This window comes from Chiloscyllium punctatum, chromosome 15 (assembly GCF_047496795.1).
Source record: "Chiloscyllium punctatum isolate Juve2018m chromosome 15, sChiPun1.3, whole genome shotgun sequence".
In the NCBI taxonomy this organism is placed as follows: domain Eukaryota; kingdom Metazoa; phylum Chordata; class Chondrichthyes; order Orectolobiformes; family Hemiscylliidae; genus Chiloscyllium; species Chiloscyllium punctatum.
The window spans coordinates 72,081,581-72,153,669 of record NC_092753.1 but is presented as its reverse complement, the minus strand read 5'-3'; the positions used below and the strand labels follow the sequence as shown (position 1 = coordinate 72,153,669).

Sequence of the window (72,089 nt, the reverse complement as noted above, 5' to 3'; positions counted from 1 at the left end):
ACAAAACCATGCTGCTTATCATTGATATTTTTCTAAGTGTGAGTAAATCCTATCCCTAAAAATCTTTAAGACAGAGATAGATAGGTCTGGATTAGTAAGATAGTCAAATGTTACAGGGAGAAGGCAGGAGAGTGAGGTTAAGAAACATATCAGCCATGATCAAATAGCAGAGCAGACTCAGTGGGCCGAATGGCCTAATTCTGCTTCTACATAATGATCTTATGGTCTATACCACTCACCAGCATGACGTGGGAATGTCGCATCATTGAGTCAAAATTCTGAAATTCCCTCCTTAACGGCATTGTGGGTGTATCTACAATGGACTGCAATGGTTCAAGAAGACAGTTCACCATAGAGATGGGCAATAAATCCTGGCCCAGCCAGCAATGCCCATGTCCCATGAATGATAGTTTAAAAAATCCTTTTGGAATGAAGGTGAGTGTCTGACTTAACTGCATAAACTGCATGAATATTTATGAACCATGGTATTTATGGAATAATCATTAGTGGAATGTGATGTGTAAGGTTGCAAGAGACTGAAAGGGTTGAAGCTGAGGGGTGTCTTTGGCTCCTCCCAGAATGGTGATTTCATGTGGAGCTGCAGAAAAATAGCTCAGGCTATTGAAGGAATAAGCTCTACCATCTGGGTCTCTCTCTTGGTCTCTGTAATGATGTCTGTGTAACTTGTACATAGTTTCTATCTTGCAATGAATTATGTCTCATTTAAGATAAGAGCCCTTTCTCATTAGACAACTAAATGCTTTTCCTCTACCATACTGGATCAAGCAGGCTGCGTGGATCCCCACCAAGAAAGAAAATCGTGGCAGATCTACCGGATAGCTCATTCAATGTGATGGTCAATGGTGAGGATTCATCTTACAATAGAAGATTGCCGACTCAATGATATTACCATCTAATGAACAATTTGAAGAAAGTCATGTGTGCATAGTTAGTTGAAACTCTGTGTTTAAATCCCTCCAACTTTACCCTGTGCCAAAAGCCATAACTAAATCCATGGAGGGAGCAGTAGTCAAATAGGTCGGCCCAGAGAGCTAGTGGGATAAGGGTATCAGTGCCAAGAAATTGTTTAATAGAACCAGGATCAGCACTCATTTCTCTTCTGACACAAGAAGGAACACGTGTTTGGGACATAAGGGCTGCCTAAAACAAGCACCTGACCAATTTGGCTGTGCAGATCAGGGCCAGTTTTATCAGTTATTATTGCACTCACTTCAGACCCATAAACATGTGCAACAATGTTTTAGCTCTTGCTGTTGAGCAAGTCAGAAAGACCTTTGAATACATAGCAACTCATATTTTCCAGACAGCAATTGAAGCATATACTTCTACATATATCTTCTTGGTAGATCAGTAACTAGGGGTCACAATTTCAAGATTATCAGCAAGAGAGCTAGCAGTGAGATGAGGAGAAACTTCTTTCCTCCGAGAGTTGTTAGGATCTGTAATGCACTGCCTAGGAGGCAGGTGGAGGTGAATTCCAAAGCTGAATATATTTTTGAAAGTGATTAATTTAGAGGGCTGTGCTGATGGGGCAAGAGAAAGGGGCAAGGTGGGTAGCTCTTTCAGGAACCAGTACAGACACGATGAGATAAATAGTCTCTTTCTGTACTGTAAAATTCTTTGATTCGGGGCACAGTTCTAACTCTGCTGAGCCCTTGAACTGATTGGACTCCAATCAGCACAAAACATTGACAACAACCTTGTGATTTATAACAAAGAACAAATATCAGGTTCCAACAGCCTAAAATCCCAAACCACTACATTTCTGTCCACAAAGCAGGCACTCTTCAATTCCCCAAAAATATTTGTTCAGTGTCATTGCAAAGGCAACAATATATTATAATGCTGAGGCTGTAATCCTTTCATCTGTGTAAGTTTGTATTTTGGGGACAAACAAATTACACTCAAAAATTCATTGATGCTTATGGAGTCATAGACATGTACAGCATGGAAACAGACCCTTCGGTCCAACCCATCCATGCTGATCAGATATCCCAACCCAATCTAGTCCCACCTACCAGCACCCGGCCTATCTCCCTTCAAATCCTTCCTATTCATGCACCCATCCAAATGCCTTTTAAATGTTGCAATTGTACCAGCCTCCACCACTTCCTCTGGTACCTCATTCCATTCACGTACCACCCTCTGTGTGAAAAAGTTGCCCCTTAGGTGTCTTTTATATCTTTCCCCTCTCACCCTAAACCTATGCCCTCTAGTTCTGGACTCCCTCACCCCAGGCAAAGGACTTTGTCTATTTATCCTATCCATGCCCCTCATGATTTCAAAAACCTCTATAAAGTCACCCCTCAGCCTCCGACACTCCAGGGAAAACAGCCCCAGCATGTTCAGCCTCTCTCTATAGCTCAAACCCTCCAACCCTGGCAACATCCTTGTAAATCTTTTCTGAACCCTTTCAAGTTTCACAACATCCTTCTGATAGAAAGGAGACCAGAATTGCATGCAATATTCCAAAAGTGACCTAACCAATGTCCTGTACAGCCGCAACATGACCTCCCAATTCCTGTACTCAATATTCTGACCAATAAAGGAAAGCATACCAAACGCCTTCTTCACTATCCTATCTACCTGTGACTCCGCTTTCAAAGAGCTATGAACCTGCACTCCAAGGTCTCTTTGTTCAGCAACACTCCCTAGGACCTTACCATTAAGTGTATAAGTCCTGCTAAGATTTGCTTTCCCAAAATGCAGCACCTCGCATTTATCTGAATTAAACTCCAACTGCCACTTCTCAGCCCATTGGCCCATCTGATCAAGATCTTATTGTAATCTGAGGTAACTTTCTTCGCTGTCCACTACACCGCCTAATTTTGGTGTCATCTGCAAACTTACTAACTGTACCACTTATGCTCGCATCCAAATTATTTATATAAATGATAAAAAGTAGAGGACCCAGCACCGATCCTTGTGGCACTCCACCAGTCACAGGCCTCCAGTCTGAAAAACAACCCTCCACCACCACCCTCTGTCTTCTACCTTTGAGCCAGTTCTGTATCCAAATGGCTAGTTGTCCCTGTATTCCATGAGATCTAACTTTGCTAACCAGTCTCCCATGGGGAACCTTGTTGAACGCCTTACTGAAGTCCATATAGATCACATTTAGTGTTCTGCCCTCATCAATCCTTTTTGTTACTTCTTCAAAAAACTCAATCAAGTTTGTGAGACATGATTTCCCACACACAAAGCCATGTTGACTATCCCTAATCAGTCCTTGCCTTTCCAAATACATGTAAACCCTGTCCCTCAGGATTCCCTCCAACAACTTGCCCACCACAAACATCAGGCTCATTGGTCTATAGTTCCCTGGCTTGTCCTTACTACCTTTCTTAAATAGTGGCACCACGTTAGCCAACCTCCAGTCTTCTGGCACCTCACCTGTGACTATCGATGATACAAATATCTGAGTAAGAGGCCCAGCAATCACTTTTCTAGCTTCCCACAGAGTTCTAGGGAACACCTGATCAGGTCCTGGGGATTTATCCACCTTTATGCATTTCAAGACATCTAGCACTTCCGCCTTTGTAATATGGACATTTTTCAAGATGTCACCATCTATTTCCCTAAATTCTATATGTTCCATGTCCTTTTCCACTGTAAACTTCGATATTCCATATATCTCAACAGCTTCACTTCATAATATTCAAAAACCAGAGAGAGTTTGTATCTCTACCACATTAATAGGTTTAACTTAATCGTTTCTTTCAATTCTTGGTCTTGAAATTTAGAAAGCATTTTTGATAATTAATCACAATTGAGCTTAGAATTTCTCAACTTCAAATAATTCTTTCAGGGTTCTAACCAAACACTTCTGGTCTGTAACTTTCAAACTAAAATCCTTACACTAAGGTAACCTATTTCCTAACCGTTCTAAATGATCGCTTTTCTTCAAGAGAAAACTACTTCAGACATATGACTTTCGCTGGGCCCTCAGTGCATTGAAAAACAAAAGCTTTCAAAATCATGAGTTTTTCCCAAAGCCAAAAAGACAATAACCATTCACTGTGAATTCAAGATGCGCAAACTTTGTCATTGCTGCAGAATATGGCACAACAATTAAGGATTCAGCATCAGGTTTAGAAACCTCAAAGAATTGATTAGATTACTTACAGTGTGGAAACAGGCCCTTCAGCCCAACAAGTGCACACCAACCCACCACCCACCCAGACCCATTTACCCCTTCACCTAACACTACAGGCAATTTAGCATGGCCAATTCACCTAACCTACACATTTTTGGACTGTGGGAGGAAACCGGAGCACCCGGAGGAAATCCACGCAGACATGGGGAGAATGTGCCACACAGTCAGTCGCATGAGGCAGGAAATGAACCTGGGCCCCTGGCACTGCGCGGCAGCAATGCTAACCACTGTGCCACCGTGCTGCCCAGAATCTAAGGACTTTTTTTTTAATGGCATAGCTTATACTTCCTGTCTATTCCTAACACTTACTTCTTTTTTAAACTATGTTCATATTTGTGTTTGAAGGGGAATTTCACCCAAAAACCAGGACAACAGAAATTGGAAATCCTTGCCGGAGGGCTGTGTATTGTGGTGTTATACCCAAACCTTCCTCTAGTGATGCTCTGTGCCTGAAGAGAAACCTGGAAAAAAATGCCATCAGGTATCTTTTGTAAAAATTTCAATATATTCACCCAGGAAATTTGCTTAGCGTAGTTACTGTTCAACATAGCCTTGACAGTGAATGAAACCAACCTATTTGCACAGATAGAAAAGATAAGACGCAAAACGTTGCTGCAGTAAGTTGTTCGCAATTATTCCTTCACCTTTAGACTTTTGAGTTTAGTCAAATCCATCTGTGATTATTTTAAATAAAATTAAGTCTTTCAGCTTCAACCAATCTGACACTTGTAACAAAGTTTCAGAGCAAAACTAGTCAAAAATACCACTATAGAACAGGAAAATAGATAATTAGTTTAAGAACGATAGAAAGCCATTTGATTTGATTCAAAAAAGAATATTTGTCAACTGTCCATTCTGAGAGATATGATCACAGTAAAATTCCATCAAAACTACCTTGTACTATTCATCTATTTTTGATTGGTTTATCAGGATGGAAAGTTCACATGTCATACAGTGAGGAGTTAATGCAAGTCTACGTAACAAAACAGCACTCTGCAAACCAATTTCCTTTCAAATGCTTCCCAACTAAAGCTTAACTAATTCTAACTGTAGTACTGAAATATACATATAAAAGACGGCTCTTGGTTCGTTCAGGTTTCAAGTATGAATAAAAATGATTTATAAAGTTGGATACAGATCTATTCTCCAAAATATAATTTTGTATTCAAGCAACAAGTCCGCCTGGTTACAGCAACCATTCTTGAGCAATTTTCCAAAGATTCTTCCATAATGTTTCTTTGAAGGAAAAAGATACCAGCGCCAAATATTTCATCAGGCAGTGGAATAGATGGATTTAAAAATGCAAAGTTTCACAGCAGCTGAAAAATTATAAACACGTTTTCAATCTTTGTAGCCATTTTGAAAAAAAATTCACCGGTTTTATGTACTCCAGAAATAGCTTTGACAGCCTGTATATTAATGCATTTAAATTCATGCTCTAATTCCCCATAAAAATCACACATTCAGACAAAATATAAACAAATGTTTCCATATAATGGATAGATTTTTATTTCCTTTACAGCAAACTGGAATTTCTTGCTAATTGCCTTGAAGAGTGCAAGATGAAAACCTCAACAAAATCTGTTTTCCACAAGACTCAAATTTAATCATCGAGTTAACACTTGGCAGTTGATAGGTCGGCTTAAAATTTACCTGTTTAATTGATATATTGCAGCTATTCACGTTTGAACTTTACTCGCACTTGGAAGATAAGAGACAAGGCAAACTTGAAAGAGGTTTTTGAAGATATTTGCTACTGCCTCATTTCTGATTATACAGCATTGCTTTATTTACATCAGTCCGAAGTATGTGGATAGTCACGATGTGGAGGAGCCAGTATTGGAACTAACTCATACGCTGCAGGCAAGGATGTCCCAAGACTTGTTACATTGGCAATACCAAGTAGGCGCTATGGCAATGGATGAATGGATACCGCAACAATCGCCAGACAGAGATGTTCCCTCCCAGTCGGGTAACACTTCAATGGTTCGGGATATTCAGCCTCGGACCTTTGTGTGACCATCCTCCAAGGCAGACTTTGGGATACGCAACATCATAGAGTGGCTGAGCAGAGGCTAATAGCCAAGTTCTGAACCCATGAGGATGGCTTCACCTGGGACCTTGGGTTCCTACAGGTGACTCCATTATACTATATACTCCCTCTCACACACTCAACCACATAACACACACACACATACACACAAAACCACACATACACACACACTTACACACTCACACAGACCCTTTCTCATCCACACACTGTCTCTCATACACACACACACAAATAACCCCACACTCACACCAATGCACACACCCTCTCACAGGCTTATATGCCATCACACTCACATACACACTTTACCAAGTATGCACACACACTTCTCACATGCACTCGCACTCACATGCACACACTCAAACTCTCTCTCTCGCATTCACATATAAGTCTATAGGGTGAATTTGCATTTGCAGAATTATATTTACAGATATATTCTATTTTGCTCAAAAAGTGCACAATCTGCAGGCAGTCAATCCATGCAATATTTTATAAATTCCTACCTTGGAAATAGAACCAGTCTGACTCAAGATCAGGATACAGACAGACTCTAACCTCACATCTTTAATGCATTGTCTAAACTGAGATGTCACCTTTTTTCTATAAAATCTTAAGTTATCTCGAGAATGTGACTTGAAAGAAGTTCAAGTGATTGGCATATTAATGAACAGAAACCTGCAACCCATTCCAAAAGGTGAAAGACTTAACAGCAATCTAGGTTTGCTATAATTATGTGTCTTATGATCCTGTTCCACAGCTACTTGATGAAGGAGCAGCACTCCGAAAGCTAGTGCTTCCAAATACACCCTTTTCAATTATAACCTGGTGTTGTGTGATTTTATACTATGTGGATAGTGTAAGAGGAAACCACAGCTGTTATTATCCCTCAGAATTTGTGATACCAGAAATTCTAATGGGAAGAGAAAGGCAGAACTTCTTGGATGATCATAATTCTTGGTAGGTTCTCCAACATGATAATTACATTATTGGCATTATAAACCTCTGTCCAATTGATTTTAAACAATGCAACAGATTTAAACAATGCAAGTAGTTGTCCACCACATAGGTCTCAGGGCATCTAAAGTTAATTACAGCTCAATTATAACCTCCTGTATGCAACAGACTGTCACACCTGGTTCTGGACACACCCACCATCAGGAGCATTCTCCCTGTATCTACCCTGTTTAGTCCTGTTAGAATTTTATAAGTCTGTATGAGATCCCCTCTCATTCATCTGAACTCCAGCAAAAGCAATCCTAACCCAGTCAATCTCTCCTCATACGTCAGTCCTGCCATTCCCAGAATCAGCCTGGTAAAACTTCACTGCACTCCCTCTAGAACAAGAGCATCTAAAACTGCACACAATATTCTGGGTGTGGCCTCACTAAAGCCCTATATAACTGCAACAATCCATCCCTGCTCCTGTACTCAAAACCTTTCGCAATGAAGGCCAATGTACGATTTGTCTTCTTTACCACCTGACACCTTTAGCGACAAGGACAACGAGGTCCCTCTGCACAAAACCATTCAGGTAGTAATCTGCCTTCCTGTTTTTGCTTCCAAAGTGAATAACCTCATATTTATCCAAATTACATTGGATCAGCCATTGATTTGCCTACTCACCCCAAAAGCATTTACTCAGCTACTATTAAAAATCACTTCTGGCCTTCTGATGTCTTAATCACATCAATGGAAACAAAGTTGAATAAGAGTGTAAAACATTTACCATATACAGTAAATTCAGCACTTGAAGCATCAGTCATAGACTGGGGGATTAACCCTGCAATGCTGTTGCTATATTATATACCTACACTCTCTTTTAGTCTGAATTTGTAAAAAAGTCATGCACATCATAAGGAATAGGAATGGTGTAAGCCATTCAGTTCATCAACTGTTCCTTTAGTTAATAAAATTGTAGCTGATTTTCTACCTCACCTTCACTTTCTAGAACTATCCTTATATCCCTTTATTCATGTAGTATTTAAGTATCTACCGATCCCTATCTTTAATACATGATGTGGAAATGTGCTATTATATATTGTACAACAGTTCTTCCCTCTGGTGGTCCTAAATGGAGTGTGTCTTTCATTGATCTCGCTGTTCAAGGGATACTGATTGCTGAATACCATTGGTTACCTCTTAAAATTCCATGGAGTACAAATTATGACAGATACCCAATTTGTGCATCAGTAATGACCTAGGTATTGTCCAAAAGATTTGCAAGGTGAATCTCTTTCCGCTGTGACTGCCCATAGTACAAGAAATGAGAAAACAGGTAGGGGAGTTTCATAAAAACAACCATAAATATAGAAACAACCATAAACATGTGATTATTGCAAGCTCATAAGTAAATGTAAAATAATTTGGGGGTACAAAAATCAATTTCATGCCCTCAACATGTTCGTAACTAAAAGCAGTGCAATTTGAATATTTTAGCCCTGATTCCTGTCAGGGTTAAGATCTGTTCATCATTTCCTATCCCACTGTACCAGGATGTCAGGTCACAGGCTAGTTACTGAGCAATGAGGTGCACTCTCTTGCTGCTACTATCCAGAATAGCATCCCGGTTGCAGAGCTAGAAAACAATGACAACCATGCAATCTCCAGAAACATCACCAACTGGATCATCCACATAATCAAGCACCACTTCCACTGCCTGGGATGTGGACTCCTCTGAATTGGTTAGATCAAATTCAGATTGGCTGGCTGCTTTGTTTAAGACCTCTGCTCTATCTGTGGGAATGAGCATGATTTTATAGTTGCTTGCCACTTAAATACACCACTTTGCTCTCATCTAATATTTCTGTAGGATTGCTGCAGATTCCAGTGAAGTCCAACACCATACTTTTCAGGGGTGAACACTGTCCTCTACTTTGATGACACCCTCATTCCTCAGTGTGCAGTTTGCATGTAGTACTACAGATTATCATCTATGGAAAGTCAAGTGACTTTGGAAAAAGGTAAGCAAATATCTTAGGGAGGTAAGAATGGAGTTATCATCCTTAATTAGTTGAAAACCAGACTTTGAAAAGATTATGGAAGCCTCTATTAGTTGTTTTTTAAGCAACCTGTTTTAGACTTCTATTTCATAGACCTACAGTGGAGAATAAAATCTCAGGAGTTGCATGTCCCTTTCTCCTTCTCACAATAGAGGCTTCAGAAACCAAATAAAATTTCTAAACATCTATATTTTTAACGAACCATATACATCTTGCAAAGCTGATCTGTAACCACTTTCCAATTGTTGGATCTAGTTTGATGTCAGTCTTGAATGAAAGATCTTCTATGCCTGTCAGCAATTCAATTTTGTCAACAAGAAATACAGTGACCATGAGAAGTAATCAAATTTTTATCCTTAGTTTGCAGACCTTTGGTTCCCAGTGTTGTTTGACCTTTTACCCTTCCTTTAAAAAAAAGTCTCCATGGATATTGTTTTACTTTCAAGCTATCTGTGTCAAGGATGAGGAAATATAGTTTCTTACAATGATAGGGTGGATCCTCAAAATCTGGGAGATTTTAGTTCTTAATTCGAAAAAGAGGACTGCTACAGAGGCAATGTAAATGCATATGTAAATTTGGTGGCTGATTGGCAAAATCTTCGGTGTCGAAGAAACTTCAAACAGACTGAACTGTGATTTCTTGTGACCATAGGATAATGAGAGACAATGACACTTCATCAGAACAGTTAATAACTGGGAAAAACTGGTATCTATGCTGAAACCAAAGTTGGGGGTGAGGGTGGTCATGAACAGATGGGTACAGATGTAGCCTTGAAGGAGAGATATGAAAAGGGTAGGCAAACAAGGAGGTTAAGGACAGAAGAAAATCTGAATAAGAAATAATAAGAGCTAACAGTGAAAACAAATGGGCTAGCAGTGCTGAATGCGGCACAGTGGCTTGGTGGTTAGCACTGCTACCTCACAGCACCAGGGACCCAGGTTTGATTCCAGCCTTGGCTGACTGACTGTTTGAAGTTTGCACATTCTCTGTCTGCTTTGGTTTCTTCTGGGTGCTCTGGTTTCCTCCCACAGTCTAAGGATATGCAGGTTAGGTGGATTGGCCATGATAAATTGCCCAGTAGTGTCCAGGGATGTGTAGGCTGGGTGGTTTAGCCATAGTAAATACAGGGATAGGGTCAGGGGCAGGACCTGGAAAGTGATGCTCTTTGGAGGGTCAGTGCACACCTGATGGACTGAACAGCTTCTTTCCACATTGTGGGGATTCTATGAATATTGTGATAATGGGCCTAAGAGTACATGGGAATGAATGAATGTGCTAAAAGCAACTCACATCATAACAGTATGGGGTGGTTTAAATACATGGAAGGATGGAATCAGATTCTAAAGTCACTGAACATGATGTTGAGTCCTAGAGGCCACAGGTTGCCAACTGGAAAATGAGATGTTACTCTTTGAGCTTGCGCTAGGACTTCTGGAATACTGCTGCAGGCCGGTTACAGAAATGTTGGCGTGGGAACACAATGGTTTTTGAAGTGGCAAACAACTGGCAGCTCAGGTCATTTTACTGTAGACAGGCAGGAGGCTGGAAGAACACAGCAAGCCAGGCAGCATCAGGAGGTGGAGAAGTCAATGTGACCATGAGAAGTAACATTTCTTCAGGACTGGGGGTGGGTGTGGGGGGAGCTGCAGATAAAGGTGGTGGCGGGGCAGGGTGTTGAACTGGGGATAGGTGAAGACAGGTAGAGGGTATGACATGGATGGTCAATGGGAGGAATGAGTCTGGTTGGTGGCAGGGAGGAGTGGAAAGGAGTGGGATAGGCTGGAAAGGGAGTCAGGGGATGGGAAGGGAGTTTATTTGAAAGTGGATAACTCATTGTTGAATCCTCTGAGCTGTAGGCTGCCCACACGGAAAATGAGGTGTTGTTCCTCCATTTTGTGGTGTGGTTCATTGTGGCAATGGAGGAGGCCAAGGATGGTCATATCAGAAAGGGAGTGGGAAGGGGAATTAAAATGGGTGGTGACTAGGAGGTCCGGTTAGCCCCTGTGGTCCTGGCTGCGATGCTGGGTGAACCGTTCCCTAAGATCAAGTTTGGTCTCCCCGATGTAGAGAAGACCACATCGGGAGCACCTGACACAGTAAACTAGGTTGGAAGAGAGGCAAGTGGATCTCTATTTCACCTGGAAGGACTGTTTTGGGTCCTGGATGGAGGTGAGTGGGGATGGTGTACCAGTAGGTTTTGCATCTTTTCCGATTGCAGGGGAAGGCACCTAGGGGTTTGGGGCCATTGGTGGGGAGAGTGACGCAAACCAAGGACTGTCAAAGGGAACAATCTTTGCGGAAGGCAGAGAAGGGTGGTGGGGTGTAGATGGAGTTGGTGGAAGTGTTTAAGGATGATGCGTTGGATGCGGAAACTGGTGGGGTGGTAGGTGAGGACAAGGGGAACTCTTGTCTTCATTGCATTGTTGAGAGCAGTGGAGTGGGGAAATGAGCTGGTGCGGCAGAGGACTGTCTGGAAGACAGTGGCAGGAAGGAGAATCCTGCAAGCAAACCCACAGACTCCTACAACTACCTGGACTACACGTCCTCTCACCCCGTATCCTGCAAGAACTCCATCCCATTCTCCCAATTGGGAAGTTTGAAGAGAATTGACGAAGATGTTGGAAGGCTAAGGGTAGGTGCAAATTACTGCAAATGCTGGAATCTCTGCCAAAAACAACAAAATGCTGGAGATCACAGCAGGGAGGGCAGCATCCGTGGAGAGTCATCTCGACGCGAAACGTTAGCTTCCTCTCTATCTCTCTCTCCACAGATGCTGCCTGACCTCCTATTATCTCCAACATTTGTTGTTGAAAGGCGAAAGGCTGCGTTTCCCTGTGGTCCTCCGAGCCGGGAGGTGGCGCTGCAGCAGCTGTTTGAGGAGTGGTACGGTTGGGGATCTCGCTGTGATTGTGCCCCGGAAGTGTTAGTTGACTGGAGAGGCGGGGGGGGGGGGGGAGGGGAATCTTTCCGGGTCGAGTTCTGCTGCTCTGTCCCTCTGTCCTGGCGGCACCGTGATGGCGGCCTTGAAACCCGTCGAGTCGCAGAGCGGTTCCAGCTCCGGCCTGACCCGCTGGCAGCTGGCCCTCGCCATCGGCGGCCCCATCCTCCTGGGAGCCGGCGCCGTCTACCTGTGGAGGAAGAGGACGGTGTCGAAGCGGAGCGAGAGGAAAGCGCCGGAAGGCAGCTCCAGCCCAGTGCCCAAGGAGGACAGCGGCCGCGGGGAGAATGAGGCGGATGGTCTGGTATGGAACTGGGGCGGAGGGGCCGGGTAAACCCGGGAGAGCTGTGGTCGGAGGTAGCAGCACAAAGACTGAATCGAGGGAGATGTGGTTAACTAGAAGCTTGTAAAGGCACCTTGGAGGAGAGAGGGAGAGAAAGGAGGCAGATAATGAGGAAGAGCAGAAAATTATATCATAGAGCTGTCTCTGTTCTTTCAGTTGAAGATATCTACTTTGAATCATGTTTCCCATTTTGCGATATTTCAGAATGCTTGTGGAACTCTTTCCCCCTTGAAATACATATAAGTCTCATTCAATCGTAGAGTTGGCATTCAATAGACATAAGTGCGTTCAGAAAGACAAAGAGGGAGTATAAAAAAAAGAGCCTCGCAGCAATCAGGAAAGGAACTTGTGTATGCATGTAAATAGATGGACCAGGAGAGAGCAGATTAGGGACCAAAAAGGGGAGTGTGCTCACAATGGGTGTCCGTATAGTTGAGGTTTTAAATGAAAGGCTGAGTGAATGAACAATCTCAGACTTCTGCAGAGGACCCCAGCATCACCAATGCAATCTTCAGCCAATTCAGTTCACTCTATGGGATAAAAAGAAATAGTTGGAGGCACTAGACTTTGCAAAAGCTATGGACCCTGACAACCTTTCAGCAATAATACTAAAGGCTTGTCCTCTAGAACTTGCTGCACCCCTAGCAACATTGGCACCTACCTGATAATATGCAAAATTGCCAAGTATATCCTGCAGACCAAAAGCAGAATAAATCCAAACTGGCCAATTACTGCCAATCTATTCTTGATCACGAGTAAAGCGATGGAAGGTGACATCAACCGTGCAATCAAGCAGCATCTATTTACCAAGAGCTTTCTCATGGATTCTCAATTTGGGTTGGCCAGGGCCACTCAGCTCCTGACCTCATTATTACCTGGGTTCAAAAATGGACAAGTGAGCTAAGAGTAATGATCCTTGATATCAAGCCGAGTTTGGCATCAATGAGCTATAGTAAAACTGGAGTCAATGGAAATTAGGTGCAGGGGGAGAAACTGTCTGCTGGTTGGAGTCATACCTGGCACACAGGAACATCATTATGGGAGGTTGTCTTCTCAGGTCCAGGTGCATGAGTTCCTCATGGTAGTATCCTAGGCCCGTCATGAGTTTGGTAGAGGGGATATTGGCCAATGAATGTACAATGTTCAGTACTATTCACGACTTCACCGATACTGAAGCAGTCCCTATCCAAATGCAGCAACAGCTCAACAATATCTGGCTTGGGCAGAAAAGTAGCAAGTAACATTTGCACCATAGAAATGCCATCTCTATAACAGGCAATTTTACCCTTACCCTCTGACTTTGTGGTATTCACATCACTGAATCTTTCAGTATCAACGTCCTGGGGATTACCATTGATCAGAAACTGAACTGGACTAGCCATATAAATATAGTGGTTGTAAGAGCAGGTCAGAAGCTAGGAGTAACAACTAACTTACCTCATGTCTCCCTAAAGCCTGTCAACATTCAATAAGGCTCAAGTGAAGAGTGTGATGGGGTACTCTCCACTTGTCTGGATGAGTGCGGTTCCATTAACACTCAAGATATTTGACATCATCCATGACAAGGAGCCCACTTAATTAGCACCACATCGACAAACATCTACGTCCTCCACCACTGATGATACACAGCAGTGTGTACCATCTATAAAATGCACTGCAGAAATTCACAGCTCCCTCAGCAGCACTGTCCAAATCCATGTCCAGTTCCACCAAGAAGGACAATGGCAACAGATATATGGGAACTCCACAGCCTGCAAGTTCCCTTCCAAGCCATTCCTTCACTGTCATTAGGTCAAAATCTTGGAATTCCCTCCCTAATGGCATTGTGGATCTACCTACAGCACATGGACTGCAGTGGTTCAAGGAGGCAGCTCGCCATCACCTTGTCAAGGACAACCAGGACAGCCCAGCCTGTGACACCCAAGTAAATAGGAGTGAGTTTTAAAATAAGGGAATTGTTTGCTTTTGCCTTTACAAAGCCAGGCTATGGGAAAAGAGGAGGTAGTTGGGAAGGATGTAAAATTGATATGGGAAGGATCTATTGGTTAGGCTGTCTGTACTTAATGTGGATAAGGCACTGGGTTCAAGAGGTGTTTTCAAGAAAATTGAAGGAATTGAGATTGAGGCATTGGCCATAATTTTGCTATTCAGTTGTTGACACTTTACTCCCCCATTTGACACTTTTGATCACCTGCAGAGACTTGTTATCCAGTCTGTCAACAGGCCACTCACACCACTTGTACTATCTTTTGATCTGTCTGCCTATAAACTCTGTGCCTATGTGCTTTCCTTCAGTTCACCTGAAGAAGGAGCAGCACTCCGAAAGCTTGTGATTTCAAATAACCTTGTCGGACTATAACCTGGTGTCTTGTGACTTCTGATCTTGTCCACCCCAGTCCAACGTCAGCACCTTCACATCTTGGATGTAATTTTCAGTCATCCTGAGGATTGTGATGGTCACATAGGATAATGTTAGGAAATCAGCATTGGAATGGAAGGATAATTAAAGTGAGGAACTTTAGGGAGCTTGGAGGTCATGATAGCATGTGGATAAAACTGAGGTTCCTAGGAAAGTAGTGTCTCTTTGGACCTATTTCGCTGAATTTATACAATGCAGCTCTAAGGGTGGAGCATTCAGCACATTTGTTTATACAAATTACTGTGTGCAATTTATTTCACATTGAAATAATTTGAGACAATGAGCAGTCATGTGTGAAGGGTTGGTAGACCAGTGCTACAGCTCCTTTGGCTTTGAATGAAGATGCTGAGAAAAGGTAATTGAGAGAGATCTGAAAGGGAGAGAAAAGGAAAAGATATGTTGAGCAATGAGATAGTGTTGTATTTAATGAAAATTGATCTGCTTCATGGTGTGAAAGGTGAGGATAATTATTAGATTTCTCTTCTAATGCAAGTGTTCTTTGAGATTTCCATAACTATAAGCTCCCTCTTTGAAATAAATTCTATTTTATTGCTCTTTAAAACATGGAGGTTTTTAAAACGTCTTAAGTTCCATTAGTTTCTTGCCTTTTTTCATTCTCCTTGTACTTCCAGCCTTTGCTTTGATAATATTTTTTCCTCTTGATTTCATTTTATAATTTACATTTCAACTCCCCTTGTCTCATGTTCATTTCTGTACTCTTTCAACAAACTCCAGCTTTTGCTGCATCCCCGTTTATTGTGTAAAGAAATTTTATCAACTTCCGTTTAAATCCTGTTCTGATTTTCCCTGTAGTAAGCCTTCACAATTTATTCATCTCAAATTATTTCATTTGTTTGAAGACCTTTCTTTAATCCTGTCAATGTTTTCTTGCTAAAAAAAATGCCTCCACCCTTTTTGATAATGGTAACCTTGCATATTTTCATTGTTGCCTTTCCATTATTCTTGAATTTTATGTTATTATATTATATCCTTAAAATAGGGTGCCCTGGAACTGCAACATTTTAATCAATGTCTTCTGCAAATGTAGTAATTTCCTTGTTTTCATATTCATTACGTTTATGCAGATTCTTGTGCACGTTCACATTTGAGCACCAATTTTTAAAGACCTACAGAGAAACATCCTCAAGTTGCTTCTCTCTCTGCACCAAAATGTTTCCTTAATTGCAAATAAGTTTTGCACACTTTACACTTTTAGTGTTTCATGTTTTTCTGCTTTTAACTCCATCTTGTGTGTTAGCTAAATTGACTTTGCTGACCTTTCAGCACCTGTCTGTGGTCTCCAAGTCTTGCTCACAGTTTGGCATTGTGAGCGATTTGACATTCCTCATCTTCAGATTTAATTCCTCTGTTTTAACTAGAAAACAGCAGTATCTTGGATGAAGTCCTAAGGATCAGTGGTAATTTGAAAAGCATCGGCTTTTCCCTGGCTCTAATCAAAGAGATAAAAGAAAAGAGGAAAAGTGAGCAGATGAGCAATTAGTAGACAATGGTAGAATAGAAAGCATAAATTGGAACTTCAGGATACATTACCCTCCACTAATGTGTTTCTTTCCAACTATAATCCAGTCTATACTGAAAAAAAAAAGGACCTGTATAAGTGCTGTAGTTTTGGGAATGTCAAAGTGGGTGGTTTAATTTGAGGAACATCTTTTCATTTACGATGTTGAGGTGCTGACCAATGAGATATTAGCCTGACATTACTCATGTTCTTTAATATCTTGCTAACTTTGTCTGGAGTAGAGTTTATCAGTAATCAGAGTGCTTTGCATTTCTGATAGCACTTCAGAAACAAAATCTCTGCAACTTTTGTTTTTTTCCAAATATTTTGAAAAACAATTTAAAATGTTTGGCTATTATATTACTTTTATCTTGCTAATAATGTTATGTGCAAGTCTTCTGATTCTGTATTTCCCTTTGGTGTCACACTGTGTTGAGTGCCATTGTACCATGTTAGAGCACTTTGTGTGTTTTATCATATTACTAAGTTCTTTTAGTTTCTGTTTCAGACATGTTGAATATAAGACACTGACAGTTGTGTATCTAGCAAAATCCATTTCCTTTTAGCAGGAGGATAACGGTGGCAAGAAGACAAATAACAACTGGCAGCGATTATTCATCAGTAATAAAGATAAAGGCAAAAATTACTGCTAGTGGTTTTTTGAATAAAGGGGCAAGATAGTTGCTAAGTGGTTTCGAAATTGGGCTGGGATTATGATGTGGTGGCTTGAGAATGTTATCCATTTTAAATTTCATTTTCTTCCCTTAGAGCTTGTTAGACCGAGCCCAAGCTGCAAAGAATAAAGGAAACAAGTATTTTAAAGCTGGCAAATTTGAACAAGCTATTCAATGTTATACTGAGGCAATTGGCCTGTGTCCAGTGAATCAGAAACAAGACCTTTCAACGTTTTATCAGAATCGGGCTGCAGCATTTGAGCAATTGGTATGTAAGACTCTTGGACTTTGAGTAACCATAGACTGACTAGCTTCCACATACAAGTGACACTGCATCTAGCTACGTTTTTGTGGCCCTACTCATTAAGTATGCAGGCCTTCAAATTCTTCTGCATGAATGCCTGGTAACTTAAAAGGGCAGGTTATGGCTGGCCTGCATGGGAAAATCCAGTGCTCAGGCTACTAACCTTGGAGAAATAATGTCTATAAGGATGGCATAACTAATATGCCAGTTGAATATTAACCTTGAGTTTGGTATTACCATTTGAACCAAGGTAGCTGCATCCAAGCAACGTGTAGTTAGTTGTATACTATAGAGTTCCAAAAAAAACCAGAAAATACGTTTTGATTGAGACTCAGTGGTAACAAAGAAGAATTCTATAAATTGGCTTACCATACCTTTATTGATAAAACATTTAATAGAAGAAAATGTCCCACGTTAGGGATGTCCTCTTGGTCCAATTGGTCCCCGTACACTGGCAATCCACTGTCAAAGCCCACAACAATGTCTTTTTAAAATTTGTATTCCTTTTTGCAAGGGAGGATGGGAGTATTGTTTGTGCTATGAATTTTATGACCGTATACATTTAGAAGTTGCTACAGTTAACCCTGTGCCTCTATTTGTGTGTGATCACTCGAGCAGAACCCCACGGTCTTGATATCTGCAGCTTCAAATCAATGCACATTGATCTAGAAGTTAAGGTAAATTTTACAGTGTCCCTTAGTATCCGTTTATGTGACCTGTATGGCACACAATGACATGGTACTTTTGTACTATTTAATCTTTTTCTTGAGGGTGTGTGTCACACCTATTATTTTGAAACATAGTATTTCTGGTAAATTTAGGTTTTGAACTGGTGAAAATTCTTTGTTGTGACATAACAATGTGTACTTCTTTGCTATTTTAGTTTAGCTGCACGTTTTTGATTACTTTGCTGTTCTCTTTATGGTACAATCCTACCATAGATTTTAATGGAAATTGATCATGCTCTAACTTATTGTTGTCTACATTGAATTTTATGAGGCATAAAGTGTGGTGCTGAAAAATCACAGCCAGTCAGGCAGCATCCGAGGAGTAGGAGAGTCGATGTTTCTAGCATAAGCTTGTCATCAAGAAGAGCTCCTTGACCAGTTGTGCTTTTTCAGCACCACACTTTTTGACTCTGATCTCCAGCATCTGCAGTCCTCACTTTCTCCTCAATTTTTTGAGCAATTGACTTCGAGTATGAATATACTTGACATAAAATATATTGTAGCAACAGACTGATGGATGGTGCTTAGTTTTTCTTTTGGGACTCATTGCCTGATTTTGCCATTACTACATGAAGCATGTCAAACTTAACAATGACTGCAAAGACTATGAACTGCTGTTCTCTTAATCCTCCTAATCATTTAACAATTGACCTTCCAGTCAGCAGATGTAAGATGTTTGCTTTGAGAATTCCTTCAACTTACAGCATTGTATTTCAAACAGCCTGTACAATTGCAGGGTTCATTAAGTTTCCCACTTCTATGTGGGCTGGAGAAGGCTTGAGATCAAGCAATTTCACCTGTCTCTTAACTTGCTAACTGAAGGTGAAGGTTAATAAATTTGCCTGGGTACTTGCATTCTAACCAGAGTGGGGTGTTTGCTCTACTTGTATCTCCATATTGATGAAAAATGAGTTTTATTGAAACTAGTTGACTATCTAGGGTTTACCTATTTCCCTAATCAACCTGTTCAGAAATCTTTTTACACCCTTCTGGATCAGTGGAACTCGAACCTGGCTCTCTGGCGGTCTTTTGGTTTCTCAAACTGCAGATCAGCCATTGCTGTAACTATTTGGCAAGAATTGTTTTCAAAATTTATACATGAAGCCACTTCCTGTGCAAAGTTAATCTAAACTATTGAGGGTATAAGTGCATATGGAATACTGCTGCTTCAGTGGCATGAACCTTGTGGCAGTCATGCCAACAAAACTCAGAGTTGTCAAAAATTATTCTTCTGAAACTGACAAGTTAGAGGAATCCAATCATGATCAGATTTATGCATCAATTCAGAAATTTTCATCAATGATTTATCATCTTCAGAGGGTGTGCTGTTGGAATATTTCCAGACTGCAATCATGGGTAATCAATTGAATTGAAACAAACTTCTACTCGTGTTATCTGTCTCACAATAAAAATCTTTCAAAGTTTACTCCATGTGGTTCAGGTATAATGGATTATTAATCAGCAGTGCTTACTTCATAGTTACTGGTAAACCCCCATAATGGTGATGAAAGGTAAATTATATACTTAAAGAACACCAATGATAATTCCCCATTTTAAAAGTATACCTATGTGTTTAAAAAATTGTTGATTTTAGCTTCAAAATTGAAACATCACTTATTTATGATAATTTAACTTGTGAAGAATAAGGTTATTCACTTTGGTAGGCAAACAGAAGCATAGGCTATTTTCAAAATGGGGAAAGACTTTGGAAATGTGAAGGGACTGGAGTCCGAGTTGATAAACTAATGCATGTTTTGATAGTGCATTCTACTCTGTTCTCAAACAAAATCACCAATTCAGTTTCATCATATAATAAATTTATCTTGCAGCAAAAATGGAATGAAGTTGCTGAAGACTGCACGAAAGCCGTAGCACTCAACCCGAAGTACATAAAGGCACTGTATCGTCGTGCAAAGGCATATGATAAACTAGATAATAAGAAGGAATGCTTAGAAGGTTTGTGCTTTTTAAAATCTAATGTTTTTTTTGTTCCACTTAGTCGTAATGTTTCTCCCTATTTTTTTCTGGTGGTTCTTTGCTGGAGTTCTGTTTCACAAATTCTATCTGCCTTCTGATATCTAACCCGTGACTACAGAATCACAGAATTGTTGTGACACAGCTGAAGGTGTTTCGTCCGTTATGTCCAAATGAGCCGTGCTGTTCTTTGCCTTCATCGTGTCACCCTGTTACCTTTTCAGATAATAGTCAAATTTCATTTTGAATATCTCAATTAAACCCGCATCCACCATATTCTCAGGTGCATTCCAAAACCTACCCTCTTGCTGCATTAAATAAATTTTCCTCATATTGACATTACTTCTTTTGCCTTAAACCTGTGTCCCCTTGTTTTTGATCTTTGTACAAGTAGGAACAGTTTCTCCCTATCTACTCTATCCAATCCCCTCATGATTTTGAATTTATCTACCAAATCTCCGTTCATTCCTGCCCCCCCACCCCCATTCTTCAGACATAAACCTAAGTTTATGTTATGGAGCAAGTGAAAGTTGAACCAGGTTTCCACGTATACAGTTTTCTGCTGCAGTTACTTAATAGAAATGTGAAGGAGGAATTATGGCTGATTTTTCATATCCTTTCTTCAAACTTCTGCTCAATTTTAATGCACACTCAACCCAAGGTGAAATCTGATAACTCTGAAACTGAGCCTTCAACAGTCTGTTGTGATTAACTTAACATTACTCACTCATGATTATGAAAGGTCAGGCAGCATCCGAGGAGCAGGGGAATCGACGTTTTGGGCATAAGCTCTACATCAGATTCTTGATGAAGAGTTTATGCCCAAAATGTCGATTTTCGTATTCCTCAGCTGCTGCCTGACCTGCTGTGCTTTTCCAGCACCACACTCTCGACTCTGATCTCTAGCATCTGCAGTCCTCACTCATGTTTATCCCAAATTTCTAACTATTATAATCAACGTGGGATTGTAAGGCTGCAACTGCACTGTATACTTGGGTCCGTCAAATCTAAAACAGCATTAAGTCAGGAATTCTAACTGCTATCTCCTGAACTGGCGGTAAGTGCAGCTTTCCAAGATGAGTGAAGTAATGAAATGCGGTTTAACATCCAACTAAAGTTTTCTTTCCGCACATTGATAAATTACCTAAAACTTCATGTTTAATTGCAGTTATACATATATGTCCAAAGTCGTTTCGCAGGAGTGTTATGAAACAAAATTGTACAATGAATGGCATATGGTAATATTGGGGCAGATGGCCAAATACTTGGTCAAAGAGATTGGTTTTAAAGAACATTTTAAAGGAGGGAGAGAGGAGGAGAAAATTAGGGCAGAAACTCCAGAGCTTAGAACTTAGACACCTGAAGGCAAGGCTACCAATGTGAAACAGTTAAAATTGGGCATGTCCAAAAGGCAGAATTGGATGAGCTCAGGTTGTGTTGCTGCAAGAGGTTATAGAGATAGAGGGTCAAGAGTGTGATGCTGGAAAAAACACAGGTCAGTCAGCGTCCGAGGAGCAGGAGAAATGATGTTTCGGGCATAAGCCCTTCATCAGGAATGAGACTTAGGGCCTGGGGGCTGCAAGATAAATGGGAAGTTGGTTTGTGGAGGTGGGGGGGGGAGGGGTATGGTGTTTGGCTGCGGGGAAGGTAGCCGAGAATGTGATAAGTAGATGAAGGTGAGGGAGAAGGTAATAGGTCGGAGAGGAGGGTGGAGCAGATAGATGGGAAAGTTGATAGACCGAGTCAAGAATAGAGTGGTTCTGGAAAAGCATACCAGGTCAGGCAGCTTTTCCTGCTCCTCGGTTGCTGGCTGACCTGCTGTGCTTTTCCAGCTCCACTCTAGACTCTGATCTCCAAGACTCACTTTTGTCAAGGTGATGGACTGGTCAGGAGGGTGGTGCAATTTAGGAGAGACAGGGCGCCTACTTGCGGATCATTTCAGAGAGTGTCTCTGGGACTACACTGGGGAGACAGGAAGCCTACTTGTGGATCATTTCAGACAATGTTTCTGGGACACCTGCACTAACCAACCCCACTGCCGTGGCTGAACACTTTAACTCTCCTCCCATTCTGCCCAGGACGTGCAGGTGCTGGGCCTCTTCCATCATCACACCTTTACGACCTGACGTCTTGGGACCCTGCAACCACAAGGAATCAATGTGGATTTCACCAGTTTCCTCATTCCCCTCCCCCCACATTATCCTAGTCCCAAACCTCCAACCAGGCACTGCCTTCTTGACCTGTACATTAACTTTCCCATCTATCCTCTCCACACTCCTCCCCAACCTATCACTTTCTCATCTACTGATCATATTCTCAGCTACCCTCCTCCCCCACCCCCAATTTATCTCTGAGCTCCCCAACCCGGAAGCCTCATCCTTATGATGGGGTTAAGCCCAAAACATTGATTTTCCTGCTCCTCGAATGTTGCCTGACCAGCTGTGCTTTTCCAGCATCATACTCTTGACTGATCTCCAGCATCTGCCGTTCTCATTTCCTCCGTAGCGATAGAGGGGCAAAGCCATGGAGTAATTTGAAAAGCAAAATGAGAATTTTAGAATATAGGATGCAGATGAACTCGAATTGTCTGAATAAGGACCGGAAGCAAAGATTTGACCAATCTCAGATTTGCAAAGTGTGGAATGTGGTCAGGAGTGTATCAGGTAAGTGAGAGATAAGAAAAGCATTTCAACAGTTGAGCTGTGACAGGGTTGAAGCCAAGTTGTGTTATGTTAGTGAGAACTGGCAATCTTACTGATGGTAGAAATACATATTTTGGAATTCATTTGTAGCTGTAACATGCCACCATGTTTGCAGACAGTTGGTTCAGGCTCAGCCAATTGCCAGAGAGTTGGATACTGTTAGTCACAGAGAAAATAGAATTTATAGGAGAGATCAAAGGCAATGGCATTGGTCTTGCAGCGATCAGTTAGAAGTTTATTTGCTTCTTTGTTATTAGTTGCCAGTCAAGTAATTTGATAATTTAGCAAAAGTGGAGGAGTCAAGATGTTGAGGATGAGCTGGATGTCATCAATGTATATGTAAAAACTAATGTTGCTTCAAATGATGTCACCAGGAGGCAATAAATAGATTAAAATTAAGGGTGGAGCAGAATAGTTTGGCCAAGTTAGTCCATGGTTGCAGACAGAGAAGATGAAGGGGGTTGGTGATTCACCTTTGTCATTGGCTGTCATGGTGATTTTGAAAGCTCTTTGAGTCCTGTGCCAGAACAAAAACCTGACAAGTGGTTCCGACATGGGGTTTAGAAAGAGAATGAACATGGACCTAAGAGGCAACATCTTGAAATACTTTAGAGAGAAAATGGAAGTTGGAGAGTGAGTGTAATGGGCAAGATTTTTTTCTGAGAGATTGTTGATGATGGCCAATTTTAAGAGTCCAAGTTGGTCCTTGATCAGAGAAAGCTGTTAACAATATCAGCTAACATGGAAGCCAGGAAGAGAGATGTGTTCAGCTTTTGCTGGAGGTAGGGCTGAGGAATGAGGTGATATGCAGAAATATGCCCACAGATGGCATGAGGGACGATATAAAAGAGCAGTGTTTGGGCAGGGTACCTACACAGGAAATTGGCCCAGTGGACTCATGAAAAGGAGGGAGGTGACAGACGCAGCTAATTGGTGTCGATAATGAACCAAAGTTGCCAATTAGCTCCACTTACTGTTGGAGATGAAGGTGGATCAGGTAGATGGGGGAATTAAAGGTTTTGCAGTTGAAAAAAAAAGGTGAGGGATTACAGTATAATCCTGAAATAGTGAGCAGTTTTAATTTACAAGAGCAGGCCCAGAAGTTCTTTACATGGTCCAGCCAGATCTGTCAATCATCAATCAGTGGCTGCTGTTCTGTTTAAGTCTGCACCTTTTGGACCTATAGCAAAAATGAAAGCTGACCCAGGGGATGGTGTGTTAAAGGGCAATGGTTTTATTGGGGACTGGAAGTTAGAACATAGATGACAAATTAGTAATCGTAGAAATGTTGGGATGAATGGTGGGGCCAAGTCTTAGGGTTTGTGATTGTGAAATTCTTGTTGGCAGCTGTTCTTTTTCCAAGGATGAATAGAGTAGGATTTGGACATTGAAGAGGGGATGTGGGTGCAGAATGCTATAAGGTAATGATTGAAGCTGGCTTTGTCTGTCATTGATATGTTGTAAGTCACATTGAGATTCTGCACAGTATTTTTGTGGGAAAGAAGTAAACACCACCTCAGAATAAGGCCGTGAGAGGCTGCTAAGACTTTTTAGCTTGTAGTTATTTGTTTTTATTGGTTAAGGTAAAGAATATTTTTGAAAAAAGTTGTCTTCGTGGAATAGATCTGAGGTGCAGTAAAACTTCCACTAATGTGCCCTGACTGCAATCCCATAATGATTCTGTATTACATTATCACGATGTCTCTCTCTAGGTCCTTTAATGGCTACCATCCATTCACCAGGCTTTTGGATCTATGATGTTTAAGCTTGAAATGTTTGCCTTTTATTTTATAAATCAAGAGATTAAATAGTAAAGGGATTATATTTGGTTATTATACGTCACCTATGTAAGTATTTAGAGCTTCTTTTCCTTTTTTCAAAAAAGGACAAATCTGACCTTGAAGTTTAGCCACATGTAAACTGTACATGAAAGCTCTTGAGGCACCACAGCACTTTGTTTCTACACATTAGCAATGTTTAATCAGGTCAGGGATTGTTCTGTCAGTGTGTTCAGATTTCAAAATGTAACCTTGGCGGAACTTAGAGTCTGATTATACAACTGACAGACGTGTCTTACAAGATAAAAAACACTTTTTCAGTAAACATTGCTCTAACTGATAATGGGGTTAAGGCCCATTGTCATTTGTTTGTTGTAGATGGTAGAAATAAGTAATTGTTTATCCACTGGGAGAAGCAAAATAAAGAACAAACTACAAATAATGTACATAAAACAAAATATCTTACCATCTAAGATCAGTCAGCATGTGTGTAGAGATTGAATGAAGTGACATTGACTCAATGGTTGCACTTCACTACTTTTTGTGGTTCAAGTTCCACTTGTAAGATATTAGTATATAGTCAGCACTGATTAGTTCAATTCTGAAGCAGCTGTGCTTTGGGGAGGGAATTAAACAGGCATGTCTGCTGTCTTGGGCATAAATGTGCCTGATTCCATTGAGCAGAATGGTAACTTTGCATGTACTGTTTCTTTGAAGAAATTGCTCTGCAATTTCTTGCATTACTGCAGTTGTATTTTGGTGTTGTGCTTGAGAGAACTGTAGATACAGTGGCATGCATCTGCAAAAATATTATCAAATAAACTTTATTTAAAATTGTGATTATAGTCTTTTTAGTTATGCATTTTTGCATAAGTTGGCAGTGTGCAAATCTATATTCATTTTTCTTTGGTGGTGTTTAATTATTAAAATACAACAAACTTTTTAATTACCCACACTGATGGGGCCAGGAATGTGTCAGTTGATCAAATATACCAGGTGATCAAGAGGTTCACATAATCAATGTAACATCATATAGGAATAATAGAAATGTAATGTAGGGGATATGTACATCACTGTTATTTTATACTTACAGCATAAATCATTTAAATAATAATGCACCTTTGCCTTTAATAAAACTTGTCGGCAGAGAGCCTCCTTGCTCGTTTCCTCAACTGATTATTTGGACCTCGGAGATCATGATAATATAATAAATTTCCAGTATTTGAGGTATATGATTTTAGCTGGGCTATTGAGAATGCTGGTTTGTGAGATGCTGGTTAAAACAAGGTTTGCTATCCATTAACTGGAGTTAGATCCTCAAGTGGTTGGTGTGCTTGTGGCAAAATGGCAAGATATTCTAGAGCTACCTTCCTGCTAGGTATTCTAGAGGCCTAATGCTCTAGGACGTTGGTTCACATCCTAATATGAACGGCTGGTAGATTTCAAATTCAATTGATTATTGAAAATTTGGAATTCACAGCTATTCTTCATAAGTGACAAGTCAGTTATTGTCAATTGTTCCATCACAGTGTCGTTCAGGAAAGGAAATTTACTTACCTGGTCCTGCATATGACAGCAAATCTGCTCTTAACTACCCTCTACCATGGCCTTGTATGCTTCTAGTCATGGTGATTAGTGATGGGCAATAATTGTCGGCCTTTGCCATTGATACCCACATCCTATAAAGTAATTTTTTCTAATATAAAAACGATTCAAATGTATTTTGCTTATCCATTGCAGAGGTCAAGATTACACATCTTTGAAAAGTCACTTAATATTATTCCTAATTGTGTAATAACTATACCTCGGAATTATCCTGTTTGAGCGTTCAAATTGTAAGCAGCACTTTGTACTTTCCAAAATGATCATTCTGCCCTTTGTTAGACAAGTGCATAAAATCCATTTATTTAAAAAATGGCAGAATTGAACCAAATTGGGTTTAACATCGCACTGATCTCATAGGAACCATAACAAACTTATTGTTCAGAGACTTTGAATAATTCTCAACAATGATCCAAGTGTTATCAATGACAACATGTCTTTATACCTTTCAGATGTTACTGCGGTTTGTATCCTGGAGGGATTCCAAAACCAGCAAAGCATGCTTCTTGCTGACAGAGTCCTTAAGCAGCTTGGAAAAGAAAAAGCTAAAGAAAAGTACAAGGTTAGTGGCCAAGTGCTGTAGATACTTGTTAGCTATACCATTTTGAATTTGGTCCCAGTGTACTTGTAGAAAGCTTACTTCCATTTATCAGACTTTTCACATTTAACACCACTTTTCTCGCCCATTCCCTGTGTCCTTGATGCTCTTGACAACAAAACCCTGTGTCTGACAACGGAGCATTCACAACCCTGCGGGTCGACAGTTCCAAAGTTTGGTGATCATGTGTTTTTACCAGGAGTTTGAGGGCTTTGTGAAAATGGATTTGGTGATGGGGAGAAACTGGGATAGATTTTGGTGGGTACTCTGGAGGAACATGGGCATCGGGCAAGACTTGGAACAGCAGGGGATCAGATTACATACCATGAAGTTTTGATAGTATTTGGAGAAGTATCTTAAGTTTTTGAGAATTTTGTTATTTGGTGGCCTGCCCCAGAAAAATGTACATAGAACAAATCAGAGTTATGCTTGCTGTCTGTCAATGACCTTGTAATGCTAGGCAGTGTTGGCCAGGATAAAATCACAGCTGTTATTACATCTATTATCCAATATTGCCATCGATGTAATAAAATTAGTGCAGATAACATCAGTGTTCACAGATTTTTTTTGTGAGGAAAAGAGAAAAATATAAGCTGAGAAAAAAATGTAAAAGTTTCATTTGCAAGTTGTTAATGTAGGAGGTGTACTAGAAATGGATACTAAGAATGAACAAATCTTTCAATTATATTGTCTTCAGATGCGCTAATGATATTAAAGGTGTCAAACATTAATTTATCTGTCTCGAGGCAAAATGCTACTGGCACAAACATTAGAGTGCCAGAGAACCAGGATATTTAAGGACATTACCTGATCTTTGGCATCCCTTGTATAGAGAATCATAAGTTGTCAGTTCACCCTAACCAGCTCAATCATAAAGATGTTTAGATTAGATTAGATTCCTACAGTTTGGCCCAATAAGTCCACACCGACCCTCCGAAGAGTGACCCACCCAGACCCATTCCCCCACCCTATGTATACCCCTGACGAATGCGCCTAACACTGTGGGCAATTTAGCAAGGCCCATTCACCTGACCTGCACATCTTTGGACTGAGGGGGGGAAACCGGAGCACCCGGAAGAAACTCACAGAGACACGAGGAGAATGTGCAAACTTCACACAGACAGTTGCCTGAGGCGGGAATCGAACCCAGCTCCCTGGTGCTGAGAGGCAGCATTCGAACCCAGCTCCCTGGTGCTGAGAGGCAGCATTCGAACCCAGCTCCCTGGTGCTGAGAGGCGGCAGTGCTAACCACTGAGCCATCGTGTTGTAGAAAACAACTTTGCATTCAATGGTGTTGTTAGGAAAGAATATTACTCATGCACAAAGTGAGATCCAGATTAAAAGTGTGTTTGCACTGTTTAGAACTTTTAAACTGATTACACTCCTAGCTAATCAATATGTTTGTGATAGTTTTATTTGTTTTCAATGTTGTACTATATTTTACTATTATCGAAACGACTCTGTTTTCTAATTCTTATCTTCCCCTTTGTAGAATAGAGAGCCACTAATGCCCTCTCCACAGTTCATCAAGTCGTACTTTAATTCTTTCACTGATGACATCATCTCACAACCTTTACTGAAAGGTGAAACGCCTGATGAAGACAAAGACAAGGAGGGTGAAGCTGCTGACATTAGGGGAACAGAAAGGTGATTGTATAAAAATGTATTTTTTTCAAGCCTCAATGGATGAATGCTGTCTGCATATTAGGGTAATGGATCAGAAAGGTTTTGATTGTCATATGTGATGGGTGAATTCATTGCACAAGTTTAGCAGAGGTTTGAATCACTTATTACATCTTTCAGCTTGGGGATGATTGGATTGACTGCCTTTGAGTCTAGTTGAATAGTCCTGCACTTTCAGAGGATGGTACTGGGGAGGATACTAGGCAGCTGTGAAATAACTGGAACTTGACTGCAGCATGTATTTAATTTAATCTAATCCTAATCTGTATATCTTTTGCCGGCCTCCTTTCAAGTATTGTTGTAACCTTTTCTTGCTTCAGAAGCAGCCTGCATAATCTGATTTTAAATTTTAACCACTCTTCAACGTAAAAGTAGCTGGAAATGAATACCCCAGTGTTATTGGCTATATAAGATTGTAGGTGTAAATCAAAGAATACCTTTGGTACCCTCATCGACAAATCCAATAAGTTTAGATGTGCACTGAAATTCATGCTGCTAAATGCAACTGATATGATAAACTTGTGCTAAAAGGTTCAGTGAACTGATCAGGCAAATAACTGGACTAGCAAAAATAGAACATTTTAGAAGGAGCTATTTAGTCTTAGCTATATTTACTGTATTTTTATCTTCTTCAGATCTGGATACCTGAAGGCAAAACAATACATGGAGGAAGAGAACTATGATAAAATTATTAGCGAATGCACCAAAGAAATAGAGTCAAAGGGAAAATATGTAGCCGAAGCCTTATTGCTTCGGGCTACCTTCTATTTGCTGATAGGCAATGCCACAGCTGCTCAACCTGACCTTGATATGGTTGTTAGTATGAAAGATGCTAATGTGAAGGTAGGTGTTCTATATAAATTTCCTTTTACTTGCACAGAGTCAATCTCAGGATGTGCAGTTCCAACTTCCTAAAATAGCTTTAGATTTTTTTTTAAGTTTCCCTAGTTGGGCTGATCATTCTTTAAGAAAATTGAAGTATACTGTCAAAAGATCTTTATCTACACCTTTACAGTTAGCTTTCCCTGAAGAAAGTCATTGGATTTTCTTAGCTAGCTGGGAATGTAGTGAAATGGCAAGGAATGATGATGTAGAATCAATTCTATGTTTAAAATAATAAAGGAAGGAAAAATAATGCAGTTCTGTGGTGCCTTTTGGGTGTCAATTATTGCAAATTATCACAAAGTTAGTACTCTGATCACCTCAGCAATTTCCTACAGCAGTGAAATAAGTGACTGGTTAATTTGTTTTGCTGATGTTTGGTGAGTGATGGATAAAGTTTGGCTAGGTCAAGGGGTGAACTTTTGATCACAAATGCATTGGTAGTGTAATATTAGTGGGGCTTCCAGTTAATGCCTGATTTGATTAATGCCACCTTCACATTTTCCCTGTGCTGAAACATCTGCCTAGGTTATGTGTTCCAGGCTTGGAGTAAAGCTTGAAAGTACAACCTCTGACTCCAGTGATAGTGAGTCACCACTTTGGCAACTGAGTGGCTTGCTAAAGCATATCAGGAGGCTCAGAGTCAACCACGTTGCTGTTATGCCTCCTTCTTAAAGCCATTACTAAACTAAGATGGACTTTTCCATCAATCCAGCAGTCACAACTGTCATCATCACTGATACTCATTTATTATTTCCAATTTGAATATTTGACTTGAAGTGCCCTCAGAGATCAGTAACGTTTAGAATGAGACTTGAATTTCTTAGTGATTACCAGAAATCTTTTAACATAATTTCATGTTTAAGACTTTTACTAATAAATTAAAATTATCATTGGTTTACATTATTTAGTAATCTGCTAACTATACTATTGGAAGTTGCTTTTTCCGTTGACTAATGACCACAGCCAAGATCCTTAATAATGTGTTTGTAAAATATGTCACATTTGGCAAATAATGTGATGGCGTAATAATATTGTCATTGGATTAGTAATCCAGAGACGCAAGTTGCATACCAGGGATCCAGGTTTGAAACCTGCCATGATGGATAGTGGAATTTGGATTTGTTTTGAAGTCAAGTTATCTGATGACCATGAAACTATTGTCAGCCGTTGTAAGAACATTTTGGTTCACTAAAATCCTTTAGGGAAGGAAATCACTTCTCCTCATGTATGACTCCAGACTACAGCAAACTGTTTCTTAAATCCCTCTGAAATGGTGTAGCAAGACTCTCAGTTGTATCAAACTGGTAAAGAACCTCAAAGGAATAAAACTGAATAGACAATCTGTCATTGGCCTGGTCATCAGGAAAAAACAACAAACTCGGAACTAATTCTGCAAAGTCCTCCTTACTAACATCTGGGGGCCAGTGCCAAATTGGAAGAGTTGTCTCATGGACTAGACAAGAAACAGCCTGACATAGTTAAATTCTGAAATTCGGTTACAAATTATACAATACTGCTGCTGATAGTCCATTGAATTTCCTGGATATTCAGTCCCGACTTGCTGGATATGTTTGAAATCTATTCCACTTGGCAGTGGTCACTCCTTGCAATTAGTCATTGATGGATGCATCAGCAGCAGGCAGCTTGGCAAGTATGAGGACCGATGTGTTTTCCCCTTTTTTTTTGATACCCTCTCAATCTTCTGCAGACCTATCCTAGCAGCTACTTATTTTAGGTTTCAAGCACCATCCCTTTACTGAATAGGACAGACCTGGCAGAAGTGATGTGACAATAGTATACAGTCGAGAGAGATTTGCTCGTGGGAATCCTTAACATTTACTGCAGGTGCAAAGATGTCTCATGGCATCAGCTCAAACATGGCCAAGGAGATGTCCTCCTGATTACCTTATATCAGTAGATGAATCCGTACTCCTCCACATTGAGCAACACATGGAAGAAGCATCAAAGGTGGCAAGGGTGCAGAATGTACTTTGGTTAGGGGACTTCATTATCCATCAACAAGAGTGGTCCACAGCGTTACTACTGACCAAACCGATCGAAGCCTCAAATGTGACCAGAAACCAAGCTGGACTAACCATAGGAATACTGTGATTACAGGAGCAGATCAAGGCTAGGAGTCTTGCAGTGACTAGCTCACTTTCTGACTTTCCAAACCTTAAGTATGGAATAGTCTTCACTTTTCTGGATGAGCGCAGCTCTAACAACACTTGAAGCTTGATGCCATTGAGGCCAAACCAGCCCACTTAATTGGCACATCGCAAACATCTACTCCCTCCCTCAACAATACACAAAAGCAGCAGAGTATTGCATTTACAAGATGTACTGCAGAAATTCAACGAAGTTCTTTAGATAGGACCTTCTAAACCCTTGACCACAGCCATGTAGCAGGTTAAAAGTAGCAGAGGCATGGGGACACCACAGCCTGCAAGTTCCTCTCCAAAGCACTTCTCATCCTGTCTAGGAAATATGTCACTGTTCCTTCATTGTCGCAGGGTCAAATTCTTTGAAGTCCCTCCCTAAAGATATTGTAGGTGTCCCACCACCAAATAGTCAAGAAGGTCAAGAAGCAGCTCACCATCACCTCCCCAATGGCTTTTAGCGATGAGCAATAAATTCTGACCTAGTCAGCAAAGTTCAAATCCCTAAATGAATAAAAAAAAAAGCATGGAGTCCACATGGCTAAAACACAGACAAAAGTTCTTAGCATTTTTCAGAGGCTCTTTTTCCCCTGCCATTTCTTGCAGAATTTTCCAGTTTTACTTTGACAGTCACCTCAGTCAGACCTCCATTTGCAAGGCACTCTCTTAACTCCTTGGTTCTTGAATCTCCACAGGTTTCATCTCTAAACAGAGAACATTGCCTATCGGTATTCTGTTTGGAGCTAACTCAATACGTTTCCCTTTGCGTTTCAAAGCAGCATCTTCCTGTGGTCTGGGTCTGAGAGTCTGTTACTAGAAAGACCAGCTGTACCTCTGTTGTATCACAATATGGAACTGGTAATTTGAGACATGGAGTAGTGCAGCACAGAAACAGAGCCTTCAGTCCATGCTGACCAGATACCTAAATTAATCTAGTCCCATTTGCCAGCATGTGGTCCATGTCCATCTAAACTCTTCCTATTTGTGTACCCATACAGATGTCTTTTAAATGTAATTGTACTAGTCACCTCCACTTGCTCTGACAGCTCATTCCTTAGATGCACCACACTCTGCATGAAAAAAGCTGTCCCTTTGGTATCTTTCCCCTCTCACCTTAAAGCTATGCCCTCTAGTTTTGGACTCCCTTGTCCTGGGAAAAAGGCCTTGGTTATTCAACCTATTCATGCCCCCTATGATTTTATAAACCCCTGTAAGGTCACCCCAAGCCTCTAACTCTCAAAGGAAAATAGCCCCAACTTATTCAACCTCTGTCAAAGTATGTTGCATGCAAAAGCAGCTGCATTGAAGTTAGTCCAATTCAGTGCAACTTGTGGTAATTGTGTTAGCTGGATTAGTAAGAAAGTAGACTTGACTTCTCATCACTTCCTTAAATATCATATTAATCATTCATTGAATATTATATTTTCCTTTGTTTTCCTTGTATAAAGCCAGAATTCTTGACCACTTGCTGAAACAGGGAGTAACAGCATGGCCTTAAAGGCAATCAAAGTCTGGATAGCTAGTGTAAGTATGTGAGACTAGTCTCTCAAATACCACGTGCGTAATGAGAAGATGTGTTACTGTTTTTGTTCTTCAGCTGCGTGCCAATGCATTGATTAAGCGTGGAAGCATGTATATGCAGCAACAGCAATCTCAGCTGTCTACACAAGATTTCAACATGGCTGCTGATATTGACCCACAAAATGCTGATGTGTATCATCATCGAGGACAGGTAAGAGCTGTGGTTTCCTGAATCAATCTGAAAGAATTGTCTTCCGGTAACTATTGCACACAGCAAATGTCTCATTGATTGAAGAAGTGAATTTCATACTCAATTTTATTGCATCAATTCGAATTTTTAAAATTTCCATTCGGGCTATTGACATGACTGTATTTATTGAATATTCTGACTTGAATAAACTTTACAGATAGAAATTGCAAAGCTGTTCGTCGTGCCTTCCATTAAACACACTCAATCAAAAGTGGGTGGTTAAAGCTGTTTGGGAATGAACAAATGGGCTGGAACCTTTCTTCCCCCCTCTCCCTTTGTTCCTTTTTCTATTCAGAAATGTTGAAGGAATGAGAGAATGGAGAGAATACTGTAGGGTGCCTTAATTCTGAGGTCAGTGCGGATTATATGATTATGCATTAATGCTAAATTTTGTTTACAGCTGAAGATTTTACTTGACAATGTTGAAGAGGCTGTTGAAGATTTTGATGAATGCATTAGACTGCGACCAGACTCCGCTCTGGCTCAGGCCCAGAAATGTTTTGCATTGGTAAGCAGTCTTGTTCTAATATTGTTCAGAAAAATACACTGGCAGTGACTGCTTCATTGCACAGTACAACTACAAAAAAACAAGCAGAGCAATATCTCTAACTGACTCATTGCTGGTCGGTGCATAATGCATTGTCCCTTAAAGATTGGTTAGGATTTGATTAGGGTTTGCTATTGATGATTGTATCACGTCTGGCAGGTCAATAACCGGTTTTGTCTGGATGCTGTTGGCCATTCTAGTTTGCCTCACCATTCATTAACTCTTGTAACGGTTGCCACTATTTTCAATCATCTTTCTGACTTCAAAGTCTGGCTCCAGTTAAATTTTGCCCATTGTATTTTTTGTAAATTTGAAGCACTCTGTTATCCTGCCTTAAACATCTAAATGCCTCTGCTCCATCTCCTGCTCTACCATAACAACCTTTTCTCTATGTTGTGGAACTTTGATGTGTTATTCAGCAGTAAGTAACATGCCTTTGTATAGCTGAACATTTTGCAGGCTTCCAGATGTTAATCATGAACTGTTATTCAAGATGTTGTCTTTAGCCACACTGATACTACTTCCCCATCATTCTGATTCTTGCCAAGGTTCACTGGCTTATTATGATCCATTGAACTGACATTTGAACACTTTCAATTGACCTAATGCCAATGTGCATAGTAGCTGTTGATCTTGATAATCTTATTTGGTGTATCAGCAGACTTAATTTAAGTGTTTGAGTTTGGTTATGGTTTTACTCAGTGTAATCTATACACCAAGCATCTAGAAAGCCAGGAAATAAGTCCCTTAATGTGGAAATACATTATACTTTGTTGAAGGCACTGTAAAATTTAATGCAAACGACGGTCAGCTTGACACATTTAAATCTTAAATACAATTGGTCTTTATAGATGTAAGAGGAAAAAAAAAATCACCTCAACAAAAATGTTTTCAACTCCGTTGGATCACCTTTCAACTGAAATGCATTGTGTTGTGTGTTTTACTCCAGTATCGTCAGGCCTACACTGGAAGCAATCCTTTGCAGATCCAAGTGGCTGTAAAAGGATTTGAAGATGTTATTAAAAATTTTCCCAAATGTGCAGAAGGTTATGCATTGTATGCTCAGGTAAGCCTTCAGCACTCCACATTTACTATCTGCGCTCATTGTGTGTGTGTAAAGGGAAAGTCACCATGATCTTTGTAGACCAGAGGGCTGTATACTCCTTATATAGAGAGAGAGAGATATTGGTGGTAGTTTAGCCGGAGAGTCACTCCAGGAGAGCAGAAAGGTTGAGAAGTCCTTCAAGGCAATCTCAGCAGGTGTGGGAAATGAATCCATGTTGTTGGCATCACTATGCATCACAAACCAGCCATCCAGCCACTTGAGCTAATTGATTACCCCCTCAACTATCACTTGAGAATTGAACATTCAGTATCTGAAGATTTTTCTGAGTTGCAAAACCAGCAAATTTATTTCATTAACTTTTACATTCTTTAAATTGTTGAAGTAAGAATGTAAAAGTTTGCTTCTTCTTAAGGTCATAAAGCATCCATAGAAAAGGCACTGAACCCACTTAGTTCATCTTTATAATATACAAACAATGACTGTTGTCTCATTCAAGCCTCCAATTTTTTTAAAGGACACTGTCAGAGTCTTGGCCAAATTATCAAGCCATTCAAATCTATTGTATTGTACCCCATCAGTCAGATGGAAGTGAACAATCACATATTGATTAAAAACTGGGGAGATTTCTGGTGTCCTGGCTGATACTTTATGCATTAACTAATGCCATCAGACCAACTAATTTGGCATGTGGCTGTTTATAATCTTGTTATACACAAATTGACTGAAGTGTTTTGTACATAGTACCAGTGACCAAACCTCAAAAGAACGTGACTATTTGGAATGGCATGAAGATGTGGCTATTGTTATGTTAATGCATTCTCATTTGGCTTCACTAGCATTCTGAACTTTAACAAAGCAGAAATTGCTGGAAAAACTCAACCAGTCTGGCAGCATCTGTGGAGAGAAGTCAGAGTTAACATATCCGGTCCTGTGACCCTTCAGAACTCCATAGATCCAGCAGTGTGTTTTTTATCTGATTTCCAACATCTGCAGTTCTTTTGTTTTTTATTCTGAAATTTAATTGTATTTTGTTGTAATTAAGTTGTATTTAGATGCATGTAAGATTAAAAAAAACATTTGACCAAAAATGTTTGTCCTAGGCTTTAACTGACCAGCAACATTTTAGCAAAGCAGATGAAATGTACGATAAATGTATTGAACTGGAACCAGATAATGCAACAACATACGTTCACAAAGGGTAAGTGATCTGTAATTAGATTAAAGCCAGTAATTTTGCCTGTACTATCTTGGATATCAGAGTCAAGTATGTTGTGTAACTCTCCCAATTAATCCTCTGCTACATTATGGAAAAGTGAAAACAAAATAATACTCTGCATGTATCCAGGAAAGGAACTAATGGTTGCACAAGAAAACATTACAGAGAACCTATAATAATGAGACCTCTAAAACTAAAATTAATTGGAGTTTGAATTTTTATATACATAAATATGTTGAGTTTGTCTGCGAAAGTATTCAGGGCTATGGCTTCCCTGACTTTCGATTAGTTATAAATGTTAATGGGGATTGGTTCACTCAGTTAGCCTAATGACTAGCAAGTGGTTCAGAATAACATCCGTTTGATTCCAGTTCTGCCCAAGGCTCTTTTTTCTTTGCCCTGCCCCTGAGATTGAAAGGCAATCACAAATCACCGTTAGCATAAACTTGTGAGAAAATGGCTCGGAGTGCAGTATTATCTGACAATAAAAAGGTCCTGCCTTTGAGCCCAGGACACATGACATTGTTTATATTAATGTTATTTCTGTTTGTAGTATGTATTAGTAAATGTAGTATGCAATATATGTAGTGCACAAGCATGTGTGTTCTTACATTTCTCTGCATAATTCATCAGATGCTTAACATTTTTTGGCAAATTATTTTTTGATTCTTTCATGGGATGTCACTGGGCTGGGCCAGCATTTATTGTCTGATTGTCCAGAGTGGGGATAAGGGTCAACCAGATTGCTGTGCGTCGGGTGTCACATGTAGGCCAAGCCAGGTAAGAATGGCAGATTTCCTTCCCTAAAGGACATTAGTGAGCTAGTGAACCAGATGGATTTTTATAACTATTGACAGTGGTTATGTGAGCACTTTTGTGCCAGACTGTAATCCAGATTTTATCGAATTCAGGCTTCACTATCTGCCATGGTGGGATTTGAATCCATGTCCCCACAATATTAGCTTGGGATTCTGGATTGCTAGTCCAGTGACATTATCACTACACCACTTCTTTCCTTTGTTGTCTAATCACAGAATCACATCTAATGATGGACTCTCTTTTGAGTTTTGGAAGCACTAGCTGGCTGCCTATGGTCAATACTTTGCTGTTGCAAACAGCTAAAAGGACATGATATTTGATATAATCTGCCAGTCTTTGGAACACACTGCCTGTATACCTAGCCACATGTTGGCACTGCAAGATATATACCATGTTACTTGAGAAGTGTTTTTGGATTGGCACTTAGTCAGCTGCACTAAAGAATCTCCTTGCATTTCTTAATGGGCTCCATCCTGCACATTAATTCAGCTTTGAAATTGATCAATGGAATGATGTCACTTGCTTTGATGTCCCAGTTGAGAAATCAGCCAATGTTCTCTGCAACTGTCTCTCTCTCTTTCTTACTTTTCTTACTTCATGTGGGACATGGTTGTTGCTGCCTGAGCCAGCATTTAGTGCCTGTGGGTGGTGAGCTGCCGCCTTGGACCACTGCAGTTCCTATGCTATAGGTAGACCCACTGCAACCTTACCATCACTAGTCAACACATACATTAGGTTTCCTTCAGTTGCATGTGTTATTTTTAATTTTTGACTGTAATTAGTAACACATTGAAGGGTTACAGAGAATGGACACGAAAGTGGAGTTGAGGCCGAGATGAGATCAGCTATGATCATATTAGATGGAAAAGCTGGCTCAAGGGGCTGAATTACCTGCTTCTGCTCCTGATGCTTCTGTTCTTATGTTTTATGGTTTTCCTTTTTGGAAACCTGGTAAGTAGCATCTGAGCCATTTGTGCGCACTGCACAAGCTTAATGCTGAAGTAAGTCACAATTAAAACCATCCTGCAGGATAATTGCCACCTTGTTTAGATCATTTCTTAAGGTGTATCATGCAGATTAATTAACAAGTCTGAGTCCATCACTTGTGGTCAGAGTGCACAGTAAATCCTCTGATTACCCTCCATAGGATAAGATACCTCAAACATTTAAGCACCAAGTGAAGCTGGCTTTTCATACTGCTACTATTCAGTAGCAACACAAGTGAGGCTGTTACCTCAGACAAAACGACATTCTATTTGTCACATAAACGAGTAACGTAGCATCTGAATTTCCATGGTATTACACTGGGTATATAAGCTGTTCATCTCAAAGTCTTGCAGTAACCAAGTATTGACTATACTTAAATAACCCTGATTGCAAAACTCAAAAAGCATAATGTCTGACATTAGATGCAATTCCATGATTGGTTAGAACTTGCTAAATAACCTTGGTGCAGAAAAATAGGCTGACAGCCAATATGTGTTGGGCTGTTGGTATAGTACACTTGCATCTACTAGATGTTATGTATATTAAAACACAGAGCCATTTTCTTATTCCTTTCTCAGCAATGCGTCGACAATCAGTCTCAACCTTTTGGTTTGAAATGTAAACAAACCTTGCCAGTTAACTGTCAGTCAGCAAGAATGGCTGCGTTTTCCGTGATAACATCTCTACCAATCAGAATCCAATCAACCAATCAAAATCACTCAATATGAATGTTTGCTCTTTACATTTTTATTTCTTGTGAATTGATGAACCCAAGAAGAGTGCAATTCTTTTTAGCAGTAGTCAAGTTCTGTGCTACCTAATGACTATTTGACTACTTAATTTTTGATACTATTCTGGTATTTGCTTCATTTATTTTAGTTTACTTCAGCTTCAGTGGAAACAAGATTTGGACAAAGGCTTGGAACTAATCAGCAAGGCTATTGAGATTGACAATAAATGTGATTTTGCGTATGAGACCATGGGTACTATCGAAGTCCAGAGGTAATTTATTAACTATTTTTGCTCCCACAGAATTTTGGCTCTTAAAAATTGTATTTCTTCTTAGAAAAGTGATTCTACTGTTTGAGTTTGGGAAATACTCAAAATTCAGTTTTTGCAGAATTTGTAAACCTGCTATGAACGACATCTGTCAAATATAAATGCCAAATTTCATCTTGTGGATATTTATACAGTTCATTTTTTTTTAATGAGAGGTGCACATTATTTTAGATGCATTCTTTTAAAAACTTTGTTTTCTGGTGGACACTCATTCCTAGTGTCGTTTAGCTGCTGCAGTTTCTTTGACATTTCTGCTATGGTATTGAAGGATTCCAGACTTTTAATCCATCAGTGAATTGCAAATGGCAGTATATGTCTAAGTCCGGATCATTTCTGACTTGAAAGGGAACTTGGAGGTGATGCTGTATTCTTGACTTTGGCTATTCTGGTCCTACTCTGCAGAGACATCCCAGGATAAGGTTTTGCTGTTACTGTAAGTTTAGCTAGCAAGCTTTCTACACAGCCCTGTCGCAGACAGCAAGTACTGCAGCCATGATGTAGATGTGTGATCAACTAAAGTATATTGTTTTAATTCTATGTTGTGTTGGCTGCTGTTGTGAGTGCGCCACCCAACCAGGTTAGCTGAATATTTAAACTCTCACCTGAATTGTGCAGTTGTGGTGTGCCATGGTTAGCAAAGCAAGGAGGCACAAAATATAGGTTTGGGCTTCTTACAGGTAAGACAAAGCAAGTGAGAACTTCCTCAGTGCACCAGTTTACAATAGACTGCATCATGCAGGACCCTGTCATAATTTTGGCAGAGCTTTGTTTTGTTTTTACCTTTAACCTTGGAGCGGTAGTTTAAACTGATATGAGTGAGATGAATTTTACATTTTTATAGTGACTACATAAACTCCACAACTAGGTGATTAGGTAACTGCAGATAATAGCTAAATAATATATGGAAAACTAAATAGTTACATGAAATAAAGGTGGCCGGGTGGATGATGTATTGCAGCTGTACCATGTAGGAACTTAAGGATACCTGTGCATTTCATGGCAACCACATCACTATGAATGTGTCAGCAGGTTGAGTAACCTCAGCTTTGAATTGATGGAGTTGGATTTAAAATATAGACATTGTAATACGTCACGGAGAGGCAAAGTTACCTGGACATTCTGTCCTCGCAGAGAGTAACACTCTGTAGACTAGGAACTTCTGATTTAGTTTAAATTCAGGAATAGTTGAAATAAGTGTAAGCAAAGGCCGGTATGGAGATCCAGAAGGTAGCAATGGAGGGACCTCAACCCCTGGAGTTATCCAACAGATTCAAGATTTTGCAACTTTTGTCGATAAGGAGGGGCATTGTGGAAGATGAACATGCTGCAGCGTCGTGATGCAGGAGACAATTCAAGTGGGAGAAGCAAAAGGAGTGTAGTTATAGTAGAGAGCAATATAATTCAGGGAATAAACACTGATCTTTTCAACTGAGAGCATAGTTTGTGTTCTCTGTCAGTACCAAAATCAAGGTTTCTGAAGAAGAATCAAATTAGGCTCAAAATGTTAACTCAGTACCTCACTCCACAGATACTGCCAAATATCGTTTTGGGTATTTCTAGATTTCTGTTTCTTGTTTTTTTGATTTTGTGTTTCTTTAAGAGCATTATGTAAGAGCCAGAAAGGAACTTTATTTGGGGGGGAGGGAGGATCTAGTGGCCTACGGATAGGACTAAGAAGGAGGTTCCTCTGAAGGATTAGATTAGATTAGATTACTTACAGTGTGGAAACAGGCCCTTCGGCCCAACAAGTCCACACCGCCCCGCCGAAGCGCAACCCACCCATACCCCTACATCTACCCCTTACCTAACACTACGGGCAATTTAGCATGGCCAATTCACCTGACCTGCACATCTTTGTGATTGTGGGAGGAAACCGGAGCACCCGGAGGAAACCCACGCAGACATGGGGAGAACGTGCAAACTCCACACAGTCAGTCGCCTGAGGCGGGAACTGAACCCAGGTCTCTGGCACTGTGAGGCAGCAGTGCTAACCACTGTGCCACCGTGCCGCCCCAAGGAGTATGAACAGTTAAAGTAGCACTTGCATAGTTTAAGTGTAGAGCTTGCATATTGGAGGTTGGTTGTGGTGATCAAAGTGCAGACTCCGGGCGTTGCTGTGGGAACTGCTTTGTGTTGTCTTAAATCCACCATCTTCACCAGTTATGACTGTATCATGAGGTCTGAAGTGGGATGTTTGCTAATGATTGCATAGTGCTCAAAGTACACAGTAAGACCTGCACATCATTAGGGTTGTCTGTCTTTGTGGCTCAATGGTTATCACTATTGCCTCACAGCGCCAGGGACCTGGGTTTGATTCAGGCTTTGGGCAACTCGCTATGTGGAGTTTGCACATACTCCTCGTGTCTGCATGGGTTTCCTCCTGGTGCTTTGGTTTATTTTCACAATCCAGAGTTAGGCGGGTTAGTTGGATTGGCCAGCTAAATTGCCTATAGTGTCCAGGGATGTGCAGGTGAGGTGGATGGGAGAGGTATGGTTATAGAGATAGGGTCGGGGGGGGGGAAACGGTTCTGGATGGGATGCTGTTTGTTGGGGTGTTGTGAATTCAATAAGCTGAATGGCCTGTTTGCACATTGTTGATATTCTATGATTGTGGAGTATTAGTAATTAGTTATTTACTTGCAAAGCACATTTTTATCAACATAATTATTTGAATTAAGTTATTAGCCTGTATTCTTGGATATTCAATTAGCCTAAGTTGACTCACAGAAATATTAAATCCTTTGATAGTTTTAGATTTTGATTTAAGCAAATGCGCCTCAAGAAAATAAGCTTTATTTCAATTAGTCTAAGTTGTTTTTCAGAATTGCACCACATTTTCATAGCATTCGCAACATAACTTAAATGTGTTTTAAAATCTGTTTACAGAGGAAATCTGGCTAAGGCCATCGATATGTTTAGTAAGGCCATTAACCTGGCAAAGTCGGAAATGGAGATGGCCCACCTGTATTCGCTTTGTGATGCTGCATATGCACAGACAGAAGTTGCTAAGAAGTATGGATTGAAACCCCCAACACTGTGATTTGAAAAATGTAAAGCTATTCCCATTATTCTTCTGTTGAGCCTGTGATAACTTTTTATAAACAGTTGAATACCACAGAAATCTTCGTGATATTCGTTTCTGTTCTATGTATAAGTATGTGAGAAGTTGATGAATATGTGCAGAACGTTCACACAAATTGGCCGATAAAGTAGAATTAAGTTTTATGGCACTGAACATTTTTTTTAAACACACTAATGCAAATCAGGCCACACAAACAATCTTATGGTTAGCCTCATATAGGATGGTCTATGATTTTAACAATAAAAGTCTTGTAAGGCACAAGATTGGCACTCCCTTAAAAAGTAAAAACTTGCTCTAGTTAACTGTACAACAAATAAAATAAAGTTAAGATCATATTTTCAGTTGTGTGGGAGAATGTTTTACAATACGTTTTATTGCAATTATCTTTGCATTTTTAAATCTTAGATGTTCAATATATGTTTCATGATATGTCAATATTTAAAATGAACTGAAGGTCCAAGTCAAAAGTGTATGCATTATATGGCATTTAATTTCACATGGTAGAGATAATTCTCTCCAAACCATTTCAGCTTAACTGTGCTGAAAGTATTGTTTGCAAAATGTTCATTTAAGCATGTCCAGTGGGATATGGTTGTACAGTAGAGCTCTAATCGAATTGCTGAAGTTGTATAAGCAGCACTATGTTTGGGGGGGGGGGGGAAATGTCTTTAAAAAGCAGATGGGTATGTTGACATGGGAAGATTCTTATGGGCTTTGCAGTATTATTGCTGTTTATGTAAGGCAAAAACATGTGCCTGAAGAGACGGCACTGCAGAGGCTGCCGGGTGACTTTGAGACAGGAGCATCTCCATTCCTGTTTTACCGCATTTGCGCGCCGATCCAAGGCACATTGAGTTTTATTTTGATCTTGTGAATAGTTCTGTTCGTCTGGCCTGATACATTTGATGTATAAATGGAAAAGGCCTTTGATGGAAGCATGTGAAAAATTGTGATACCAAGAACTAATAGATGTTAAATGCGATGTTAGAAAATGCATTGGAAAAGTTATGAACTAGCTTTTTTTTTGTAACTGATTGATACAGTGTAAACTTATCCAATAAATACTGCATTCAGAATGAAAATGGTCAGACTAAGCAACGTTAAACAGCATTTGACAAGCATACCTCCAAACAAATGCTGAATTCAAAATGAAGTTAAAAATCACACAACACCAGGTTATATTCCAACCGGTTTAATTGGAAGCACATGAGCTTTCAGAGCGTCGCTCCTTCAGGTGATTGTGGAGGACACAATTGTAAGACACCGAATTTATAGCAAACATTTACACTGTGCAAAGTTAAAAAATCACACAACACCAGGTTCTCGTCCAACAGGTTTATTTGGAAGCACACTAGCTTTTGGAGCGACGCTCCTTCATCAGGTAATTGTCACAATCACCTGATGAAGGAGCGACGCTCCGAAAGCTAGTGTGCTTCCAATTAAACCTGTTGGACTATAACCTGGTGTTGTGGTTTTTAACTTTGTACACCCCAGTCCAACACTGGCATCTCCAAATCATGTTTACAGTGTGATGTAACTGAAATTAACTATTGAAAAATACCTTGATTGTTTGTTAAATCTCTTTTATCTTTGAGAATGATCATGTTAGTTTCACTTCTTTCATATGTAAATCACAAAACCTTTTTTTAAAGTTACATTCTCAGGTTAACATTAAAAATTGGTGTCAGTCCAGATAATGTGTTGAAGGTGTTCGCCCCCTGTGTGCTGTTGTCTATGCCATAATGTTTAGACTGATTCTAATCTAAACAATGAGTTGAGTCTTACATGAATTCATGCAGTTTTTAGGCAAAGTACAATGTAACTCTGCATGCACCAATTCACCCAACAAACGTATATGTGTATGTGTGGGTGTGGGGTGGGGTTTGTGAGTGTGAGTGTAAAGGGGCCGAAGTCTGAGAGGGTGCATGTGAGAGTGTAGGAGTGTGTGTGTGTGTGTGTAGAAGTATCTGTGTGTCTGTGTACAGTGCAATAAAAGTCACCTGTGATGTGACATGAACCCAAGGTCCTGGTTGAGGCCCTCCCTATGGGTACTGAACTTAACTATCAGCCTCTGTTCAGCCACTTTTCCCTGCAGTCTGTCCCGAAGTCCGCCTTTGAGGATGGTCACCCAAAGGTCCAAGGTCGAATAACCTGGACCGCTGAAGTGTTCTCCAACTGGGAGGGAACACTCCTGTCTGTTGATTGTTGTGAATTCATCCTTTGCTGTAGCCTCTGCTCAGTTTTGCCAATGTACCATGTCTCCGGGCATCCTTGCCTACAGCGTATGCGATAGACAACGTTGGCTGAGTCGCATGAGTACCTGCCACGTATGAGGTGGGAGGTGTCTCCACGCGTAATGGTGATATCCATGTCCACACTCTGACACATCTTGCAGCGCCTACCGTGATAGGGATGTATGGAGTTGCCCTGAAAGCCGGGCAGTTGCTATGTTCAGTACCCATAGGGAGGGCCTCAACCGGGACACTACAGGTTCATGTCACACTACAGGTGGCCACCATTGCACTATACACACAGACACTCTTATACACGCACTCTCACATGCACCCTCTCATAGACTTAGACCCCTTTACACTTACACACATATATACTCTCTCTCTCAGACACTCACAGCCCCCCACCCCAGATACACACACCTACAGACACAAACACTCCCACACTCTCACATGCACATACACTCTCTCACACCTGATGAAGGTGCAGCACTCTGAAAGCTAGTGCTTCCAATTAAACCTGTTGGGCTATCACCTGGTGTGTGATTTTTAACTTTGTACACCGCAGTCCAACACCAGCATCTCCAAATCATTCAAAATGAAAGTGGCATCATCAGTAAAATAAATCTGAAACAATGCATGTTTGCTTGTGACAGGCCACAACAGTGCAGGTGACATTTGAGTAGAGTTGTGTGTTCTGAACTGGTGCCAGTGAGATTCAATTCCTGAGGCTTGATTGATTTCAGCAAAGAGGATGATGGAAGCTTCTGACAAAGGCCTCACCAACAGCAGCGGGTATATGTGAAAGATTATCTCCTATTCACTGTCAAGTGTAGCAATGCTTTAAAAAAAACTATTCTAGGTCAAAGTCAGGAGCAACATTTCAATTTGTTTAAATTGGCTCCTGCTATTGTCCCTGAAATACAATATTTCTCATTTAATATTATACCCATCTCAAATTGTGAGCACTCTGCATTTATATCTTGTTTTTCTCTACGCCCGCATTTTGCTCTGGTGAAATCCCTGGCTTCACACCATTTCCAGGACAGTGAATTTGAGAGATTCTATTACCGGAGCAACATCTATTTACTTATTCACCATAATTTGTCTACAAGAGGACCAATGTACTTTTACTAACATATCTTTCACATAGCTTTTAATCAAGTTTATAGTTTTTTTTCCAGTTTAGATTTTATAGCCACTTCCTTCCTCATCCGTTGCTGCCATTGTGAACGTAAGCCTTTTCCTGAAATCTAAAACTTTCCAAAAATTGAAGTTAGAGCTTTGCTCCCATCTCTATTCCTTAAGGTATTATTGCAAAATGAATTTCTCAAAACAAGAGAGAAAACCCTTTAAATATTGGATACTTGTCTTCAAATTTGAAGTCAATTCAACATGAATGTTGCCACTATAAATGCTTGAAATATAAACAGGCCTGCCACTCAAAACGATGTTTTAAAAAACAGTTGCCAAATTCCCCCTTGACCCCAGTGTTACTAACGATATTGCCTTGAGATGGAGTTAAAAATATAGAACCAACTTGAACAGTCCCAAACCAAAACAAAGGTCTGTGGAGGCTGGAAATCTGAAAGGAAAGGAGAAACTCAGCAGGTCTGATGGCATCTGGGTAGAGAGAAACTGAGGTAACATCGAGTCTCGGCAAATAAAGTGATTCACTTTGGGAAGAATAACAGGAAGGCAGAATACTGGGTCAATGGAAGGATCCTTGGTAGTGTGGGTGTGCAGGGGGATCTTGGAGTCCATGCACATAGATCCCTGAAAGTTGCCACCCAGGTTGATAGAGCTGTTAAGAAGGCATATGGTGTGTTAGGTTTTATTGGTAGAGGGATTGAGTTCCAGAGCCATAATGTCATGATACAACTATATCAAACACTAATGTGGCCGCACTTGGAATATTGAGTACAGTTCTGGTCACCCCATTACAGGAAGGATGTGGCAGCATTGGAAAAGGTGCGAAGGAGATCTACCAGGATGTTGCCTGGTCTGAGGAAAGGCTGAGACACTTTGGTCTGTTCTCATTGGAAAACAGAAGGCTAAGAGGGGATTTGATAGAGACACACAAGATGATCAGAGGATTAGATGGAATACATAATGAAAGTCTTTTTCCTCGGAATTTGACGTCAGTTTGTACGAGGGGACGTAACTACAAATTGAGGGGTGATCGATTAAAGACAGATGTCAGAGGCAGAGCGTGGTAAGGGCGTGGAATGCCCTGCCTGTCAAAGTTATTAACTTGGCCACATTAGGAAGATTTAAACAATCCTTGGATAAGCACATGGATGATGGTGGGATAGTGGGGGATGGGCTTAGATTAGTTCATAGGTTGGAGCAACATCGAGGGCTGAAGGGCCTGTTCTGCGCTGTACTGTTCTATGTTCTACATTCTAACCTTTCTTCAGAACTCAATCCCAATCTAGAAAAGGTGGTGGTGAATGGAGTCAGACGAGAATAACCCAGTTTTTAAGAAGAAAATCATTGCCTTTCTTAACTATTTGGAGACACTGTCAATTGTCAAAGTCATACAGAATATTAAAGGGTCAATCAAAATGCAGCGAGCAGCCCAGCTGGTGGTTGGGCACTTTTGACAGTCTGTAGTGCACCCACTGAAGGGTAAAATAATGAAACCACAGAGTTTTGATGGGGGATGGAAGCAAATTGTCAAACCGCTACAGTGAAGAATCCATGCTTCAAAGTTAAAACTGCAAGGAGCTCACACCCTGAGCTTCTCCCGTAGCCTTGGATTCTAAATGCTCCCTGGTGGTTTTCTTTGTTTTGTTTTGAGCAGACTCTAAATCTCCTGGTTATATTTTTTCCTTCTTTCTTCCCATAGCCCTACACTAATGCCTAACTGCGGTAGTGCTTATATTTTCCCCAGCTCCCATGTTGTGTGTGTGCGAGTGTGAGACACAGTGAAAGACAACAGATGTACAAATCTTTATTCAATTTCCATCAGCAGGTAGAGAGGCCAGGGTGGCCAGTGACAAGCAAGGCCCTTCTCTTTTTTTTTGCGGTAGTGCTTATTTTTCCCCCAGCATCTGTGCAGGTGTGGGACACAGTGAAAGACACAAGGTGAGCAATGCACTTCTCAGAGGGCAATGCTGCGTGATCACACACCCTGGTGTTTAAGTGGTGGGTCATTAGGTACCTAATGAGCGGTCCTTAAGTCAATCAGTAAAGTGTGAGCGATTGAACAAACGATACGCAAACCAAAGTGGCGACTTTTCTCGGTCACAGTAAAGCGAATTGAAATGTAAACAAACAGATCACCTTTTCACAATTTCTATTATTGAAACTGTAAAATATATGACTTACATAAAACAAACTGAAGGCTAGCTGCGACTGGGAAACTCTGCAGCAGTCAAAAGCCTGTGAAGACACTGTTGAAAACACGCAGGAGGTAGTCACGTGACATTCCGTGTCGCGCTCGGAAGAATGCGAGGCGGTCACGTGACTTTCAGTTTCACGCTCGGAAGAGTGCGAGGCGGTCACGTGACATTCCGTTTCGCGCCCAGGAAGGGTGCGGGGCGGTCACGTGACGTGCCGTTTCGCGCCCAGGAAGTGGGCCAAGGAGGTCACGTGATGATCCGTTTCGCGGGCAAAAGAAGCTCACGTGGGGTCGGACATCCGGGAATGCGAGGAGGCGGGGAATGGAGTCAGATCAACAGTCAATGAGAAGATGATTCTACCTCAGTGTGTGTATGACGTTTTTATTGGTATAAAAGACTGGGGCAGGGACAAAACGAGGTCTTACTTTTTGAATTGCCACACGTGGTAGTTAGTCAGGGAAAAAAGGGTTAGACCCAGAGCTCTGCATGCTTTGTCCACTTACTGTTTAAAATAAATCAAGAGTGTGAGACTGAATATCTTCTCCTAGTGCTTCATTTAAAAGAACACGCAGGACGAGGCTCACACATAGAAGAAAGTAAATTGGTAGATTGAGCCAAGTCCTACAAAACCCCCCACAGCTTTAATAAGCTACCTACTCCCTTGACTTTGGCAACTTATTTTTCTAATACCTCACTAGCCACTCTGAGAGCACTAGAGGCAAAACATCATGTTTTTAAAAAAGCCCCATTCTATTTAAAGAAGCACATTACGCTGTATTATTAATTGCATGTAAAATTGTGAGATTTCTGTGCTAAGCTGCACAGTCTTGATTCGTTTTACTTGTAACAGCCTCTACAGTATTTCAGATAATTAATGACACAGGAGAGTAGGGGGAGTTACCAGGTAAGATTAACTTTTATCAACATGGAAAGGAGGACCAAAAGAGAAAATGCTGGAAAATCTCAGCAAGTTTGGCAGCATTTGTAAGGAGAGAAAAGAGCTGACGTTTCGAGTCCAACTGACCCTTTGTCAGAGTTAAGTCTTTGTCTTAGCTTTGACAAAAGGTCAGTTAGACTCAAAACGTTAGCTCTTTTCTCTCCTTACAGATGCTGCCAAACCTGCTGAGATTTTCCAGCATTTTCTCTTTTAGTTTCAGATTCCAGCATCCGTAGTAATTTGCTTTTATTATATGGAAAGGAGGACACCTTTTCTTAATGAAATCCTGTGAATGTGTTTTTTTTCAACTTTGGTCATTGCAGTCAAGGGATTTAGTTTGGATTCTCTATCCCTTTATCATCAGTAGGGATTTCCTCATAGATTCCAACCCTGACAACAAACTGAATGGAATTACAGAAAATGTGTCATCCATAAAACATACAACCACCTGATGAAGGAGCAGTGCTCCAAAAGCTAGTGCTTCCAATCAAACCTGTTGGACTATAACCTGGTGTTGTTTGACTTTTAACTTTGTACACCCTAGTCCAACACCGGCATCTCCAAATCATAAAACATGCAGTTTGAGAAAATAACTTAATTAGTGTTAACAAGGAAAAAAACCAAATGATCACAATTCTTCCACAGTAACAATCCTTTTAAACTTCTGCAACAATTGACAAGCCAACTGGGTGGCATAAAGATTGTTCAGTTATAATAAGGAAGACAGGTATATTTTCAGTGAAATGTCAAATTCCCTACTCCTCTGATGCTGCTAGACCTGCTGTGCTTTTTCCAGCTCCACTCTGACACTCCAGCTTCTGCAGTTCTCACGATTTCCAAGTATTTAATATAGTGCCTGGCCAACTGGGCATGTCAAATTGCACAATGGCCAATTGATTACTTTTGAGGTTTAATTATTACTATAGGGAATACTGCAGCTTGTTTATGCAAAGTGAACGCCCACAAACAGCAATATAGAAACATGAAAGCAGGAGTAGGCCTGTCGAAAACCTGTACTTCCACATCATGGCTACTATCGACACCACCAACTACTCCTCAAAGTGGACAGGATCTCCAAGAAGATCGCTCATATTGACACAGACATCAATTTCTGCAGAAATGCAAGAAAGATCCCAAAAGGATTATGGCTCACGATCTAACACCGACATCTCCACATCATCGCAACAGGATCATGGCTGACCCTCTGTCTGAAAGCCATATTCTCACTCTTACCATACTGATTAATGGCTTTAAAACCTTCAAAATATCTTTCTTTCAGTGACTTGACCTCTACAGCCTTCTGTGAAGAATTGTTTCCTCTTCGCTGCCCTAAATGGCCTACCACATTTAGAATCATAGAGATGTACAGCATAGAAACAGACCCTTCGATCCAACTTGTCTGTGCCAACTAGAAATCTTTAATTGATCTAGTCCCATTTGCCAGCACTTGGCCCATATCCCTCTAAAACCCTCCTATTCACATACCCATTCAGATGCCTTTTAAATGTTGTAATTGTATCAGCCTCCACCACTTGCTGTGGGCATCTCATTCTTTATATGCATCATCCTCTGCATGAAAGGGTTGCCCCTTAGGTCTCTTTTAAATGTTACCCTGCACCTTAAACCTCTGCCCTTCAGTTTTGGACTCACCTACTCTGGGGAAAAGACCTTGAGTATTTACCCTATCCATGCCACTCATGATTTTATAAACCTCTGTAAGACCATCCCTTAGCCTCTGATGCTCCAGAGAAAATAGCCTCAGTCTATTCAGCTTCTCCCTACAGCTCAAATCCTCCAACTCATGTAAATCTTTTCTGAACCCTTTCCAAGTTTCACAACATCTTCCCTATAGCAAGGAGACCAGTGTATGTAGTGTTCTAAACATGGCATAACCAATGTCCTGTACAGCTGCAACATGATCTTCCAATTCCTATACACAATGCACTGACTAATAAAGACAAGCATACCAAATGTCTTCTTCACTATCCTGTCTACCTGTGACTCCACTTGCAAGAAATTATGAACCTGCACAATTGGGTAACAACCTTAGCACATACCCTTAGCACAAACAGTAAACAATGGCCCAGGCAACTTACAGTTCAAAACTTTAAGGGCAGAAGGACAGAGAGAAGGCTTCCAGCTTCCTCTTGACTCTTACTCAACTCACTCCTGAACTGAATAAAGTTCTGAACTGCACAGCTAGAGGGCTGGTCAGGCCCACTTGACTAGACTAGTTTTCAAAAGAGCTTTCAATCTTTTGGCCTGAAGCACTATCAGTTACGGGAAACAACAAGGCCCTAATCAACCATTCAAACTTCAGACATGATGGAGCCTAGCCAATTATCCCCTCTCTGAAAAAAACTCAAGGGCAAAGTAACTTTGTAGCAGACCAGCATGATGACACTTGTTAACCAGAATACCATATTGTAAGACTGGTTCTACACTCCCCTATCGGTAAAATCATCCTGCCTGCATAGTTTGTCGGGTCCTGTTGAAATGTATAAAGTTCCAGTTAGATCTCTTGTTATCCTTCTGAACTCTAGTAAATATAGGCACTACCAGCCCCTGGTATCAGCCTGGTGAACCTCTGCTGCACTCCTTCTGTTCTAAGTACATCCCTTTTGGTAGGTAACGAGACCATAACTGCATGAATTACTCCAGGCATGGACTCACCAAAGCTCTGTAAGTCATCCCCATTTCTGAAGTCAAACACTCTTCCAATGAAGGTCAATATGCTATTTACATTTCTAATGGCTCACTGCACTTGCCTGTCTTTCATTACAAGAACACCCGGATTGATTTGGAGAAAGTGAGGACTGCAGATGCTGGAGATCAGAGCTTAAAAATGTGTTGCCTTTGATGCTGCCTGACCTGCTGCGCTACACCCAGATTGATTTGCCTTCCATACTTCCTGATATATCACCATTTAAACAATCTTCCTTTCTGTTTTTCACACCAACTGTATAACTTCTCATTTAGCCACATTGTATTGCCAATTGTTTACTCACTCACTCAACTTATCACCTTGAAGCCTGCTTGCATCTTCCTATGTGCTTCAACTTTGCTCAACAACCACTTATGAGGAACCTCATTAAAAGACTTCTGAAAGTTCAAATACACCACATCTACTTGGTCTTCCTTATGTGTTCTTCTAGTTATATCCTCAAAACTGCAGTATATTCACCTTATTTTTAAGCATGATTTTTCTTTCATAAACCCAATGTTGGCTTTGTCTAGTCCCCTTTAATGCTTTCCAAATACTCTGTTATCATATCTTTTATAATTCTCCAGCAATTTTATCATATTGATATTCGGCTAACTGGACTGTAATGTTTTCTTTTTTCCTTTTAAATTAGTGGGCTATATTTCCCACCCTCCAATCTGTAGGAACTGCTCCAGAGCCTATAAAAATTTGGAAGATGACTAACTATCCAAATCATCCAGGGCCCCTTCTTTTAGTACTCTGGGAAATAGATTATCAGCCAGTGGTGATTTATTAGCTTTTAACTTCATTAATTTCCCCAGTGCTGCTTTCATACTGATACTAATTTCATTCAATTCTGCCATATCACTGGACCTTTGAATCTAAATATTATCCCTAACTTCTTTTGTAAGCCATTACTAAGTTATCTTTCCTCTCTTTTATTTTTGTACAAGACAGAAATGAGTAATGGTAATTCATGCATACAGTCTTTAAACTTGAAACATTGCCTATCCACTGTCAATTCTTTGTCTAAAGTTCTCCAGTCCATCCTTGCCAATTTGTACTCTCATATTTCTCTTCACATAGATTCAGGACCCTAGCTTTGGATTTGAGTCTTTGTGTTAATGAAGAATTATCATTATATGGTTGTTCTTCCCCCAAAGGATCCTACACAACAAGATTGTTAACGAAACCTTTTTCATTGCACAGTTTCCAGTTGAGAATAACCTGTTCTCTGGTTGGTTCCTCAATGTATTGATCTAAAAGAATCATCCTATAGACATTCTAAGAAATCGCCTCCACTTTGCCATTACTAGTTTTGTTTGTCCAATGCATATGTAAATTAAAGTCACCTGTGGTTACAGTTGTACCCTCCTTGCATGCAACTCTGATTTCTCCACAACTGTTAGGGGGCCTATGGACAGTTCCTAACAATCTTTTCTGCCCCTTGGTGTTTCTTATCTCCATCCATACAGGTTCCATTACATGATTCACAAGGCATTGATTTTGTTTTTGAAATTCCTTTTACTAACAATGCTACCCCATCTCCTTCCCCATTTTCTATCTTTTCTAAAAAAAAGAATACTTTTGAATGTTTAGTTTCCATGTTTGGTCATACTGCAGACATGTCTCTGTAGTTCACGTACCTTATTACACAAGCTCTGTGCATTAAGACAAGGTTTCTAGATTCGATGAGATTCCCTCACAGTGTGGAAACAGGCCCTTTGGCCTAACTAGTCCACGCCGACCCTCTGAAGAGTAACCCACCCAGACCCATTTCCCTCTGACTAATGCACCTAATACTATGGGCAATTTAGCATGGCCGATTCACCTAACCTGCCCATCTCGAGCTGTGGGAGGAAACTGGAGCACCTGGAGGAAACCCACGCAGACATAGGGAGAATGTGCAAACTCCACACAGACAGCCGCTCGAAGCTGGAATCGAACCTGGGAACCTGGTGCTGTGAGGCAGCAGTGCTAACCACTGAGCCACTGTTGTTTCAAGAGAGATGTTTACTTCAAGTACAAAAAAATGATATGGACTCTACTGTCCCTGTTCTTTGTATCTGTACTATGGATTCTTTTCATTCATCAGGGAGGAAGATCTGCATATTTCCAATAATGCAACACCTAATAAGCAGTTAGAGTGGTATGACATAATAAGGCAAAGGCAAGCATTTCTTTAGTGCCTCACACAACTGGACATATTGAAATGTCACTGCACTGGAGTACAGCTTTGATATTTGTGCTCAAGTCTTAGAGTAGGAGCAAAATTCTGACCCTTATATGGTTGTTGATTCTCTTTATGTGAAAACATGAAGCATTCAAAATAAGTTGGATGTACTAATGTCACAAATAGAGATAAATCTAATCACCATTGCAGCAACGTGATAACAAAGTGGCCAGTTTGTGGAAACAAATACTACATGTTACACGGGCATTCAAAAACAGAGAATGGCAAAAGAGGGATTAAACTTGCTAATAAAAGTATGAAAGAATTGTAAGTGAGAAGTTAGAAGGTCAGGAAGTACCAATATGGGATGGAAAGTAACAATAACAAGGGCAGAAAATGCAGATGGGTGTAGGTTATAGACTCCTCAACAACAGTTACTTTGGATAGTACATAGGACAAGAAATAATTGGAGCTTTAAAAAAGGCAACATAATATTTGTGCGGGGCATTTAATCTTGTTATGGACTGGCTAAGTCAAATTTGTGAAGGTAGTCTGGAGAGTCTTTAGCACAACGTTTTGGACCAATATTTCATAATAACAGAAATAATTTTTTTTGATCTTGTAATCTGCAAAGAGGTATAGTTAATTAGTAACCTTACAGGAAAAAAATCGAATAGGTAACAGTGATCATAATACAATTGAATACCAGATTAAGTTTGAAACAACATATTCCAAATTTAAACAAAACTAATTGCAAGAGTAGGACATAAAAGTAGATCAAGTTGATTGGGTGAATGGACTGAAACATGCCAGTTACAAAAAAAAGGAAACATTTGAAGAAACCATTCAATTTTTAAAAATGCAATCTATGGAAAAACAGACTCAGGAAGAAAGAACCATCCATGAGGACAGACAATGTTTCAGTAATCAGTAAAAGGTGAAAAAAATGCTGATGAAAGGGGCAAAATAACAACAGAAATATAAAAATATAAGACATTTTATTTTGTATAAAACCAAAGTAATTATAGAAACTTTCATCCCTTGGAGACAGAGACAAAAATGATGGGGGTGTTAGGAAATAGGAGAGAAGTTAAATAAATATTTTGCATTTATAGAAGTCTTTCACATACCAGACATGGTGGGTAAACAAGGTACTAATAAGAGTGAGGAACTTTGGTTTCTCCAGTCATTTTACTAATTACCCGAAGGACCAAATGCTGACATATTGACAGGACCTGAGAGCACACATTCTTCGTTTCTAAATGAGGTAGCTGCTGGGAAACTCTGCATGACTTTCCAAAATTCCCTGGATTCTGGATTTGCCACTTGTGATGGTTTAATAAGCCACTTTGAAATTTGGGTTCAACTACTACAGTCTTTATAATTAAATGCTAGGAGACACTCATGGCACAACTTTTTCACCAAGGTCTCTCTCTGATATTACAGTCTAATTCAAATATTTCATTTCAATATCTTTATACGTTACTTGTCTCTGACTATTTTAACACTTATGCCATACCTCCTTATTGATAGCCTTGCAGCTACCTCTTTCATTTTCTCATTAGCCTTGTGAAGCATTTTTAGCACTGAGGCTTATTTGCCTCCTGTCTGCTTCTTTTATTACCTTAAGGTTGTTACCCAATTGTGAGTTTTAGTCTTAGCTAGGTTCCTGCAGAATTGGCTACATTTCTGATTGGGCTTAGCGAAAGTGCTATTTACTACATTTGTTTCTTCTAAGGTTATTCGTGTGTATTTAAGTATCAATCTTAATTGTTTGACTTCAGGTCCCAGTGAATTGTGGGTTTTCTAATGTCAAAATGCTATTTTAGTAAGTTGGTCAGGATGGCGGAATTACAGATCAGAAATCTGTGGGTTTGGAAAATTCTGGAATCTATTATTTATTTTAAAAACAAATTCGTGAGACACAGATGTCACTTATTAGGCCACCATTTATTGCCCAACTCTAATTGCCCAGACAGAGTCATCTATATTGCTGCGAGTCTGGAGTCATATGTAGGTCAGACCAGGTAAGGAAAGCAGATTTCTTTCTCCTTAATGAACCTGATGAGTTCTTCCAACAATTGACAATGGTTACATGTTTACCATCAGGCCAGCGTTTAACTCCAGATGTTTTACTGAACTCAAAGTTCACCACCATCGGCCATAGTGAGTTTCAAACCCATTTCCCAGAGCATTAGCTTGGGTTTCTTGATTTTACTAGTCCAGTGACGTTACCAATGTGAAGTCATCTCCTGAAGTATTAGCAACACATTTTATAAAGTCATAGAATCATCATCGATAGTCAACTCAATATGGTATCACAAAAGTTAAGTCATGAATTGAGAGGTTTTGAAAATGGAACTTGTAAGGTAGATTAAAGGGGTTCCTGCAGGTGTAGTACACTTGGATTTCCAAATGGTGTTTGATAAGACACTGCAAATAAGTACAAAGAAATTGGGGATTTTAGTATGGATGAAGGATTGAATAATGGTTGGAAAATAAAGACAAGCAACCTATTTTCAATTTAGTAGGTTGTAGTTAAAGGAATGTCACAAGGATCATAGACACCTAGAAATTCGGAGAAGGAGGAGGCTGTATGGCCCTTTATACCTGCTCCATCATTCAACATGATCATGGCTGATCCTCCAATCTGTACAGATCAGTGCATGTGCCTCAGCTACTTATAATCTTCTCTTGGATATAGAGACTAAGAGTAAAGTAATAAAGTTTGCTGATGATACAAAGTTCTGGGGAACACAAGCTGTGAGGAGGACACAGACTGCAAAGATATATAGATAAGTAATGGTCAACTAGTGGTGGATGGAGCATACTGCGGGAGTGTGAGGTTACTCACTCTTGTAGCAAGATTGATTAAAGTAAATTTATTTTAAAGACATGAAATGACTAAGTTATGACATTGAGATATACTTTGGCAAGGAATGCAATTAACCTGCAGATACAAGCAATGAAACAGCATGTTGGCTTTTTATTGCAAGGGGTTTGTAGTGTATAAATAAGGAATTTACAATTTTGAAGTGTTTTGCTGAGATCTCACCTTGAGTACTGTGCGCAGTTCTTATCCTTTTTTTCAACAAAAAGATATAATTGCATTGGAGATGGTACCAATGAAGATTCTCCTTACTGGTTGTTGGAAAGATAGGGATGTCCTTTAGTAAGTAGCTGAGTAAATTGGACCCAGATATCCTGGAGTTTTGAAGAATGAGGTCTCATTAAAGCACGCAAAGTTCTAAAGGTGCTTAATGGTGCAGACATAAAAGGTTTTGCCTGAACTTGGAAATCTAGGACATAGAAAGTCATAAGACAATGAGATATAGGAGCAGAATTAGAGTATTCAAACTATGGAATCTACTCCACCAATTGATCATGGCTGACATCCTCCTCAACTCCATTCTCATGCCTTCTCCCTGTAACTCTTGATCCCCTGACCAATCGAGAGCCTATCTGTCTCTATCTCAAATACACTCAATGACTTGGCCTTGTCAGCCTTCTGCAGCAATAAGTTCCACAGATTTACCATCCTCTGGCTGAAGATTTTCTTCCTCCATCTCAGTTCTAAAGGGTTGTCCCTTCACCCTGAGGCCGTGCCCTCGGGTCCTAATCTTTCCTACAAGTTGAGACATCTTCTCCATGTCCACTCTATCCAGGAATCTCAGTATCCTGTAAGTTTTAATCAGATTCCACCTCACTATTCTAAACTCCACCAAGTAGAAACCCAGAATCCTCAATCACTCTTCTTATAACAGGCCCTTCATCCTCATTCTTGTTAACCTCCCCTTCAAGACCAGTGCATGTTACCTTTGATATTGTTCACAGTATTCCAAATGCAGTCTGAGCAGTGCCCTATACAGCCTCCACAGTTCATCGCTGCTCTGGTATTCTAGCCATCTTGAAATGAATGCTAACATAGTATTTGCCTTGCTAACTGCCAATTGAATTTGCATGTTAATCTTAACCAAATTCTGAACAAGGACCCCCAAGTCCTTTATGTGTAGTTGGCACGGTGGCACAGTAGTTCACACTGCTGCCTCACAGTGTCAGGGACCTGGGTTTAATTCTATCTCAAGTGACTGTGTGGAGTTTGTGCATTCTCCTCATGTCTGCGTGAATTTCCTCGTAGTCCAAAGATGTGCAAGCTAGGTGGATTGACCGTGCTAAATTGCCCATAAGTTCCAGGGATGTGCTGGCTAGGTGAAATAGCCATGGGAAATGCAGGATTACAGGGATGGGGTGGGTCTGGGTTGGGATGTTCTTTGGAGGGTCGGTGTGAATGGCCTGTTTCCACACTATAGGGATTCTATGATTCAGATTTCTGAGGCCTTTCCCCTTTTAGAAAAATGTCTATGCCTCTTCTTCCTACTAAAGTACATTACCTCTCACTTTCCCACATTGTTTTCCATCTGCCACTTCTGTGCACACTCCCCTCAACAATAGCTGTCCTTCCAGCTAACTCCATGCCATCTGCAAACCTAACAATAATGCCTCAGTTCCTTGGGTCCAGATCAATAATGTATAATGTGAATAGCTCTGGTCCCAACACTAGCCCCTGCAGAACTCCACTAGTCACTGGCTGTCATCCTGAAAAAGACTCTTTATCTGTATACTCTGCCTTCTGCCAGTCACCCTCTACCAAGCCAGTGTCTTACCCCTAACACCATGAGCTCTTATCATATTTAGAAGCCTCCTATTCAACACTTTGTCAAAAGCCTTCTGAAAATCAAAATGAATCATGTCCACTGTCTCTCCTTTACCTAACTTGCTTGTTACCTTCTCAAAGAATTCTAGCAGATTTGTTAGGGATAATCTCCCCTTGATGAAGTCATGCTGACACATCCACATATTTTATACCATGCATTTCCAAGTACTCGCAATCACATTCTTAAAAATACACTTTAAAATCTTGCTAATGACATGGATCAGGCTAACTGGCCTATAACTTCCTGTCTTCTACCTCTTCCTTTCCTAAACAAGGGTGTTATATTAGCCACCATTACAGAATAAGAGTTAAGACTGAGACAAGCAGAGATTTCTTTACATGATGGTTGTAAGTCTTTGGAACTGACCATTCCAGAGTCTTGTGGATATTTTATACGGTGAATATATTTAAGGTTGTGATCGGTAGATTTGCTGGTCTCTTAGGAAATCAAGAGTAAAGAGGTTCGTTGGGAATGTGGGGTGAGACTGATGACTATCTATGAGAAATGGGAGAGCATACTCAAGGGGGTCACAATGTGGTTTACTCCTGCTCCTATTCCTTTTGTGAATAATGCAGTTTTTAAACAGAAAAGTCCTGAACAGAGAATAAGTCAATTTAACAACGAGGCCCTATAAGTGTACTACATTGTGATGTAAACTGAGATTTAGATATACAATTTTAAAAGTTATTTGCACACTTTGGGTTTCTGGTTTTTGAGTTAGTAACTGGTGGGTTTTCTGATCATAATTTAATAATTACTTGAAAATACTGTACTAATGGTGACTTCTTTTAAAAACAAATTTTGAAGAATTATTTTAGAATGAATTGGTTTTGTGTAGCTTTGTTTAAATTGTTTTTCAACAAATAAATAATGGGACATCAAGGTTTGTTAGAGTTCTGAAATCACTCTTTTGAGCTTAAAGGAAATGTTCATAGCTGACTGAGAGAAACTTTTAGTTTTACTTTTGAGTTTGAGTAGGTTATTCCTGTGAAGACCTTTGAACAAGATGGCTATAAAGAACAATGATCCCGAGAATGGAATGATCGAGATAATAAATTAGATTTATCTTGGAATGATGAGTTCATGTACGTTATAGATCAGAAATGTTGGATAAAACCCTGAAAGTGTTACTTAAAGATGAACACACTTGAAGCAGGTGTGGGAGTGTGAGAAAATAATACTAAAATTGGTGAGTGGTGAAACAGTCTCTTTATTCAGTAACTGCAGAAGCACAAGTTGAAGGCAGTAATAGAATCCCAAAGTAGAGTTCTTAGAGGAGTCTCTTCACACACAGTTCTTACATAGATTAAAATTCTATCATTACGATGTTACACTGTTTTAACTTTTGTACACAAAGGTTTGGGTGACTTCTGTCCTGGGGAAAGAGGAGATGGTTTACACGTTTGCTAAATGCTGGCTGCTACTAGTGATAGGTTTAAGAGTGTCTATCCAGTCTGCTTGCCTAATCAATAGCTGTTAGTGCTTTTGACTTTTAAATAAATGTTGGTAAAAGTACTAGGCATATATGCTCTAAATAAATTAGAAATACCTATACTTAAAAAAAGAATAAAGGATATTAAACTGATTACAGCAGCTGGGTTGTGAGATTTATTTACTATTCACCAGTGTGAGTTTCATTCATTCATGCAGTTTCACGGAAGGGCTGTTTTGTCTGTTAAGGGATAGTGACCCTGTTAAAAGGTATTCAACAAGTACATACTAATTGGGGAAACTGTTTGGTGTTCTGTAATCTATTCAGGTCCTGAGAGACAATTGGTGAGGGCCAAATAATATTAGAGTCAAAGAGATGTACAGCATGGAAACAGACCCTTTGGTCCAATTCGTCCATGCCGACCAGATATCCCAACCTAATCTAGTCCTGCTTGCCAGCACCCAGCCCATATCCCTCTAAAACCTTCCTTTTCATATACCTATCCAGATGTCTTTTAAATGCTGCAATTGTACCAGCCTCCACCACTTCCTCTGGCAGCTCATTCCATACAAGCACCAACCTCTGTGTGAAAAAGTTGCCCCTTAAGTCTCTTTTATATCTTTTCCCTCTCACCCTAAACCTATGGCCTCTAGTTCTGGACTCCCCACTCCAGGGAAAAGGCCTTGTCTATTTATCCTATCCATGCCCCTCATGATCTTATAAACCTCTGTAAGGTTACCCCTCAGCCTCTGACACTCCAAGGATAACAACCCCAGCCTATTCAATCTCTCCCTACAGTTCAAACCCTCCAACCCTGGCAACATCATTGTACATCTTTTCTGAACCCTTTCAAGTTTCGCAACATCCTTCCGATAGGAAGGAGACCAGAATTGCATGCAATATTCCAACAGTGGCCTAACCAATGTTCTGTACAGCCGCAACATGACCTCCCAACTCCTGTACTCAATACTCTGACCAATAAAGGAAAGCATACCAAATGCCTTCTTCACTATCCTATCTACCTGCGACTCCACTTTCTAGGAACTATGAATCTGCAGTCCAAGGTCTCTTTGTTCAACAACACTCCCTTGGACCTTATCATTAAGCCGTTGTGCATATTGCATGAGTGGTATTTTAACCTGGAGCCTGAGATTGTAACATGCAACGCTGTTTTGGTTCTTTTCAATTTAATAGGAATGTTACGGATTAATGGGATAATATATTTTAAAAGACATTGAATTTGAATATAAATGGATAGGTTGGATTTTTCTATTTTATTGTAATTTATCTTGTTAATAAATTTCTGTTGTTGAAATAAAACCTGCAGCATTGCATGCTTTTAATTCAGCGAGCGATCACTTCTTCAAAACCAATACAAATAAACATATGATCTCTCAGGTTAAGTTCCTATATGGGATCTGACTTACCTGGCAATAGCATTCACTAGGATCATAATATTTAAAATAATCTGATCCCTAGTTGGTTCTTTAATATACTTCCCCAGACATGCATCTTGTACACTCCAGGATTTCTTCTTCCACAGTATTTGAGCTGATTAGGTTTTTTTCTAATCTACCTGCAAAAGTAATAAACTGAGATTTCCCATTGCTCTACCAATATTACATGCACCTGTATTTTCCGCATCTACACCTTGCCCGACATCATGGTGACTGGTCAGTGACCGATAAACAGCCCTTACCAATGTTTGCTGTTCCTTGCTGTTTTTTTTGGCACTACCCAATGAATTCAACATCTTGATCCTTCCGGTCCAAGATCCTTTCTTCCTAATTTACAGATCTTTTATTAGGAGAACTTCTCCACTTCCTTTTTGCCTATCTTTTCTAAATGCTGAATATGTTTTAAATGCTCAGAGTAATTTTGGTCACCCTGTAGCTCTGTTTCTGTAAAAGCAATTAAATCATACCCATTTACCTCAATTTGTGCTTTCAAATCAACCTTGTTATGAATGCCATACATGCATCCCATTTGCTTTGTCTATTTCAAAGTTTGCTAACTACCTTTCTGCTTCTGGCTACTGTGTTGTTTCCATCTCATCTGGCCTCTCTCGGGTTTCCATCCACTGCCAACATAGTATACAACCCTCTCCAATAGCACCCTAATAGGACTCCTACCACCACCCATGGGTCCATAGACTTAGCACTGACTGCACTCATCTGAAAAATGATCACCCTCACCTCCATCCGAAACAGAGCACCCATCAGTGAATACAATTAGCTCTGAGCTCCAGCACAAAGGCCCAGTGTCTGTCAGTCACCCATTCCCTGTTTGCCTGCCTACTCCACACTTGTGTTGTGATCACCTCCCTAAGCATACTATCTGTATTATGCTCTGCCTCACACGGACTCCAGCCTTTACTCAAGTTCTTAAACCTGGAGCGTGAGATTGTGCAGTTGATGACATCTCCTGCAGATGTGTTTGACCAAAAAAAACATTGTGCATCCTTGACCTCCCACAGGCCTTGGGTTAAGCATTTCAAACAGTGAAGCTGCCCTACTTTCCTTCTAATTTTACAAGTTACTGTAAATAAAATAGCTCACCAGTTGCTCATTCACAATCAATTCCTTCTGCCGCACTGAAATAAGAATCAAATAACAAGAAATCTTGGCTTTATATATAAAAAAGATTTGAAATACAGTATTCAAACTAGGTGATCGATCATCTATACACAACAGTGGAGGCATTCAATAACATTGACCATTTGACAACTACCAATGGCACTTTTAATAGGGATCTCGCTGGTTTAGGCTATAGGAATACCTGTCACACTGTACCCATTAGTATGGAGGGATTCTGTAAGTCCACTCATCCATGGTCAAACATGTTAGTGAAGGGAAGATGTCCTTCACTACTGACATATATAGACTAACATAGCTGCAGCCAATTGACAATCATGTGGTTGTTTAGGTGAACACGCATTGGCTGAATGGCCTTCCTCAATCTAGCTGCAACATTTCCTTGCAGCACCCAACAATTGGGCCTCGTGATTTTCTGCACAAATTTATTTTAAAAAGCTCCATGTTTTCTGTTTGGTGAAGTTTCTCCATAACTGCTATTGTAGGCAATGCCACTGGAGACATTAACTTGACATATGTTATGAAGGTGTAGAGGTTTGTCATTAGATTAGATTAGATTACTTACAGTTTGGAAACAGGCCCTTCGGCCCAACAAGTCCACACCGACCCGCCGAAGCGTAACCCACCCAGCCCCTTTCTCCTACTTTTACCCCTTCACCTAAGACTACGGGCAATTTAGCATGGTCAATTCACCTAACCTGCACATTTTTGGATTGTGGGAGGAAACTGGAGCACCCGGAGGAAACCCACACAGACACGGGGAGAATGTGCAAACTCCACACAGAGAGTCGCCTGAGGCGGGAATTGAACCCAGTCTCTGGCGCTGTGAGGCAGTTATCTTTAAAAGAGTCGAAAAGCTAGTAAGAACTTAGAGAAGCACAGACAATCCGGAACAAGGTAACAATGTAACATTTGGTCAAAACATCTAGCAGTAGCTGGGTTGCCACGTGAAAAAACAAATGTCAAACTCAGCCTATCAGTTTAAATTATACCCCATGATACCAAATTGCAATCAACTTTGAATTGGGTATTGTAACAATATTAAAAACAATAAAACAATCCAATGTTTTGGGATATAAAATTGGATAATTTTGAACAGTTGAGTGAGAACTGCCAAAAGACCAACAGATATCGGCTACTAGTTTAAGAGCTCTCTGAGAGGTATGTGTCTGGGGAAGGAGTTTGCACAGCAAAACATCAAAATGGACTTGGAGAGAGAATCTACAGAGGAAAGATCTACGGAGGAAACTCAGCAAAGCTGACTGGTTTTGAAACGTGATTTTTTTTAATCTTAATTGGGATTAAAAAAAATAAAATCGGACTAGTATTGTACGGTGGGAGGTAAAAGGTAGGTTTATGAGAAAGGAGCTGTAAATAGTTGTCAGTTTAAATATTCTCTGTAGACTTAAAGAATAAAGTTGTTAATTTTTACTTTAAATATTTACCTCTGGGATTGTTCTCGAATTTTAACAGATTACAGCACGGGGTGAACCTTTTCTGTGTTGCTGGTTTAAATTAGCAGAGAGGTTTACCCTGTGTCATAACACATAGCACAATCCACATCCTAGTTTTTAATCATGGTTTAATGCTTCTCTCATTGGAGAATTGTTAGTATAAGTATACTGTGATGCTTTAACACAGTCTACTGATGAAAAGACCCAGATTTCCATGTTCAGATGGCAAATACCATGTGAACTTCATTTTTCAATTTATTGTTTGGGTAAAAGTACTTTGCCTCCTCCACTCTGAACCCTTCCTGCTCTGTATAGTTTAGGGGAAAATTCTAGCTCTTTTTGTTGGAACAGCAGAGTATAATAATTCGTCTTTATACCCACTTAAGAACCAGTTATCAATGAGATGTCCTTCTGATCATCACCAAACTTAGTATGAAAATGACAACATGAAATAATGATAGGCGTGGCCTCAACTGTATCTTTTTTATATGTGTGTGGCACACCTCATGACTCTAGGATACCCTAAAGTGCTTTACAGCCAAGAAAGCACTTTTGAAATGTAGCCATTTGTGAAATAGCCTTTTGGTAATTATTCATCTGTGATGAACAGGACTGCAAGTGCTTACGGATCCATAAGTCATTGTTTTAGGACAGAGAAAATCCAAAGGGATACACACACTGAGGTCCATAGAAATCTTGATAAACATTCTTTTTACTGCTATGAATCCCCACCGCTACCATTATAAAAGCCCCTCAGAATCTACTATTTGGTATCAACATACTTCAAGAGTATAAAAAATTTATACAGTATAAAATTGTAATTTAAATTTTAAGTTCATATGACATTTAAACACTGATTTGTCATTTAAAACTGAAGACTTTATTACAAGTTGCTGCTAATAATCCATAATTCTAAGCACAAGAACTGATGTTTTCTGTACCTACATTCTTAAATCAATGCATTTCACATCTATTAATAAATTGGTGAGGTAATTGGAAGATTTGTATTTCATCTACTGCTTCCGAGTATAATCTTGAGACTGTGATTCTTAATCTTGCATTGCCTGCACATTATAAAGATCATGTCGTTTCTGCTTTAGAACTGGTATCTGTTCACGAATGTCTGAAAGATAATTCAAATCTGTTCAGAAAAAAAAACAAACAATTTCAGCATAGTGTCGCATTTTGAGGAAGTAAGTGTCTTTCTGAACATAACGTAAGAAAAATCTGGTTATGAAAAAAACATTTTCTGGTCTCTAAGAGTTGTGTACTTATCCACTTCAGAGAAATTAATATGAACAGTGTTGGCCATTTCAACTTTGCCAGTACTACGACAATGATATTGTAAAAGATTAATTACAACTTTGAATTACTGAATCTAGTACATGTCCTGAAAAACTGTTTCTGTTTTGCAGGCTGCATTGTAGGGATCTCTCTGGAAGATGGAATTGAATTTCAACCCTAAGTAATGTGATATTGTATAAAATGTAGATATATATTGTTAACGACTCTTGGAACAGATGTGTAGTTAGAAATAAAGTAACTTTCTGAAATGTATTTACGGTACGTGAATAGAAAGAATTAAAAGACCATATATGAGATAGGAAAATCTAAGCCACACTGTGAAAGTGAGCACCCACTGGAGAACAAAAAGAATGTGTGGGCAAAAGGATGAAAAGATGATTAAAAACTTGTCCATTTTCCCACATCAAAACCAAGCACAGTGGCAACAAAGTGAGCCTTTCACTGATCCAGGTTAAAATTTTGGGTAAGAAAAGCAATAAAGGAAAGGGTAGAAATTCCCATAATTACTCATTAGATAAGAAGAAAGCTTCTCAACAGTTTTTGCAGGGTTCAAGAATCTCACCTATATCTGCATAAACAATAGTCTCATCATGACCGGCCTTGGCTACAACTTCACCCCTGGAAAGAAAAGAAACAGACATTCATACATACATAAAGGAATATGATTAAGTGGTCAGTCAATAAAAAATGCTTTTCCAGAAGTAATTTTTAAAGAGGGAGAAGTTTTAAAATGATGTTGGAAGTAACTGGAACCCTGAAGAAACCACAGCACAAACAGTCATGTATGGTAATTTATGGAACGGATGAGCTGAAACATATCAAACTACTTTCTATATCTGTAATTAGCTTGTGAAATACATACCATGGGTTTACTACACTGCTGTGACCCCAGGCCACATAGGAATCATTCTCATTTCGTGCTGGTGAAACTGTTGCGACATAAACCTGATTATCAACAGCCCTGCAAACAGATGAAGAAGCAATTTATCAACCCTGTTACTTTTCATATACTGCACATATTTTACAGCAAATTTCTACATAGGATTTAAAAACAATAAAATGTATATTTAATGACTCAACAAATAACGTAGAAATATAACCAGAAATACCTCCAGCCACACTTCTGAGGAACATGTGGGAGCAGACCTGGTTTCAAAGTTATAGGGATTGTTAGTGGTATATACAAGGTGGGCTTTTGTACAAGGAAGGGGCATCAGTAAATAATTGAGCCACAAATTAAGATGATACAGGCATGATACTTGCTGACAACAGGCTGTGGCATTCAAAAATACTCCCAGCTCTAACAGACCATCAAGGATGTTTCATTTTCCTTCCCTGCTTTCCGCCTCTAGGTTGATAATCACATGCTGCAGGATCCTTTTTGGCTGGTGTTAGTTAGGGTGGAGACTGGATAGCATCCCTGCCTCTGAATCAGAAGTTCTGGGTTTCATGCCCACTTCAGAACTTAATGGTCAAGGAAAGTGTATTCCCAACAGGTTCAGTATCAGTTTGTAAATTGTTCCAACATAAGCCAATAGCAAATGATAAGAGTGTGGAAGATTCCTAATCAGGTGTGTGATGGAAAGAAGTTGGAGCCTGCACCACCATTATCTGTAGCTCCAGGCTACAACAAGCAAACACATGTTGTCATAGCAACTCAGACTCCTGGAAAGAGGGTGGGCCCAGTGGATGGATGATTGGTGTGCAAATTGGTGCCAAGAGCCCAGGGTTTGATGCCTATTGGAGTGTATTCAGGATCTTCCTTCTTAACCCTCTCCATGGTTAGCACTGCTGCCTCACAGCGCCAGAGACCCGGGTTCAATTCCCGCCTCAGGCGACTGACTGTGTGGAGTTTGCACATTCTCCCCGTGTCTGCGTGGGTTTCCTCCGGGTGCTCTGGTTTCCTCCCACACTCCAAATATGTGCAGGTCAGGTGAATTGGCCATCCTAAATTGCCCGTAGTGTTAGGTAAGGGGTAGTTGTAGGGGTATGGGTGGGTTGCGCTTCGGTGGGGTGGTGTGGACTTGTTGGGCCGAAGGGCCTGTTTCCACATTGTAAGTAATCTAATCTAATCTAATCTAATCTAATGGTGGAGATCATAGTGTTGTGAATCAGGCCTGTTTTCAGGCAGAGAACTCTTTGAGAAGTAGTTATGCTAAGGCTTAAGGGTAAAATGGACAGTTTGGAAACTCCCCTAGACCCACCCACTTGATGGAAGGATGAGGAATGCATGAAGATATTTTTCCAGGAAGGGGAATCCATTGATATAAGAAAAGTTTTGCCAGTATCACCTATAACTTATAAAGACATTGTTAAAATGCCAATAGTCTGAAGGCTTTAATCATAGATCACCATTCCAGTTATTGCTCTTAGTATATCTTCAGTGTCTATTCTGCAGAATCACTTCTTCTGTCTCTTCAAACCATGTATACTTCCATTTCAATGGGATTCTTTACTGCTCAGTTTTGACAGTGTTTATATACAAAAGGTTAATATGTCTTTCAACCTCACAGATGCTGACGAACCTTATTTTCTTTTAACAACATTCTATTTTGATTTAAAGTTTTTTTGAAAAAAAATTATACTAACCAAACTCTGAATCTAACATGAGAACATCATGTAAACCTGCCACTTATTAAATGAGGGATACTTTGAACTAAATGATCTCCAAATTTAGTAGAAATATTGACAGTAATGCTTTTTCTTAGCTCGATCATTTTGTATAATTTAGAAAACACATTCAACTGAATCTTCACTTGAACGGTTACTCTAATCTGTCACTTACACATTACCTGTTCCGATTTATGACTTTCAAGCTTGTTTAAAAATAAAAACTACCTACTACAATCTCTCCCATAATCTACAAAATATATTGGCCACTCACCTCGCCCTTTGCAATAGCTCCCAATGGGCTGGTCCTGTGGTCATGTTGAATGCTCCTGGATAAACTAGAAGTTGGCAGCCTGTGGAGAACATCAAAAGTTTAATTATTTTCTAATTTGTTTCAAAACATTATCTGACCCACATTATTTTGTTTTAATCTTGCAACTCTGGTAACCATAATGGGACCTAAAGTCAGTCAGAGTAGCAGATGCTGCCAGAGAAGGGAAAAGGAACACCACCTGAATCAGCAAGTGACATGCAGCATTTGTCGACCACTTCCTATCTTGGTGCATTCTCCATATCATACTCATACCATTAAAACAGGACAAACAGCTGACATTCACTTGTGTCACTACATGGAAATACAAATGCTACCTTCAACGGCCCATCTAACCCTGTTCCTGATCACAAGTAACCTCATCTCTTCTAGTTGAGCATGAATCCACAATTTTGATTATTGGTTTGTATAGACTTCCCACAGCCTTCAGAGAAACTGGTGAGAAATAAAACTGAATAAATGTCTGAATGCAAACATTAATCTGGACAGCTGTCTATGGCACCTGCCCTGTGTGTAAATGGATAGTTTCCACAATAACAAGAGATTGGCTGTACTTTTAACATTATGAAATAAGTGCACTAAGAGGAGCTCAAGGATGCAACCATTCTTGGAAAGAAGCTATTAAAGTGCTTTTATCTAGGTCTTTCAAGTCTTCAGGCTTTCTCAAACAGCTTCAAAGTCAATTCAATATTATTGAAGTGTAGTCCCTGAGGGAAATGTGACAACCGATTTGTACACAAAGACCAACAAGTAACAATGACTATATCATGTTTTAAAATTTTTAGTTGCTAGAATACTAGGAGCTCTCCTGCTTTTCAAACAATGACACTGGATTGTTTACACTTGTAAAGTAAAAATAAAAGCATATAGTTAGGGTATGGAATGTATTGCCTGACAATGTGGTGGAGGCAAGTTCACTCATGAGGGTGTTGGATTGTTATTTGGATAGAAATGGTGTGCAGGGATATGAGGAAAAAGGCAGAACATTGGCTCTGGGTAGTACAACTGGCATAGGCATAAAGGGTTGAATGGTCTCATTCTGTAGTGCTACATTTCTGTGATTCTAGATGAGGGGGGTCTGTCAAAGTTTTGATTTAACATCTTTAAAAAATAACACCTCATAAAATGCTGCACAGTACTGGGAAAGCAAACATTTGGACATACAATAGATTTTTTCATTCTACAATATCGTTAGTCTATTTACTTACCTCTTTTTGTGTAAATCTGAGCAAGTTCTGCAAACCTCATATCGTAACAGATCCCAATCCCAACCTTGCAATAGGCTGCAAAGAGACGAAGATTAAAAAAAAAGACTTAAGTTGCGATCAAGCTGTAATTAAGAACACACATTCATTGTGCATATACAAACACACAGACACACACACATCAAAAGCATGATATTTATAAAGTCTGGGCACATCCTAATCTCTGAGTGCAAGTCCAACTTTAATAGTAAATGAAAGCATAATTTATAGAGTTTGTAACATCATGTACTTCAATTTGTGTTTGCATATGCCATTTGCAGTTTGCTTCTATCATGCGCACGTCCAAAGTTTATAAGACCATAAGACATAGGAGTGGACGTAAGGCCATTCGGCCCATCGAGTCCACTCCGCCATTCAATCATGTCCGATGGGCATTTCAATGCCACCTACCCTCACTCTGCCCATGTCCCTTAATTCCTTGCGAGGTCAAGGATTTATCAATCTCTGCTTGAAGACATTTAACATCTCAGCCTCCACTGCGCTCTGTGGCAATGAAATCCACAGGCCCACAACTCTCTGGCCGAAGTAATGTCTCCTCATTTCCGTTTAAAATTAATTCTAAGGCTGTGCCCACGGGTCGTAGTAACTCCACCTGATGGAAACAAATCCCCAGCGTGCACCCTTTCTAAGCCATGCATTATCTTGTAAGTTTCTATTAGATCTCCCCATAATCTTCTAAACTTTAATGAATACAATCCCAGGATTCTCAGCCGTTTATAGTATGTTAGGCCTACCATTCCAGGGATCATCCGTGTAAATCTCCGCTGGACATGCTCCAGTGCCAGTATGTCTTTCCTGAGGTGTGGGGCCCAAAACTGGACACGGTATTCTAAATGGGGCCTAACCACAGCTTCATAAAGTCTCAGTAACACATCACTGCTTTTACATTCCAACCATCTTCAGATAAATGACAACATTACATTTGCTTTCTTAACCACGGACTCAACCTGCAAGTCAACCTTTAGCGTATCCTGGACTTGCACTCCCAGATCCCTTTGTATTCTGACTTTATAGTTTGAAGTTGCACAAGGACTTTATAAACATCCTATGTGTACATATATAAACTATAAAGTTCACTGTTAATCTTCCACACTGCAAATTTTTAGTGTCTTTCAAACCATTACTAATCTGCCTGCTTCACCGAAATAAAGTGGACGTATGGGGTAGGGGTGGGTGGAAATAAAATAATTGGCAAATAATGCCAAGTCATTGTTGCACATATGTTAGTAATATGCTGCTATTTGACACTGATTTGTAGAAGCTGGTTTCATCTGAACCATGGTTTCCAATGGTGTTTAATACCTGAGCGCCTCTGTTTTATGATGACGCTCCACCCCAGCAGAATGGCAGTTCCATTGCTTTTAGTTGGGAAAGACAGAAGGAATGGATGGGACATATGTTGTAAGTTTACTGTTATACTTGGCAAAATATATTGACATTGAACAGTGGTTAGCAATGCTGCCTCACAGTGCCAGGGTCCCAGGTTCAATTCCAACCTCGGGCGTCTGTCTGCGTGGAGTTTTCACATTCTCCCCGTGTCTGCGTGGGTTTCCTCCGGGTGCTCCGGTTTCCTCCCACAGTCCAAAGATGTGCAGGTCAGGTGAATTGGCCATGTTAAATTGCTCATAGTTGTTAGGTGCATTAGTCTGGGGGTGGGGGGGTTACTCTTTGGAGGGTCGGTGTGGATTTGTTGGACCGAAGGGCCTGTTTCCACACTGTAAGGTATCTAATCTAATCTATAAATCTCAACTCTTGTCAATAACTAGGAATAAAAAGAAGTTACAAAATGCCTTCCCTGTTAAAAATAATATATCTATATAGATAGATGAATTAAACTGAAAACCATGTGCATAACTGAAATATTTAACAATTAAACAACTCTGTTTTTTAACAAAAGACTGTCTTCCCACAGTCTTGTCATGATTGTTTGACAAGAAAGTAGACTAATAATTAGGTATCTACCTATGTCCATAAAAAAATATACATTCACTCTGATTTGCTCACTATCCAGTTTCTCTCCCACTCCATTTCCAGCTAATAATCTAATTTAAAATCCCTACATGAAAAATAATAAATGTTAACTTGCACCTTACACCAAGCAACTGCAGTATCAGTGGTACAGTTTCTGATTAGATTAGGTTACTTACAGTGTGGAAACAGCCCTTCAGCCCAACTCGTCCACACCAACCCTCCGAAGAGCAACCCACCCAGACCCATTCCCCTACATTTACCCCTTCACCTAACACTACGGGCAATTTAGCATGGCCAATTTATCTAACCTGCACATTTTTGGTCTGTGGGAGGAAAACAGAGCACCTGGAGGAAACCCACGCAGATACAGGGAGAATGTGCAAACTCCACACAGACAGTTGCCTGAGGCGGGAATTGAACCCGGGTCTCTGGTGGTGTGAGACAGCAGTGCTAACCACTATGCCACCGTGCCGCCCACTTCTCACTTAACAAGAAAGAAGTTGTGTATGTAATAATGTCCTGCCATTGTATGGAATCACATGTTCAATGGGCTTGTGTTTTTACTTACGCATGTCAAAGGTACACAATGTGTTCCCAGGAGAAAGTGTCTTGGATTCCCGGAAACAGATTTTCCCGGGTACATCAATATCAAACAAGTGAATCTGGTTCAAATACAACATGTACAGTTAGTGGTTTTCAGAGAAATAAAAACAATTCTTAGCAGTTAACCAATGTAAGTTTCAAGAGATACTCCAACTGCTCTACTTCATTTCAATGATGTGTGAGTCGCAAAACCCTTGCTTTGGTTGCTTTTTCATTGTAATTCACTGCTTTTGAATTTTAATCACTCATTGTGCAGGCAACAATAAAGTCGGTTTTCTTCAGAAAGGAAACACTTTATTTAAGCAGTGATCTATTCAGAAGTGCAGATGTACAAAAG

At 40.1% G+C, this 72,089-nt stretch overlaps 2 protein-coding genes across 3 annotated transcripts in view; one reads left to right on the top strand and one right to left on the bottom strand.

The window, feature by feature from the left end:
- Positions 1 to 12,196: 12,196 nt before the first annotated feature.
- Positions 12,197 to 42,415, top strand: tomm70a (translocase of outer mitochondrial membrane 70 homolog A (S. cerevisiae)). The gene is made up of 12 exons (XM_072585445.1): positions 12,197 to 12,469; positions 17,215 to 17,388; positions 19,982 to 20,108; positions 26,661 to 26,770; positions 28,299 to 28,453; positions 29,125 to 29,332; positions 33,131 to 33,265; positions 33,705 to 33,812; positions 34,801 to 34,917; positions 36,018 to 36,115; positions 38,819 to 38,941; positions 41,885 to 42,415. The coding sequence occupies exons 1-12, from the start codon at positions 12,242 to 12,244 to the stop codon at positions 42,036 to 42,038; spliced, it is 1,737 nt and encodes a 578-aa protein (XP_072441546.1). The 5' UTR covers positions 12,197 to 12,241; the 3' UTR covers positions 42,039 to 42,415.
- A 19,814-nt stretch (positions 42,416 to 62,229) lies between these two features.
- The window catches only part of nit2 (nitrilase family, member 2), a 29,695-nt gene continuing 19,835 nt past the window's right edge, over positions 62,230 to 72,089 (bottom strand). For both annotated transcript variants that reach the window (XM_072585442.1, XM_072585443.1), the window contains exons 6-11: positions 71,718 to 71,811; positions 69,122 to 69,196; positions 67,857 to 67,935; positions 65,835 to 65,933; positions 65,535 to 65,590; positions 62,230 to 64,808 (exon numbers count right to left, since the gene is read on the bottom strand). In XM_072585442.1, the coding sequence (XP_072441543.1) occupies positions 64,717 to 64,808; positions 65,535 to 65,590; positions 65,835 to 65,933; positions 67,857 to 67,935; positions 69,122 to 69,196; positions 71,718 to 71,811 (495 nt within the window). In that variant the 3' untranslated portion in view covers positions 62,230 to 64,716. The remainder of the gene's footprint in view (positions 64,809 to 65,534; positions 65,591 to 65,834; positions 65,934 to 67,856; positions 67,936 to 69,121; positions 69,197 to 71,717; positions 71,812 to 72,089) is intronic.

Coding starts and splice junctions, on each gene's coding strand:
- tomm70a (XM_072585445.1), top strand. CDS start 12,242: ATGGCGGCCTTGAAACCCGTCGAGTCGCAGAGCGGTTCCAGCTCCGGC. Junction 17,389..19,981: donor CTGCAGCATTTGAGCAATTG/GTATGTAAGACT, acceptor TTTATCTTGCAG/CAAAAATGGAATGAAGTTGC. Junction 38,942..41,884: donor GGTACTATCGAAGTCCAGAG/GTAATTTATTAA, acceptor ATCTGTTTACAG/AGGAAATCTGGCTAAGGCCA.